The sequence below is a fragment of the Dendronephthya gigantea genome, unplaced genomic scaffold (genome assembly GCF_004324835.1).
Source record: "Dendronephthya gigantea isolate DGI-Jeju-01 unplaced genomic scaffold, DenGig_1.0 000102F, whole genome shotgun sequence".
NCBI classification, from domain to species: Eukaryota; Metazoa; Cnidaria; class Anthozoa; order Malacalcyonacea; family Nephtheidae; genus Dendronephthya; species Dendronephthya gigantea.
In genome coordinates, this window is record NW_021163112.1 from 1 (window position 1) to 59,034 (window position 59,034).

At 37.7% G+C, this 59,034-nt stretch overlaps 8 protein-coding genes across 9 annotated transcripts; 2 read left to right on the plus strand and 6 right to left on the minus strand.

Moving 5' to 3' along the window:
- Positions 1 to 11,829: 11,829 nt before the first annotated feature.
- LOC114534527 lies at positions 11,830 to 16,921 on the minus strand. The gene is made up of 14 exons (XM_028555989.1): positions 16,818 to 16,921; positions 15,995 to 16,139; positions 15,754 to 15,869; positions 15,468 to 15,676; positions 15,172 to 15,358; positions 14,837 to 14,925; positions 14,539 to 14,611; positions 14,219 to 14,443; positions 14,000 to 14,041; positions 13,775 to 13,909; positions 13,452 to 13,554; positions 13,280 to 13,331; positions 12,904 to 13,036; positions 11,830 to 12,643 (listed from the first exon to the last, which is right to left on the minus strand). The coding sequence occupies exons 1-14, from the start codon at positions 16,875 to 16,877 to the stop codon at positions 12,104 to 12,106; spliced, it is 2,109 nt and encodes a 702-aa protein (XP_028411790.1). The 5' UTR covers positions 16,878 to 16,921; the 3' UTR covers positions 11,830 to 12,103.
- A 1,009-nt stretch (positions 16,922 to 17,930) lies between these two features.
- Positions 17,931 to 23,689, minus strand: LOC114534514. Its single transcript, XM_028555969.1, has 14 exons — positions 23,589 to 23,689; positions 21,875 to 22,010; positions 21,680 to 21,795; positions 21,368 to 21,576; positions 21,048 to 21,234; positions 20,866 to 20,954; positions 20,665 to 20,737; positions 20,378 to 20,602; positions 20,220 to 20,261; positions 19,924 to 20,058; positions 19,669 to 19,741; positions 19,462 to 19,513; positions 19,173 to 19,305; positions 17,931 to 18,748 (listed from the first exon to the last, which is right to left on the minus strand). Exons 1-14 carry the CDS (start codon positions 23,640 to 23,642, stop codon positions 18,209 to 18,211), a joined length of 2,064 nt encoding a protein of 687 aa, XP_028411770.1. The 5' UTR covers positions 23,643 to 23,689; the 3' UTR covers positions 17,931 to 18,208.
- Positions 23,690 to 26,308: 2,619 nt separating this feature from the next.
- Positions 26,309 to 31,490, minus strand: LOC114534516. Its single transcript, XM_028555971.1, has 14 exons — positions 31,426 to 31,490; positions 30,463 to 30,607; positions 30,222 to 30,337; positions 29,937 to 30,145; positions 29,644 to 29,830; positions 29,433 to 29,521; positions 29,253 to 29,325; positions 28,953 to 29,177; positions 28,778 to 28,819; positions 28,489 to 28,623; positions 28,189 to 28,261; positions 27,980 to 28,031; positions 27,458 to 27,590; positions 26,309 to 27,050 (listed from the first exon to the last, which is right to left on the minus strand). The coding sequence occupies exons 1-14, from the start codon at positions 31,483 to 31,485 to the stop codon at positions 26,757 to 26,759; spliced, it is 1,833 nt and encodes a 610-aa protein (XP_028411772.1). The 5' UTR covers positions 31,486 to 31,490; the 3' UTR covers positions 26,309 to 26,756.
- A 348-nt stretch (positions 31,491 to 31,838) lies between these two features.
- LOC114534515 lies at positions 31,839 to 36,698 on the minus strand. The gene is made up of 14 exons (XM_028555970.1): positions 36,608 to 36,698; positions 36,098 to 36,233; positions 35,651 to 35,766; positions 35,317 to 35,525; positions 35,037 to 35,223; positions 34,830 to 34,918; positions 34,681 to 34,753; positions 34,378 to 34,602; positions 34,069 to 34,110; positions 33,838 to 33,972; positions 33,031 to 33,103; positions 32,902 to 32,950; positions 32,650 to 32,731; positions 31,839 to 32,553 (listed from the first exon to the last, which is right to left on the minus strand). The coding sequence occupies exons 1-14, from the start codon at positions 36,659 to 36,661 to the stop codon at positions 32,014 to 32,016; spliced, it is 2,010 nt and encodes a 669-aa protein (XP_028411771.1). The 5' UTR covers positions 36,662 to 36,698; the 3' UTR covers positions 31,839 to 32,013.
- A 35-nt stretch (positions 36,699 to 36,733) lies between these two features.
- On the minus strand, positions 36,734 to 39,919 carry LOC114534517 (phosphopantothenoylcysteine decarboxylase-like). 2 transcript variants are annotated; one of them, XM_028555973.1, is made up of 7 exons: positions 39,744 to 39,919; positions 39,178 to 39,308; positions 38,903 to 38,998; positions 38,763 to 38,801; positions 38,114 to 38,203; positions 37,817 to 37,985; positions 36,734 to 37,255 (listed from the first exon to the last, which is right to left on the minus strand). In XM_028555973.1, the coding sequence occupies exons 2-7, from the start codon at positions 39,250 to 39,252 to the stop codon at positions 37,191 to 37,193; spliced, it is 534 nt and encodes a 177-aa protein (XP_028411774.1). In that variant the 5' UTR covers positions 39,253 to 39,308; positions 39,744 to 39,919; the 3' UTR covers positions 36,734 to 37,190. The 2 variants fall into 2 exon arrangements, with proteins under 2 accessions (XP_028411774.1, XP_028411773.1); XM_028555972.1 differs by lacking the exon at positions 39,178 to 39,308.
- A 238-nt stretch (positions 39,920 to 40,157) lies between these two features.
- LOC114534507 (probable ribosome biogenesis protein RLP24) lies at positions 40,158 to 41,562 on the minus strand. The gene is made up of 6 exons (XM_028555961.1): positions 41,399 to 41,562; positions 40,909 to 41,022; positions 40,738 to 40,810; positions 40,557 to 40,620; positions 40,402 to 40,484; positions 40,158 to 40,301 (listed from the first exon to the last, which is right to left on the minus strand). The coding sequence occupies exons 1-6, from the start codon at positions 41,477 to 41,479 to the stop codon at positions 40,228 to 40,230; spliced, it is 489 nt and encodes a 162-aa protein (XP_028411762.1). The 5' UTR covers positions 41,480 to 41,562; the 3' UTR covers positions 40,158 to 40,227.
- Positions 41,563 to 43,092: 1,530 nt separating this feature from the next.
- On the plus strand, positions 43,093 to 46,787 carry LOC114534555 (eukaryotic translation initiation factor 3 subunit J-like). The gene is made up of 10 exons (XM_028556018.1): positions 43,093 to 43,244; positions 43,464 to 43,549; positions 43,994 to 44,048; positions 44,220 to 44,362; positions 44,496 to 44,539; positions 44,659 to 44,702; positions 45,051 to 45,166; positions 45,239 to 45,296; positions 45,365 to 45,438; positions 45,577 to 46,787. Exons 1-10 carry the CDS (start codon positions 43,232 to 43,234, stop codon positions 45,694 to 45,696), a joined length of 753 nt encoding a protein of 250 aa, XP_028411819.1. The 5' UTR covers positions 43,093 to 43,231; the 3' UTR covers positions 45,697 to 46,787.
- Positions 46,788 to 48,306: 1,519 nt separating this feature from the next.
- On the plus strand, positions 48,307 to 53,611 carry LOC114534554. Its single transcript, XM_028556017.1, has 7 exons — positions 48,307 to 48,379; positions 48,946 to 49,068; positions 49,190 to 49,367; positions 49,617 to 49,864; positions 50,451 to 50,747; positions 51,858 to 52,001; positions 52,786 to 53,611. Exons 1-7 carry the CDS (start codon positions 48,313 to 48,315, stop codon positions 53,265 to 53,267), a joined length of 1,539 nt encoding a protein of 512 aa, XP_028411818.1. The 5' UTR covers positions 48,307 to 48,312; the 3' UTR covers positions 53,268 to 53,611.
- Positions 53,612 to 59,034: the final 5,423 nt, after the last annotated feature.

A 59,034-nucleotide genomic window follows, 5' to 3' on the forward strand; every position in this document is an offset into this window, starting at 1 on the left:
AAAGTTTATTTTCGATACATCCTGTGCAACATCAGAAGTGTCATCGTATGGTAATACTTACCAACCGTCCATTAATTTTCATCACCATCGTCCATCCTCCACCAGAGCAACCTGAGACTGACGTCATCTGACAGTAGACGTTCATCCATTTGTTTTTCCCAGCTTTTACTGCATAAACACCATTTCCTCTGTTTCTGCGAAGACAGGAGTCTGAGATAAGATGGAACAAGTAATAAACACCATTAACTAATAAATTTAACCCAAATTTACTGTCTCCAAGGGTAATCAGGTTTTCTGCTGTCAAAATTTCAAAATCATTATTATATTTCTAAATTTTGACTGTAAAAACTTTGTTTTTGTGTGGCTTGCAACAAGTCCTGCGAAAAAGTGAGAAAATAAACAAATGACTTTAAACTCAGCAGAGGAAATCTGGTTAGCCTCGTTTTCGCGTAACTCAAAACAGGCTTCTTGCTTTTTTTCGATCTATAATCCTTGCTCCGTTTCCCATCATTCCTGTTCACCAACTTCAATTATATGCTCTTGCAGTCTGACTCATAGTCATACCTTGGGCTCTTCACTATATGTTGGCATGATCGAAAAACATCTTGAAAAATAAAAACATGTAAAATTATTGATTTTCGCTTAATTCGTAACTCAACTTAACTAATACCTTTACCAATTTTGTCTGCGCCGTAATAATTTATATTGTTATACACCACTTGTCAAAGTTTTGTTTTCGTAGCGTTTCATTGGTCGAGAGCGAATCACGCGAGAGTGACGAAATTTTAATGTCGCCAGCACGACCCCCTGCAGAGTGAGATAACGTGTTATCTCATGGAAAATAACAACTTTTATCCATTTAAAATTATGTCTTTTATGAATAGATATCTCGTTGTTTACCTTGTAGTTTGGTTTTTCTTTGACAAGTGATATATAATAAAAAATTATTTACCGAAAACTCAGAAAACATTATGTTTTGTGGACCCTCGACCATCGATATTTCACTCAGCTTCACCTCGTGAATTAGCCATTTTCCGGCGAACTCGACCATGGTCGAATTAGCCATTTTCCGGCGAACTCGACCATGGTTGAATTAGCCATTTTCCGGCGAACTCGGCCATGGTCGTATTTGCCATTTTCCGGCGAACTCGACCATGGTCGAAATAGCCATTTCCGGCGAACTCGACCATGGTCGTATTTGCCATTTTCCGGCGAACTCGACCATGGTCGAATTAGCCATTTTCCGGCGAATACGACCATGGTCGAATTCGCCATTTTCCAGCGAACTCGACCATGGTCGAATTAGTCGTTCTCCGGCGAACTCGACTATGGTCGAATTAGCCACTTTCCGGCGGACTCGACCATGGTCGAATTAGCCGTTTTCCGGCGAACTCGACTATGGCGGACTCGACCATGGTCGAATTAGCCATTTTCCGGCGGACTCGACCATGGTCGAATTAGCCGTTTTCCGGCGGACTCGACCATGGTTGAATTAGCCATTTTCCGGCGAACTCGACCATGGTCGAATTAGCCGTTTTCCGGCGAACTCGACCATGGTTGAATTAGCCATTTTCCGGCGGACTCGACCATGGTCGAATTAGCCACTTTCCGGCGAACTCGACCATGGTCGAATTAGCCGTTTTCCGGCGAACTCGACCATGGTCGAATTAGTCGTTTTCCGGCGGACTCGACCATGGTCGAATTAGCCATTTTCCGGCGAACTCGACCATGGTCGAATTAGCCATTTTCCGGCGAACTCGACCATGGTCGTATTTGCCATTTTCCGGCGAACTCGACCATGGTCGAAATAGCCATTTCCGGCGAACTCGACCATGGTCGTATTTGCCATTTTCCGGCGAACTCGACCATGGTCGAATTAGCCATTTTCCGGCGAATACGACCATGGTCGAATTCGCCATTTTCCAGCGAACTCGACCATGGTCGAATTAGTCGTTCTCCGGCGAACTCCACTATGGTCGAATTAGCCACTTTCCGGCGGACTCGACCATGGTCGAATTAGCCGTTTTCCGGCGAACTCGACTATGGCGGACTCGACCATGGTCGAATTAGCCATTTTCCGGCGGACTCGACCATGGTCGAATTAGCCGTTTTCCGGCGGACTCGACCATGGTCGAATTAGTCGTTTTCCGGCGGACTCGACCATGGTCGAATTAGTCGTTTTCCGGCGAACTCGACCATGGTCGAATTAGTCGTTTTCCGGCGGACTCGACCATGGTCGAATTAGCCATTTTCCGGCGAACTCGACCATGGTCGAATTAGCCATTTTCCGGCGAACTCGGCCATGGTCGTATTTGCCATTTTCCGGCGAACTCGACCATGGTCGAAATAGCCATTTCCGGCGAACTCGACCATGGTCGTATTTGCCATTTTCCGGCGAACTCGACCATGGTCGAATTAGCCATTTTCCGGCGAATACGACCATGGTCGAATTCGCCATTTTCCAGCGAACTCGACCATGGTCGAATTAGTCGTTCTCCGGCGAACTCGACTATGGTCGAATTAGCCACTTTCCGGCGGACTCGACCATGGTCGAATTAGCCGTTTTCCGGCGAACTCGACTATGGCGGACTCGACCATGGTCGAATTAGCCGTTTTCCGGCGAACTCGACCATGGTTGAATTAGCCATTTTCCGGCGGACTCGACCATGGTCGAATTAGCCACTTTCCGGCGAACTCGACCATGGTCGAATTAGCCGTTTTCCGGCGAACTCGACCATGGTCGAATTAGTCGTTTTCCGGCGGACTCGACCATGGTCGAATTAGCCATTTTCCGGCGAACTCGACCATGGTCGAATTAGCCATTTTCCGGCGAACTCGACCATGGTCGTATTTGCCATTTTCCGGCGAACTCGACCATGGTCGAAATAGCCATTTCCGGCGAACTCGACCATGGTCGTATTTGCCATTTTCCGGCGAACTCGACCATGGTCGAATTAGCCATTTTCCGGCGAATACGACCATGGTCGAATTCGCCATTTTCCAGCGAACTCGACCATGGTCGAATTAGTCGTTCTCCGGCGAACTCCACTATGGTCGAATTAGCCACTTTCCGGCGGACTCGACCATGGTCGAATTAGCCGTTTTCCGGCGAACTCGACTATGGCGGACTCGACCATGGTCGAATTAGCCATTTTCCGGCGGACTCGACCATGGTCGAATTAGCCGTTTTCCGGCGGACTCGACCATGGTCGAATTAGTCGTTTTCCGGCGGACTCGACCATGGTCGAATTAGTCGTTTTCCGGCGAACTCGACCATGGTCGAATTAGTCGTTTTCCGGCGGACTCGACCATGGTCGAATTAGCCATTTTCCGGCGAACTCGACCATGGTCGAATTAGCCATTTTCCGGCGAACTCGACCATGGTCGAATTAGCCATTTTCCGGCGAACTCGACCATGGTCGAATTAGCCATTTTCCGGCGGACTCGACCATGGTTGAATTAGCCGTTTTCCGGCGAACTCGACCATGGTCGAATTAGCCATTTTCCGGCGGACTCGACCATGGTCGAATTAGCCATTTTCCGGCGAACTCGACCATGGTCGAATTAGCCATTTTCCGGCGAACTCGACCATGGTTGAATTAGCCATTTTCCGGCGAACTCGACCATGGTTGAATTAGCCATTTTCCGGCGGACTCGACCATGGTCGAATTAGCCATTTTCCGGCGAACTCGACCATGGTCGAATTAGCCATTTTCCGGCGAACTCGACCATGGTTGAATTAGCCATTTTCCGGCGAACTCGACCATGGTTGAATTAGCCATTTTCCGGCGGACTCGACCATGGTCGAATTAGCCATTTTCCGGCGAACTCGACCATGGTTGAATTAGCCATTTTCCGGCGAACTCGACCATGGTTGAATTAGCCATTTTCCGGCGAACTCGACCATGGTCGAATTAGCCATTTTCCGGCGAACTCGACCATGGTTGAATTAGCCATTTTCCGGCGAACTCGACCATGGTTGAATTAGCCATTTTCCGGCGAACTCGACCATGGTTGAATTAGCCATTTTCCGGCGAACTCGACCATGGTCGAATTAGCCATTTTCCGGCGAACTCGACCATGGTCGAATTAGCCATTTTCCGGCGAACTCGACCATGGTTGAATTAGCCATTTTCCGGCGAACTCGACCATGGTTGAATTAGCCATTTTCCGGCGGACTCGACCATGGTCGAATTAGCCATTTTCCGGCGAACTCGACCATGGTTGAATTAGCCATTTTCCGGCGAACTCGACCATGGTCGAATTAGCCATTTTCCGGCGGACTCGACCATGGTCGAATTAGCCATTTTCCGGCGAACTCGACCATGGTTGAATTAGCCATTTTCCGGCGAACTCGACCATGGTCGAATTAGCCATTTTCCGGCGGACTCGACCATGGTCGAATTAGCCATTTTCCGGCGGACTCGACCATGGTCGAATTAGCCATTTTCCGGCGAACTCGACCATGGTCGAATTAGCCATTTTCCGGCGGACTCGACCATGGTCGAATTAGTCATTTTCCGGCGAACTCGACCATGGTCGAATTAGTCATTTTCCGGCGAACTCGACCATGGTCGAATTAGCCATTTTCCGGCGAACTCGACCATGGTCGAATTAGCCATTTTCCGGCGGACTCGACCATGGTCGAATTAGTCATTTTCCGGCGAACTCGACCATGGTCGAATTAGCCATTTTCCGGCGAACTCGACCATGGTCGAATTAGCCATTTTCCGGCGGACTCGACCATGGTCGAATTAGCCATTTTCCGGCGAACTCGACCATGGTTGAATTAGCCATTTTCCGGCGAACTCGACCATGGTCGAATTAGCCATTTTCCGGCGGACTCGACCATGGTCGAATTAGCCATTTTCCGGCGGACTCGACCATGGTCGAATTAGCCATTTTCCGGCGAACTCGACCATGGTCGAATTAGCCATTTTCCGGCGGACTCGACCATGGTCGAATTAGCCATTTTCCGGCGGACTCGACCATGGTCGAATTAGCCGTTTTCCGGCGGACTCGACCATGGTCGAATTAGCCGTTTTCCGGCGGACTCGACCATGGTCGAATTAGCCATTTTCCGGCGGACTCGACCATGGTCGAATTAGCCATTTTCCGGCGAACTCGACCATGGTCGAATTAGTCGTTTTCCGGCGAACTCGACCATGGTCGAATTAGCCATTTTCCGGCGAACTCGACCATGGTCGAATTAGCCGTTTTCCGGCGAACTCGATTTGGTCGAATTAGTCGTTTTCCGGCGGACTCGACCATGGTTGAATTAGCCGTTTTCCGGCGAACTCGATTATGGTCGAATTAACCGTTTTCCGGTGAACTCGACCATGGTCGAATTAGCCATTTTCCGGCGGACTCGACCATGGTCGAATTAGCCATTTTCCGGCGAACTCGACCATGGTCGAATTAGTCGTTTTCCGGCGAACTCGACCATGGTCGAATTAGCCATTTTCCGGCGAACTCGACCATGGTCGAATTAGCCGTTTTCCGGCGAACTCGATTATGGTCGAATTAGTCGTTTTCCGGCGGACTCGACCATGGTTGAATTAGCCGTTTTCCGGCGAACTCGATTATGGTCGAATTAACCGTTTTCCGGTGAACTCGACCATGGTCGAATTAGCCATTTTCATACGAACTCGGCCATGATCGAATTAACCGTTTTCCGGCAGACTCGACCATGGTCGAATTAGCCACTTTTTGGCGAACTCGACCATGGTCGAATTAGCCGTTTTCCGGCGGACTCGATCATGGTCGAAATCGGCATTTTCCGGCAGACTTGACAATAAGTGTATAGTGTATATACTGCAAATAATCATGATTGTAGCATGTAACGATACATTGGACAGACAATTGTTTTTTGTTTTCAGAAAATATGTTAATGATAATTAAGGTTGAATAGGCTTGGTGTCAAAGCAAGGCTATAAACATACCTTTGACAACAATTCTTACATGACATTGGATGCCAAATGTTTGATTTTTGCCGCTGTACGTATAGTTGTAGGAACGCGTGTGATTACCGACAGAGAACCATCCACTAGTTGAGTTCGGATTAGATAAACTTGGTGTCGTTGGGCACTGACTGGGTTTGGGTTCTGACCAACTTACCAAGGTTTCTGTCGGACCCGGAAATACAATTTGTGAGTAAATTGTTTGCAGGCAGGGACACTGACAACCTAAATAGCAAAGTCAAAACGATTGTGATTAAACCATGGACGAACTTTTCTCTGCCCATGCAATACTACATGAATAAAAATGGGAGACATTATTATTGGACATGGGACACATTATAAAAATGATGAAATCAGTGAGAATTCATGTTGCATACCAAACATGAATAAAACATTTATTTTAATTAACGTGAGATGGCTCAATCACTTACGGACGATATTCAAAATAACGAAACATTTGAATTCAACAATCGTGCCGTTGCGTTGGTACGAGTAAGGATAGGTAATCACGTGCTTGCCCAGCGAGAATTTCGCTGGAGAGCTGACACCAGGTGGATCAACCTGTCCTTTTTCATAATCAGAGCACGTAACGTCTGGGACTGTCCAATAAACCAATTTTTCAAATCTATTTGGTTTGGCATATGTGGTAAATTCACTAGTTTGGCCAACTTTACATTCACATTTTCCTGAAGGAGAAAAACTTTAAAGATTGATGATGCAAAATCAGTTTTGTGAATATTTTCTCTCAAAACAAACTAAATGACATTGCAGAAATTATAATTAAGAAATAAATTTGCCAAAACAAAGCTTCTATTAACACCCAAACCAATCTCCTCCGCAGAGAATTTTGTGTTTAAGTACAGAGTATTAAAATAAGTATCAGGAAGACGACGAGAGTCAGTCATTTCTCGAATCAATCGCGACTGCCTCAGAACGAACTTTACATAATCTTACCAGGCGACGCGCACGAAGCATCAACTATTTTATTCACAACTTTGTCCAGCTCATCCAACTTTGATTCAAATATGAGCTCTGGTAATGACCAACGCTCAACATATCGTCTCATACTTTTGATTTCGTCTTCATTGCCAGTAATGAAGAAAACAATGGTGATGTTTTTATTTATGAGTATTCTGATATATTCATCCATGAACTTTGTTTCATATTCTGACGCATTATACTTGTTTTCTCCATCGATTAACCACAAAATAACGTCGTCTACATCAGGACGGAAGTTTTTGGGACTAGTCTTGTTGATCACCTTTAAAAAAGTTGATTTTTCCAATTGCATTAAAAACATAGCCGACATTCGCCTTATCAAGAGCAAATAAATTTTAAACGACTTTGAAATGGGATTGAATATAGATGAACTATATCTTCAATTGTTAAACTCTCAAGAAATGTGGTAAAGTGTGAGAAACTGCTCTTTGCGACTTAATTCTACTATTTTCTTTGCCTTTTGTCAAAAACAGAAATCATTTGTGCAATAATATTAAAATATAAGATTCACTTTGTGAAGCGGTGTCTTCGTTTGGATGGTTTCCCCTTTACGAAATTACTTTTACCCTAAAATAGCGAAACTGTCGGCCTTCGTCATCGCCTTTTTGATTATCAAATGTCTTGCATGCAGAGCGTATTGTGGTAACTTACATTGTCTGCAAGATGAAGTGTTTTATTCATAAAGGTCCCATTTTCGTTCGAATCATTTTTATAGTCCTATGCCACTGTATTAACTCTGTTTTGTTCTTCATTTCCCCGACTTTCAAAATTTTCCAGTTCGGTTGTCGTTTGAAAAGGTGATGAAACCAAGATGAGTGCCATTTTCTTCCACGCGAAGCTTTTCATTTCTGACAAACTTCTTGAGGAATTTTTTAGCAGCGGTAAAATTATCAGAGCTACCAGAACTGGAGCTACCCCAGAGAACAAGGATTTTTTTGCAATCGGAAACTACATACGAAAGACGATCAGACATTAAGGGGCCGCTGCATGCGCAATGCAAATTGGTACACAGAAATCGTCCACTACATGCTGTTTTATACGGATTATAAAATTACTAAATGGTTTCCGTGTTTGCATGGCCTGATCCAAACGCGCGGGAATGTTGCGATAGTTAAGAAAAGCGCGCGAAACACGAGCTGAATATAAAATAACAACGACAAGGCCTGAATTTAAATTTAAATTCTTTAAAACTTTAAATTTCCGTGTTTGGATGGGCTGATCCAAACACGGGCTTCGACCAATCAGAACACGGTTTACCTTTGGTCTTATTAACACTCTCTTCTAGATTAACACTCTCTTGTAGATTAACACTCCTTTCTAGATCTGGTTCTAAATATTTAGTATAGGACTATTATTAGTATTAGTTTAATCAGGTCAAGTATGATTTTAGAGTAAGCAAAAAATGTAATCAACACGTAATTAATGATTGTGAATTTAGTAGAAACTGAAAATTATGTATATACTAACCGCTGCTAGTGCAAGAGTGCACATAGACCATAATAGTGCATGAAACCTTCATTCCTCCATACAGTTGAAAGTTATGCTTGATTTTATTCAAACCAACAGGAAAACGATGCGGTGATTTCACGTTCGGTTCTACTTCATAGAGATCAGTCTGGAACCGATGCGAGCAGTTAATTGTTGGACTCGTCCAAAACACTGGTTCTGATATTTTACCGTACGCAACGCTGTCTATATTTTGCTCTTTAAAACGACAATTGCATTTGCCTTTAAATGAAATAAAATAAAATAAAATAAATCGAGTTTCAACCGCCACAGCTATATAGGGCCTGGACATCACGGTATTTTCGGGATTATTTTTTTAAAGAAATGAGAAAATATTCAGTGATACATATTTGACACTTTTCTGTTATGCTTATGCCTGATCCTATTACAGATATCAACCAATCAGAATCCGGATCTTCTACGAAACTGAATTTTCATTTCATTCCATTTCAAATGACTTCGGCACTTGAAATTTTTTAGAGTTATTCCATTATTTATGATGCAGAAACGCGTTGGCCATTCAGTTAATTGTAAATTAGAATTTTAGTAGGGCCGGATAAACAGTGACAAATTACTTGACGCGCATGATAACTCAGTTTTGCCGGCACGCCCGATGACGTGTGATGCTTGACATGCGTGAATCAAGCCATATATTTCTGGTGTAAACGGACTTTATATCCACGACTATACTTAGTAAAAATTAAGCATCAAATGTGTTATAACAACTGCCTAAAATAGACAAAACACTTCTCGACGTTTCGACCTGAGGGCCTTCGTCAGGAGAGTTAGCTTAGAAACTCTCCTGACGAAGGCCCTCAGGTCGAAACGTCGAGAAGTGTTTTGTTTATTTTAGGCAGTTGTTATAACAAATTTGATGCTAAGTTGTTTGAAGACGCTGCCACGCTGCTCCCTGGTTATATTAGTAAAAAACTTAACTGCACTATATTAAGCCTCACAAATTACATCAACATCAAAATAAATATTACCTGCAACGCCAATGGGACAAAACTTAATGTAATCTTCATATCTGTTTTCAAGGTAGTCAGCTGTCTCGTTACAACAAGGTGACATTGTGACATTTTCGTTCGAACATTCTTTTTTCCACTGCTTTCTGTCTTCAACAAATTCGGACCATCTTTTTTCACAGAATTCAGACTCTTCGTTTTCAAATTCTCCAAAAACGAGGTTTGCAGTGAAGTAAATTATTAAAATCGTCCGCAAAACTTCTTTACAGTTGCCAAATATGATTGGTTTTCGCTTGTTTCGTTGAGACCTCATTCTATATATATGAAGAGAACTGTATCGATCAGTCTTAATGCCCCCTACAGAATATATATAACTTGTAATCAAATTAGATATTGTTTGGTGAGGAACGTCAGTCTGTCAAATACTAACTATATGTGACAGCTATCCTATACGTAATTAATTATATCAGTTTTTACGCGCATTTCAATTAATACCTGTGAACCTGTGATGTAAGCACCAGCCTTCACCGTTGAACAATTTAACTAACAAATTGACTTTAATGGAGTTCTTCTGATCTGGAGTTAAACGGCAAACATATATTTCGATCTTCAGTTTTTAGATCAAGCTACCGTCCTTCAGCGGGTTTGCTTCAATTGTGTTGTATTGTTTTGTGTTGAATATATGTGTACTTATATATAGACGAATTCAAAAATATAGTCTAATAATGAATTTTTTTTCACCTGCATGCGTAAGTGAGTTAGTGTTATTGATGTATATGCACGCCAACCACTTCAAATTTCTGCTTAAATTTAAAAGAATTTAATTTTCATATTTTTTAAGCGACATTATTTTCATATCTTTTTTCACTGAATTCAAACTCTTCGTTTTCAAATTCTCCAAAAACGAGGTTTGCAGTGAAGTAAATTATTAAAATGGTCCGCAAAACTTCTTTACAGTTGCCAAATATGATTGGTTTTCGGTTGTTTCGTTCAGCCCTCATTATCTATATGAAGAGAGCTGTATCAGTCTTAATGCCCCCTACAGAATATATATAACTTGTAATCAAATTAGATATTGTTTGGTGAGGAACGTCAGTCTGTCAAATACTAACTATATGTGACAGTTATCCTATACGTAATTAATTATATCAGTTTTTACGCGCATTTCAATTAATATACCTGTGATGTAAGCACCAGCTTTCACCGTCCAACAATTTAACTAACAAATTGACTTTTATGGCGTTCGTGTGATCTGGAGTTAAACGGCAAATATATATTTCGATCTTCAGTCTTTAGATCAAGCAACTCCTGCAGCGGGTTTGGTTCAATTGTGTTGCTTTGTTTTGTGTTGAATATATGTGTACTTATATATAGACGAATTCAAAAATATAGTCTAATAATGAATTTTTTTTCACCTACATGCGTAAGTAAGTTAGTGTTATTGATGTATATGCACGCCAACCACTTGAAATTTGTGCTTAAATTTAAAAGAATTTAATTTTCATATTTTTTAAGCGACAAACACTGGCGCCGCTTAAAAAACGTTATTCCAACATATATATTTTGCCGCCTAAATAAAGAAAATAAATTTAAAAATGCATGCCCACTCTTCGGAGCTATTCCAATTATGAAAGCTATTTCGTGTATTTATGAAAGATATTTCGTGCATGTAAACGGGCATTCTATTCATGATTATAATTTATTGTTTTCATTTCGGCGGGATGAGAGTTCAGCTAACAATAACAACAGCTAGGAACAGCAAATTAAATGAGCAAAATAAAGATAAACAGCAAAATGTTCCAATAAATAGTAACTAACTGGGGCCGGTTGTATCAAGCCCGTTTAGCTTATAAACGGCGAATAAGTCAAAATGAAATAACACTCTTACATCTCTCTTGAGTGAGTCAACTTGAATATTATGCACTAAATATGTAGTTGTAAACAGTATCATTGTATTAAGATAAAAAACATTTAGTTCGCTTGTTGAATAAAACGATAGACTTGCTTTCGATTTTGAACTTATCCACCGTTTAAGCTAAACGGGCTTGATACAACCGGCCCCAGCACTATATAAAGCTTTACCAGAATTTATTTGGCCAAGTGTTGCCTCTGTAGTAATGAGGAATCCTGGTTATACAATGATTAAGCCAAAGAACAAAATTTAAATATTGAAATTAAAAACCAAATAGAAAATAAGTTAAGCGAATTTCTATGAAATTCCACCGAAATTCGGGAAAAATTTTGCTGAGATCAGTGATAAGCCGGGCAATTTTTTCTCGTGAGTCGAGTAATTTAACTCAAATTATTCGCGTGCCCCCCCCTGACAATTTCGCACAGTTAATTTCGCATGGTAAATATTACGAAAAAGTCAGAAAATGTCACAAATGTCCATTGTTTGCAAAAAGTTGTTTATTTCTAGATCAACGAGCCAGATAACATGGCAATAATATTTCAGTTTTATCCACAATTTACAAAATGAGATTATACGTGCAGGTGAAAACGATGTCACTGGCTATATGAACTAAAGATTTAGAAAAAAGAAGGAATCAAAATGCTAAATTCAGTGCAAAAATAACTTTTTTACTTCTCTACTAGTTATGCATGATAAAAAAATCAGTTAATTGCCATTGACCAATTTAAAGGTATTAATCAAATCCGGCGAGCGTTGTACATTTAACGGACCAGTATGTATCCCATTGCTTTCAAGTTCTTGTCTCCGTTGTCTGGGGAACACGAAGCAACATTGCCAGCGATGTTATAGGAAGATAGAATTTTGCTACAAACCCACGGCCTTTCGTTACCACCCAGGCCTATGAAAGAGTCAGGGGTTCTGCAGTCATTCTGCTGGTTTGCAATGATTCCCAACCGAACCTTAACAGTGGCTCCGCTATAGAACACGTTGAGTCCCTCTCTGTTGCAATTACGCTGTAAAGATGATCCTTGGATAAGCTGTTTCCATTGAGAGCGACCAACGTGAGTTTGACGATAATCACCGTCAGCGATCAGATCATACAAGGACGATGCTGGATACGAGAAAGAGAGGGCTCTGAGTTGACCACCATATTTCATCGCGACACAGATTTCATTGAATGAAGTTTTCCAATATGTTGATCCTTTGAATTCTCGGTTGTCAAAACCTCCGATTCTTCCATAAAAATTGTCACTGAAAGTGATCTTGTTGGTCCAATGACTAGAACTGTATTCAAAAGTACTCTAAAATAGATACGTTAAGATTATCCTTCACAACTTCCCTAAACTTATACGAATAACCAGAAGTGCAACTAAAAATACCCTAAAAAGATGCGTTAATCTTAAAGTACCCTATTATATAAGATTATCTTTAACCTCTTCCCAAACGTAACCAGAACTGTATCTAATGGTTTTCTAAAACTTAGAGGTCCAAACTATCCTATACCCCTAATTCAAAATCTATACATATGACACCAAATGGTCTCTTCCACGATAATTCTCACCTGGCTCCCATCAATTTTCATCACCATCGTCCATCCTCCACCAGAACAACCTGAGATTGATGACATTCGACAATAGACGTTCATCAATTGATTTCGTCCAACAATAATTTGATAAACACCACTACCACGGTTGCTAGTAGATATAACAAAATATACTTTAACACTGAGATATGCGCTTTTTAGAATCTATATTGTAAAAAAATATTCATTAACGAAGTCAAGCAAGAACCTGATGCGCATGAACTTGGAACTAAAAGAAAGCCCGATATTCACCTATACTTTGCACTCTCCTGCAAAGGCTTTGGAACTAAGTATTATACTAATTTTAATACTTCTTACACAAACGCCCATGCGGAGGAAAGTGCAGTTATTGTACCTTTGACTCATCCATATTTGTTTGCACGATGAATGAGTCAGCACATTCACATCTTAAAAGAACAAAAAAATGTGCGTTGTTGTAAAACATATAGAAAAAATTGGGTCATGTTCAATTAACGCCTTTTAACTGAACCGTGATTATCCCGAATTCATAACAATAAAAAGATTACCTTTCGTTACGCTTGCAAACTTATTATTGGTCACGCGTTTGAAACTTTCTACTGCCCGTTTAAAACTTTCAAGTCTAGTTAGTCTACCGATGACACCTTCAATCTATTTGCGAAGAAAAAATTAATATTTAGTTGACACTCATTTGCCACGGCATTCACAAAGAACAGCCTGGGATTCTTGCATCCATCTTGTTGTATTTTATGCAGAACGATAAACCTCATATCATATTAATCAAGTATCATATTAATTAAATCTGAGTTGATATCATTTCTTGTGTGCATATTTTAAAAACTTTCCATTTTTATTCATCGACAAATCTTACATCCTGCTGAGTGGCCAAAGCTTTCCACCGAGATCTTTCTTTAAAATACATTTCCCTGTCATCAGATCGATAGGAGAGAAGACCTTCAATCTTTGGGAGTTTGTTCATTGATTGAGCATCAGGAACCACTGCAACCTGCATAAAATTTTGGAAAACTGCGTGAATTGCACTTAACAAACACTACGCAAGACTCAAGTCATATTCATGCTGTAACTATCAATTTACCCCATCATTGATTGTGACATCTTCACCATACGAACAAGGACCCTGTATAAATAGTAAAGTGATATTATAAACAATATGAACAAGAGAAAAAAATCTAGATTCACGTTCGGGATCGTACAAACTTGTGATCAGTAAAACTGAATTTCTATAGACCCAAATCAGTATTCAAACCACATTCACTACAAACTAAGAGGAAAAACTTAACCAAACACCTTATACCTTTCTTCGTAATCCGTCTTCCACACGCCATGTTTCCAATTTCCCTGCATTGTTTCTTTCTTTAAACTCCATGCATTTTTTCCAAACACGTTTTGGTAAAGATGAACGGATCCAAAACCAAACTGTGATATTGTCCTCTTTCTTTAAAATAGTCCCGCCATTGATTGCTTGACATCTTGGAGCACAGTAATCCTTCTTACTGTCAGGACCAAAACAAGCACAACACTAAAATAAATAAATATTATTAGAATAAATAAATATTCTAATTTTGCAACATTGTAAATCTTCCACTTGTTAGAGACTCTTTTATCGTATCATACCTCTCCGTGATCACAGCCAATAAATGACGTTTGTTTGTCCTGAATACCGGAACGTTCAGACAAAACACTGTAGCTATATCATGGAAGAAAGAATGAAGAAGCTCTTTATATTAGCATTGTTCTGTAGTTCCTGACTCCAGGAGCGCCAAAAGGTAACTCGCGCAGTTTTGCAATCCCGGGCACGGGTACCCATTTTAGCCGTGCGGTACCAATAAATTGAGTGTGGTGTAAACGGGGCTTACAATGCCTATATGACAAAGCAAATAATGCAAGACGACGTAATAATATTTATAATCACCTGTACGAGCCTGATGTATCAATATGATGATTCAAAATATAGGCAAAACCATCCGTGCAATCTTGTTTGAAACATCGGTTCATTTTACTCTGTTGAAATTAAATAAGGTTAGTTTCGTTTCCTGGAACTCCACGAGTTCCACTTTTGGGCGACGTTAATTGGTGAGTGAATGAATATTCATATATTCAGTTCTGCCCGACGGATTTCTATTGTAAGCCATTGCACTTACAACGGAAATCAGTAAGGCAGAACGGGATATATGAATATTCACCACCCCCCCGTAATCATCGCTCTAGTTTAGTTAAGCTCGACTAGAATTTCAACAATCTTAATACCCATCCTAGTCCTGGTGCAATTGCACTTCCGAATCGCGAACATTTAAAATTTCTTGTCGCAATTTCTCCAGTCATGAGATCTTTAACGAAGGCGACATCACCAATGCCTGGGTACCGATGACTGCATCCTCCTTTGTTGGACATGAGCAACTCCGATAGAATACGAGGGGATTTGAAACGATAATACCTTGGAAATACAAGGAACACAGTAGCGTGAGCCATGTGAAAAAAAAAACTATAACTGCTGAGGAAAACGAGACAAAGAACAGCATTTTTAACAACACCAATTTACGTACCATTGTGCTCGTGTATCGCGAAAATCTTTAGAGGTGGAAATTTGAACTCGAAAATCCAAGATTTCTTGCTCACCAAATGCACTTGACCACATTGGCTCACCGTGGGGGTGGATGAAAGAAGCGTTGGAAGGAATGGCCCAGGTTTCTGGTGTGTCTTTGACGCCAATCAACGAGAACCCACCTCTGTCTGTTTCAACATCGCACCATGACTAAATCAATTAAATATATAATTTTGGAATTTGCAAACCTTTTCCTTTGAATGCATGTTGTTAAAAGGAAAAAATACCTTTTGTGGACCATTTCGTGTTTGAATCCAGTAAGGTCCGCTTTTCGCTTTTGGAACATTGTCCACAACAGCAGAACAATCTTTCGCTGGATCAAAATAGTTGCCATACGAATGACCTGAACAATAACAGCATGGTGATACAGCGTAATTAACATCAATGGTAGTATGAAATCAGCTTTAAATACAATACAGTTCTGGTACGAAGACTTCAAGTTTCCCATCATAATATCAAAATAAATACCATTGATCATGTCCCATTGATATTTTCCATCGTGTTGAACACAGGCCACAATATTATCATCATCATTGTAATCTTTCACAACCACAAATTTTCCTCGCTTATCTGCAGTGCAAATGCCAGGATCGTATGGGTTGACCTGTTGTTGCTACAATAAGATGAAAGTACATTGATAAAGCACATGTGATTCGCAGTTGATGAACACTGACTGAACTATGTTGTTACAATTATTATAAGTTGTAACATTTTCGAAAGGCATGTTCGTCGTTTCCTATTGCTAAACTTAAAACGAGAAAGGCGAAAAGGTCACAATTGTCGGTTTGTGGTGTTGAAAGACTTTTTCAGTGTTGAGTACGAATCTTTTTGTAATTGTAATTAATTACACTGCCATGCAACTATGCTAGCACTTCAGTCGTCTGTTCTTCTAAAGAGCCCTTTAGGAGGTTTAAACCACTGCCTGCTCATCACAGATGATGAAAACAGGCAAATGAAAGCAATTATCAAGATGTTAAATCATTTGCGCGCATGTTACTGGATCGATTATTGATATATTTCGATCTATTCTGCTTTATCATGATTGCGAATAGATCCTAGCTAAGTTATGGCAACTAAAGTTTAGCGCTCTCTATCGTATCGACTCAAATTTTAGATATTTTCTGTTTCGATTCTTAGCCTAGTTTTATGAAGCGTCGCGTGATCATCCCCCTCCCTAGGTTGACCTATAAACATGACAGACAATAAAAAATAGAAATACGTTACTAGTCTTACTTCCGATATCGTCTTCGAATGATTATGAAATATCTTGTTTATACTTTAGTATACTTACATTCACAGCATCAAGCGTTGTAAAGAGGGTTAACACTAAAACTGTCGCCAACATTTTCATTTTAAGCTGCTTCGGATCGGAATGTGGCTTCTTACCCTTGCTAAATATTTCCTCAAATGACGGGATTGTAAAATCAGGATATCGAATTTCTATTGTCGAGGTGTAAGTTGATATGGGCGCTGGATTTAATCTGTGCAAAAATTTCATTGGCGTGCGTGAGCCCTGTTGAAATTGTATCCACTCAATTTATCATTTTGCATTCTCGAACAGAAAAGAATAATTGAATCAACCGCAATGTAATGAATTGGAATTGCCCTTAACTTAAAAAAAATATTATATGTACGACATTTGCTCGTCAACAGGATATATCTTTCATAAATGTTGTGTTGGAGTGATAGACTTCATTGATTGCTCTTGATCGAGACAATAAACGAGTTCAATTGTCTTCTTCGACGAATTCAAAACGTTAACTCTTATCGTATAATCCATCTACAGCAAACTTTGTATCTTCTTTTACTGCCAGTTAGTTGCTAGTTTTATTTTACGTCTATGATATCTGGTCGTTCATCAACAGACAAATATTTGGTAAATCATAGCAGCTTCAATTCTGGGAATTTGATCTTGCTCGTATGGTCTTATGAACCGTGATTTTTTTAATTTTGCGTAATTATTATCTCTTTTCATGGAAATTTGAGTGTCATTGGGATCTAAGCAGAACAATATCACGTATCAGTTGGGTGTTTCAGCACCATCAGGTCGACCCTGTCAGTGCCTGAAATCGCACTCTGGCGCATGTCCTAATTTCTAAAATCCTGGTTACCGTAAAACCTTCCTGGCAAACGCCCTGGCACAATGCAAAAGCCGAAAAACAAAATTAAAATATTTAAATGAAAAACCAAATAAAAAATAAGTTGGAAAATTGTTATCAAATTCCACCGAAATTCTGAACATTTTTTGTTGAAATCATTGATAAGCCGGGCAGTTTGTTCTCATGAGTCGAATAATTTGGCTTAAATTATTCGCGTGCCCCCCCTGACAATTTCGCACAGTGAATTTCGGATGGTAAATATTAAGTAAAAGTCAGAAAACGTCACAAATGTCCATTGTTTGCAAAAGGTTGTTTATTTCCAAGTCAATATTTTTGGGGCAAGATAAACATGGTATTAATATTTCAGTTTTATCCTCAAGTTACAAGATGAGATTATGCGTGCAGGTGAAAACGATGTCCCAGGCTATATGAACTAAAGATTTAGAAAAAAAAAGGAATCAAAATGCTAAATTCAGTGCGAGAATAACAAGCTTTTACTGCTATACTATAGTTATGATAAAAAATCAGTTATATTTGCCATTGACCAAAGTTATTAATCAAATCCGAGCTTAAGTTTGTTTAGTTAACGGACCAGTATGTATCCCATTCCTTTAATATTCTTGTTTCCGTTGTCTGATGAACACGTAGCAACATTGCCAGCGGCGTTACGAAAAGGTTCACGGAAGCCACAAAACCTAACCCGTTCATTGGCACCCAGGCCTAGGAAAGAGTCAGGGGTGTCGCAGTCATTTTCCTGGTTCGCAATGATTCCTAACCGAATCTTTACACCATAGTTGCCATGTATCACGTTGAATCCTTCTTTATTGCAATTACGCTGTAAAGATGATCCATGGATGAGCTGTTTCCATTGAGAGCGACCGATGTGAATATGTCGATAATTACCGTCAGCGAACAGATCATACAAGGACGATGCTGGATACGAGAAAGAGAGGGCTCTGAGTTGACCACCATATTTCATCGCGACACAAATTTCTTTGAATGAAGTTTTCCAATATGTTGATCCTTTATACTCTCGGCCGTCAAAACCTCCGTTTCTTCCATTGTAATTGTCATTGTAAGTGTTCTTGTTCGACCAATAACTGGAACTGTATCCGAAAGTACTCTAAAATATATATATGTAAAATTATCCTCCATCCCCCCCCCCCGCATTAAACCTAGACCAAAAATCTGAACAATCGTAAGACTTTCAGATACGGTCCAAGTCGAAGGAATTTTTATTACTACTAAGTGGTTAACTAGGTTTCAAGGGTTTACTACTTTACAAAATCATAGAATAACAAGATTGATGTCATATGTATATATTGAGATGGAATATGAAAGGTGAACCCATTGTTTCAGACACCGCTTGCAGGGCAATAGTTCGTAATTAAGACCTACTTTACAAATGACGTACACCCACCCGAGTTGTGAGGAAAACTAAGCTGCTTCGCATATAACGTCTGCGAAATTGACCTCTGTTACAAACAAGATCGATCTCAGATCGATCAATCTTATAGTGAGCTAAGTTTGAACAGGCCCATTCTTACCTTGCTCCCATCGATTTTCATAACCATCGTCCATCCTCCACCAGAGCAACCTGAGACTGACGACATCTGACAATAGACGTTCATCACTTGATTTCGTCCAACGCTGATTTGGTAAACACCATTACTAGGGTTCCTAAAATGTGAAAATGCAAAATGCTGAAATGATCGTAAGTTATATAAAGTACAGTAAATGCCCACACTAAGACGTGATCGAAATCTTCAGAAATGTTAAGGCAAAGATGACACACGATTGAACCCAAGCAAGAACTGCGACATTCAGTTACTCTACCCTTGTCCCATCAATATTTTTTTGCACGATCCATGAGTCAGCACCTTCACATCTTCAAAAGGAAAAAAAAGAGTGCTTCGTTTTTGAATAAATGATAAAAATATGGAAAAGATGAACGGCTTATTGCACTCTTGTACTAAAGCTGGACGAACAACCGGCACCAGACATTAGTTATCCAATAATTCTTCGAAGTAAAATAAATTCAACCTTTTTTCACGTTTGTTAATTCGTTTTTGAACTCTTGCTTGAAATTTGTAAGTCTACCAGCAACATCTAGGATCTTTCAACGAGAAAGAGAATGATGTAAAAATATATGTTATGCCAGCATTTTTATTGGTACCGTTAGCCCATTGATCAGCCGTCGTAGCCAATATAGTGTAAGATTAAATATGAATCAAACCGATATCCGCGTAATTGCGTGTTTAAATATAAATTGCTTTGTTATTTTTCAACAAATCTTACCTTTTGCTGAGTTGCCAAAGCTTTCCACCGAGATCTTTCTTTGAGGTAAATCTTTTGGTCATCAGAGCTATAGGAGAGAAGACCTTCTATCTTTGGAAGTTCTTTCATTGCTCGATCATCAGGAACCACAGCAACCTGCAAAAAAATCCAGAACATGACATGCATAAACTCACTTGTCTAAAAACTCCGGTCAGGGTGGAATGATGCATGATTTCAGACTCCCAAGTACAGGGTTTTGGATTCCTTAGTTGACAAGGGAAAATTAAATTACATTTATACTGTAAAAAATAATTTACCCCATCGTTGATTGTGACATCATCGTCATGCGAACACGGGCCCTACAAGTAAGCAATGAAACACCACGTTAACTGGATGGAGAGCTATTGTGAATAACGTCATATATGGAAAAGCTGTTATTGTGTTTCGTTTGAATTCCTCAAGTCACAGATCATACCTCTCTCTTTACTCCGTCTTCCACACGCCATGTTTCCAATTTCCCTGCATTGTTTCTTTCTTTAAACTCCATGCATTTTTTCCAAACACGTTTTGGTAAAGAGGAACGAATCCAAAACCAAACTGTGATATTGTCCTCTTTCTTCAAAACCGTCCCGCCATTGATTGCTTGACATCTTGGAGCGCAGTAATCCTTCTTACTGTCAGGACCAAAACAAGCACAACACTAAAATGGAAAATATTTCCGTTTTGCAACACTGTATATTGTTAGAGCCCTATCGTATATACCTCTCCGTGATCGCAGCCAATGAATGATGTTTGATTGTCCCGAATTCCGGAACGTTCAGACACAACACTGTAGCTATATCATGTAAGAAAAGTGAAGAAGTTCTATAGACTTATAGCATTGCGTCATGGAGCCTAACTTTGGGAAGGCTCAAAAAACCGCTGAATAAATCAAACAAGACGAACATAATTATATATAATCACCTGTACGAGCCTGATGTATCGACATGATAATTAGAAATATAGGCAAAACCCTTTTGACAAGGTTGCTTAAAACATCGGTTCATCTTATTCTGTTGGACAAAATGAGGTTAGTTTCTTTTCTTGTCGAAAGACCTACATTGGTTGCATTTTTGGCATTGTTGAATATCAGTAATTTTACATACCCATCCTAGTCCAGGCGCAATTGAAGCTCCAAATCGCGAACATTTGAAGTTTTTGGTTTGTATCTTTCCAGTCACGAGGTCTTTAACGAAGGCAACTTTACCAATTCCTGGGTATCGATGACTGCATCCTCCTTTGTTGGACATTAGCAATTTCGAGAGCTTGCGAGGGGATTTGAAACGATAATACCTTGAAAATATAGGGAGAAAGCTTGGTCACTTTGAAACATGAACCGTTGTAGGGTATTTAGAACAGCATCAGGGTGGCTCAACGAAAAACGAGACGACAACCACAGCATTTGAAATAACAACGATTTGCATACCAGTGTGCTCGTGTATCGCGAAAATCTTCTGACATGGAAATTTGAACTCGGAAATCCAAGATTTCTTGCTCACCAAATGCACTTGACCACCTTGGCTTACCGTGGGGGTGGATGAAAGAAGCGTTGGAAGGAATAGCCCAGGTTTCTGGTGTGTCTTTGACGCCAATCAACAAGAATCCTCCACCGTCTGTTTCAACATCGCACCATGACTAAAATGAATCGTTTGTTTACCAGTTTTCTAACTTTTTCGTGCCAGATATCAATGTGGATGTCTAAAAAACAAAAATAAAGTAGCCACTTTATTAACCCTACCTTTTGCGGACCATTTCGTGTCTGGATCCAGTAAACTCCACTTTTCGCTTTTGGAACATTGTCAACAACACCAGAACAATCTTTTGCCGGATCAAAATAGTTTCCATACGAGTGACCTGAACAATAATAGCGTAGTGATCCAGTTAACACTGTTGTTTTCCATCTAAGCATATGTTATATAAAATATATAAATACCATTGATCATTTCCCATTGATATTTTCCATCGTGTTGAACACAACCCAGGATTTTATCATCATCATTGTAATCTTTCACAACCACAAACTTTCCTCGTTTTTCTTCGGTGCAAATGCCAGGATCGTATGGGTTGACCTGTTGTGTTGATAGTTATTACTTAATATTCTTGTAATTTTGCATGGTGACATCAAATAAGCAAATTAGCTTGTAGGTACACCACAAATTAATTCATTTTGCACTGATGAAGGCCCAGATTAACGGACCGAAAGCTTTGCAGTGGATTAAATACTTACGTGGTGTACCTACAAGCTAATTTACTTACTTAGTTAATACTTTAACACAATTCCTGTTTTACTTAAGTCGAGAGTTACAAAATAACCTTTACCATAATGAGCATGTCAAGGTGGCTGATGTGATAGAATATTTCTATGTATTTTACTGTCAACAATGACCGATTTCAATACAGAAATAAAGACAAATTTACATTCGGACTATTTCTCATCAGTGAAATGACTTGTTCACGATCATATCAACTAAATGGAAACCAGACTTATGTCTAACTAGGCTTTAGGGTTTCCGTGCCCCCGCATTCTTTGTATATTCGTTCCTGTTCCGCAGTGTATAAGCCTGCATGCTATGTTCTATGCTGCAGAAATTCCTAAGATTTGCAAATATTTAAATTAGCTTGAAAATTGAAATTAAGCTTGTTATGATATTCTGGCGAACAAAGACGAATTACAAAAATAGAAAGATTATAAGAAAGACTGTTCTTCAAATCCGTTTTCGCAATTTGGACGTGTCTACTGTCCATAGAGGACCTATATACCTGCATTTTGGAAAGTCGCTAATCGTTAGTACATTGCCTTAAATTTTTAATGCAAGATGTCTGCGTGTCTGTAGCGATTACACTAATATATCCCAGTGACTTCAAAAGGAAAGGTAAATCAATTTAGAACTTTATTTTCGAACTGGAATACACGTATTTAATTATCACTAATAAAGTACCATGCAAAAAGGCGAGCTAGTTTGCCCTTTTTATTTCTATCAGTTTATATTGTTCTAGATTGTGTTCATTGATGCATCCGCAATCATATAGGAAAGTCTCGCAGGCTCAATGCTCAAAAATTTTACAATGAAGCGATGACCCTATGAAAAATCATCTCTTGTTGATACCGTGTCGTATATTTTGACTCTAGCGAAAAATAACTTTTTCATACTTCCAGGTCACTCTATCAGCTCTAAAATGATTAATTAATTAGATGTATCAGCTGAACTAAATAATAAGTTGTTTCAGGCATAGTCGATGCACTTCTACAGTTCTACTTGTATATAAATGACCCGAAGTTACGCGGTATCACTATGACTTGCAGGTTTGACGCATGCAAGCCTGAAACACAAAGGTGCGACGCTTTGCTTCGCTAAAATAATAATCCCACATGCAAGCAATCTAGCATATAGTTATATAAGCGTCTAAACCCTTCAATTGCAGGAATGAGAAGCACCAAGGAAACTTTACATAAGATTACGGGCACATAAAATCGACTAAGCACAAGCCATAAAAGTATTTGTCCATGCATGTTTGAACGTTTCAGCCATGAAAATCTGTTTGACTAATGATCAGGGAATAAATATAATAAATTGATTCGATACAATGATTAACGTATTTTATACGCGTGTAGAAATTAGTGAAGTAATAAACTTATATGTACTTACAGCACAAAGGCTTGTCACAAAAGTTGTGGCAAGCACAGCTGACAGCAATCTCATTTTTATTTCAACTTCTTTAATTGAAAAAAGTTAGTCTTCACTCTTGCTAAAACTCACCGCAAATGAGAAAAATTACTCAGAGATCAATTATATCCATGCATCACAATAGATGTTTGACGAATTTGTTTTGCTGAAGCAAGATTATTCGTGTTAAGTAAACAATAGTGCACTTATCACATCAAAACGCATTTGCCAGATATGGTATATTTTGTTACTTTTTTGATAGTGCAATGTGCATTTGCATCGTTTTTATTCAATGAGCGTTTTTGTAAATAAAATACAAGAAATTAAAGTGAATTAAAGTGAAGGTGACTTTTTAGCTTCAGCCTTCAGCAGACAACACAATATGATACGTCTTTCAAGTTGGCAGAGCATCCGTTTCCTGGTGGGAATTTAATGTAGCAAGGAAGATATAATAAGCATGTTGCAACCCACCAAATTGAATTAATAGATTTTTAATTACAATAGGAACGCAAAAAAGAGATTATGTACTGTGTCTTCAGAAAGAATGTTCACATGATTTTACTGCCTCAAAACTTTATTCTTATACACTAAAGTGTGAATAAAATCCCAACTCATGGGATGGAGTTTTTCATGCTCTTCACGGGTTATATGTGACATACATCAGCGGTTTATCAAAGAAAGCTGGATTTATCGCTTAGTAAATATTTAAAATATTTAAATGACCACCTCCAGAGTGCATAAATTGTCTAATCTAAAGTTAAAAAAAGCCCAGGAAATGACTTGCTTGCAAGATATTCAAAAAATTATTGCTTAATTTTCGCCGCATCGTATACAGTCATGCTTCACCTTGTCTTCTTCCTTGCCGGAGCCCATGAGCGTCTCCCCAATGACGCTGTAAAGATGATCGATAGAGATGAACTGTTTCCATCGTCAGTGATCAAAGCAGTTCTGGCAATCTGCACAATTAACAATGATCACTGACAAGTACGCATGGTTAGGAATCATATATAACACGAAGAAGCATCTGTAAAAATTACAAACATATACAAGCTACCAGACGAATTTTTTTTCAAATCAATAATCATGATGTTTAATTATACCAGGAGAGACACCATTGCTGTATACTCTCTGCTTGATCATGATTGCGAATAGATCCTCGCTAAGTTATGGCAACTAAAATTTAGTGCTCTCTATCGCATCGACTCAAATTTTAGATATTTTCTGCTTCGATTCTTAGCCCAGCTTTATGAAGCGTCGCGTGGTCATCCCCCCACCAGGTTGACCTATAAACATGATAGACGATAAAAAATAAAAAATACGTTTTGCGAAATATAAAACAGTATATACTCCAATAACGCTGAGCATAATCAGCACAGCCCAGTGGAACCTACGAGCTTTGTTATTTCAAACACAGAATGATTGTTTTATTTTTTTATTTTTAGCAGTCTCTCTTCCGATATCGTCTTCGAATGATTATGAAATATCTTGTTTATACTTTAGTATACTTACACTCACAGCATCAAGCGTTGTAAAGAGGGTTAACACTAAAACTGTCGCCAACATTTTCATTTTAAGATGTTTCGGATCGGAATGTGGCTTCTTACCCTTGCTAAATATTTCTTTAAATGACGGGATTGTTGAACCAGGATATAGAATTTGTATTGTCGAGGTGTAAGTTGATATGGGCGCTGGGTTTAATCTGTGCCGAAATTTCATTGGCGTACGTGAGCCCTGTTGAAATTGTATGCATTCAATTTATCATTTTGCATTCTCAAACGGAAAAGAATGATTGATTGAACCGCAATGTAATGAATTGGAATTGCCCTTAACTTAAAAAAAATTATTATATGTACTTCATTTGCACGTAAACAGGATATATCTTTCATAAAATGTTGTGTGGAAGAGATAGAGTTCATTGATAGCTCTTGATTGAGACAATAAACGAGTTCAATTGTCTTCTTCGACGAATTCAAAACGTTAACTCTTATCGTATAATCCATTTACAGCAAACTTTGTGTCTTCCTTCACTGCCAGTTAGTTGCTAGTTTTATTTTACGTCTATGATATCTGGTCGTTCATCAACAGACAAATATTTGGTAAATCATAGAAGCTTCAATTCTGGGAATTTGATCTTGCTCGTATGGTCTAATGAACCGTGATTTTTTTAATTTTGCGTAATTATTATCTCTTTTCATGGAAATTTGGGTGTCATTGGGATCTAAGCAGAACAATCTCACGTATCAGTTGGGTGTTTCAGCACCATCAGGTCGACCCTGTCAGTGCCTAAAACCGCACTCTGGCGCATGTCCTAAAATCCTGGCTACCGTAAAACTTTCCTGGCAAACGCCCTGGCACGTACAACGCAAAAGCCGAAAAACAAAATTAAGATATTTAAATGAAAAACCAAATAGAAAATAAGTTGGAAAATTGTTATCAAATTCCACCGAAATTCTGAACATTTTTTGTTGAAATCATTGATAAGCCGGGCAATTTGTTCTCATGAGTCGAATAATTTGGCTTAAATTATTCGCGTGCGTCCCCCCCTAACAATTTCGCACGGTGAACTTCGCATGGTAAATATTAAGTAAAAGTCAGAAAAGGTCGCAAATGTCCATTGTTTGCAAAAGGTTGTTTATTTCTAGGTCAATATTTTTGGGGCAAGATAAACATGGTATTAATATATATTTCAGTTTTATCCTCAAGTTACAAAATGAGATTATGCGTGCAGATGAAAACAATGTCCCAGGCTAAATGAACTAAAGATTTAGAAAAACGAAGGAATCAAAATGCTAAATTCAGTGCGAAAATAACAAGCTTTTACTGCTCTACTAGTTATGATAAAAAATCAGTTATATTTGCCATTGACCAAAGGTAGTGATCAAATCCAAGATGTGTTTGTTTAGTTAACGGACCAGTATGTATCCCATTGCTTTCAAGTTCTTGTCTCCGTTGTCTGGGGAACACGTAGCAACATTGCCAGCGGTGTTACGAAAAGGTCCACTGAAGCCACAAAACCTAACCCGTTCATTGGCACCCAGGCCTAGGAAAGAGTCAGGGGAGTTGCAGTCATTTTCCTGGTTCGCAATGATGCCCAACCGAATCTTTACACCATAGTTGCCAACTATCACGTTGAGTCCCTCTCTGTTGCAATTAGGCTGCAAAGATGATCCATGGATGAGCTGTTTCCATTTGTGAGCGGCCGATGTTAGTTTTTATATACCTGCCGTCTGCGATCAGATCATACAAGGACGATGCTGGATGTGAGAAAGAAAAGGCTCTGAGTTGACCACTATGTTTCATCGCGACACAAATTTCATTGAATGAAATTTTCCAATATGCTGCTCCTTTATATTCTCGGCCGTCAAAACCTCCGTTTCTTCCATAGTCATTGTCATTGTAAGTGTTCTTGTTCGACCAATAACTGGAACTGTATCCGAAAGTACTCTAAAATATATACGTAAAATTATCCTCCATTCTCCCCCCCCCCCCCATTAAACCTTAGATCAAAAGTCAGAACTGTATCAGCAACTTTGCTGAATAATCGTAAAACTTTCAGATCGGTCCAAGTCGAAGGAATTTTCATTACTACTAAGTGGTTAACTAGGTTTCAAGGTTTTATACTAGTTTACAATATCATAGAATAACAAGATTGATGTCACATGTATATATTGAGATGGAATATGAAAGGTCAATTAAGACCTACCTTACAAATGACGTACACCCACCCGACTTGTGAGGAAAACTAAGCTGCTTCGCATAACGTCTGCGAAATAACCTCTGTTACAAACAAGATCGATCTCAGATCGATCAATCTTATAGCGAGCCGTAAGTTTGAACAGGCCCTTTCTTACCTGGCTCCCATCAATTTTCATCACCATCGTCCATCCTCCACCAGAACAACCTGAGACTGACGACATCTGACAATAAACGTTCGTCACTTGATTTCGTCCAACACTGATTTTGTAAACACCACTACTAGGGTTCCTAAAAGGTGAAAATACAAAATGCTGAAATGATCGTAAGTTATATACAGTACAGTAAATGTCCACACTAAGGCCTGTATTCAAAAAGCTCACTCACACTCATACTCATTGAGTGTGACATAGAAATTTTGTTAATGCTGATGAATGAGAAAGTTTTCTCTAAATAGATGGAAAGATATAAGGTAAATCACTGAGAATCAAGCCCCTATTCGGCTGGAAATACCGCCATGGAAACGTTCTAAGAAGATTAAGATCTCCCACTCAATGAGTTTGAGAGTGAGTGAGCTTTTAGAATACAGGCGTAAGACGTGATCGAAATCTTCAAAATGTTAAGTCAAAGATGACACACGATTGAACCCAAGCAAGAACTGCGACATTCAGTTACTCTACCCTTGTCCCATCAATATTTTTTTGCATGATCCATGAGTCAGCACCTTCACATCTTTAAAGGGAAAAAAAAGAGTGTTTTGTTTTTGAATAAATGATAAAAATATGGAAAAGATGAACGGCTTATGGCACTCTTCTATACTAAAGCTGGACGAACAACCGGCACCTGACATTAGTTATCCAATAATTCTTCGATGTAAAATAAATTCAACCTTTTTTCACGTTTGTTAATTCGTTTTTGAACTCTTGCTTGAAATTTGTAAGTCTACCAGCAACATCTAGGATCTTTCAACGAGAAAGAGAATGATGTAAAATTATATGTTATGCCAGAATTTTTAGGGGTACCGTTATCCCATTGATACAGTATAAGATTAAATATGAATCATATCCAATATAATCCCCCCTCCTCAGGCAGGAGTGAAAGGATATCTGTCTACTCAAGCTAGATATAATTATCCGTATATTTGTGTGTTCAAATATAAATTGCATTGTAATGTTTCAACAAATCTTACATCCTGCCAAGTTGCCAAAGCTTTCCACTGAGATCTTTCTTTGAGGTAAATTTTTCTGTCGTCAGAGCTATAGGAGAGAAGACCTTCTATCTTTGGGAGTTTGTTCATTGATTGAGCATCAGGAACCACTGCAACCTGCATAAAATGATGCAAAACCCAAAACTGCATGAACTACTGAACCAGCCTATGTGTACAACAATAACTTTTCACTAAATATATTAATATTTGAAATTCCTAAAATAACAGAAGAGTCAAATAATATTCATACTGTAACCATGCATCAATTTACCCCATCATTGATTGTGACATCTTCCCCATACGAACAAGGACCCTGCAGAGAGAAAAATCTTGATTCACGTTCGGTAAAGTACAAACTTGTGATCTGTAAAACTGAATTTCTAAATTATTCAAACCCAAATTATTCAAACCACATTCACTACAAACTAGGAGGAAAAACCTTATACCTTTCTTCGTAATCCGTCTTCCACACGCCATGTTTCCAATTTCCCTGCATTGTTTCTTTCTTTAAACTCCATGCATCTTTTCCAAACACGTTTTGGTAAAGATGACCGGATCCAAAACCAAACTGTGATATTGTCCTCTTTCTTCAAAACCGTTCCACCATTGATTGCTTGACATCTTGGAGCACAGTAATCCTTCTTACTGTCAGCGCCAAAACAAGCACAACACTAAAATGGAAAATATTTCAATTTTGAAATACTGTTAATCTTCCACTTGTTAGAGACTCTTTTATCGTATCATACCTCTCCGTGATCACAGCCAATAAACGATGTTTGCTTGTCCTGAATACCGGAACGTTCAGACACAACACTGTAGCTATATCATGGAATAAAGAATGAAGAAACTCTTTATATTAGCATTATATTGTGTAATGGTTCCTGACTCCAGGAGCGCCAGAAGCATAGGGCAACTTCATTTCATACCTGTACGAGCCTGATGTATCAATACGAGTATTAAAAATATAGGCAAAACCATCCGTACAAACTTGTTTAAAACATTGGTTCATTTTACTCTGTTGAAATAAAAAAAAATAAAAGGTTAATTTTCATTTTGGGCAACGTTTTGAGTTTGGTCCTAATATCTTTACTAAAAAGGACTACCAAACTCGACTAGGATATATATAGAATTTAATACCCATCCTAGTCCTGGCGCAATTGCACCTCCGAATCGCGAACATTTAAAATTTCTTGTCGCAATCTCTCCAGTCATAAGATCTTTAACGAAGGCGACATCACCAATGCCTGGGTATTGATGACTGCATCCTCCTTTGTTGGACATAAGCAGCTCCGATAGAATACGAGGGGATTTGAAACGATAATACCTTGGAAATACAAGGAACAAAGTAGCGTGAGCCATGTGAAAAAAACTATATCCGCTGGAGAAAACGAGACAAAGAACAGCATTTTTAACAACACCAATTTACGTACCAGTGTGCTCGTGTATCGCGAAAATCTTTAGACGTGGAAATCTGAACTCGGAAATCTAAGATTTCTTGCTCACCAAATGCACTTGACCACATTGGCTCACCGTGGGGGTGGATGAAAGAAGCGTTGGAAGGAATAGCCCAGGTTTTTGGTGTGTCTTTGACGCCAATCAACGAGAACCCACCTCTGTCCGTTTCAACATCGCACCATGACTAAACCAATTAAATAATTTTGGAATTTTCTCACCTTCTCCTTTGAATGCATGTCGTTAAAAGAAAAAAACCTTACCTTTTGTGGACCATTTTGTGTCTGGATCCAGTAAGGTCCGCTTTTCGCTTTTGGAACATTGTCCACAACACCAGAACAATCTTTCGCTGGATCAAAATAGTTGCCATACGAATGACCTGAACAATAACAGCATGGTGATACAGCGTAATTCACATCAATGGTAGTATGAAATCAGCTTTAAATACAATACAGTTCTGGTACGAAGACTTGAAGTTTCCCATCATAATATCAAAATAAATACCATTGATCATGTCCCACTGATATTTTCCATCGTGTTGAACACAGGCCACAATTTTATCATCATCATTGTAATCTTTCACAACCACAAACTTTCCTCGCTTATCCGCGGTGCAAATGCCAGGATCGTATGGGTTGACCTGTTGTTGCTGCAATAAGATGGAAGTACATTGATAAAGCACACGTGATTCACAGTTGATGAACAGTGACTGAACTATGTTGTTACAATTATTATAAGTTGTAACATTTTCGAAAGGCATGTTCGTGGACTACCTTGGGGTATTAAGATCTTTTATTGTCGTTGTTTCCTATAACTAAACTTTAAGACTAGAAAAGGGAAAAGGTCACAATTGTCGGTTGGTAGTGTTGAAAGACATTTTCAGTGTTGAAAGAATATTTTTGTAATTGTAATTATTACACTGCCATGCAACTATATTAGTACTGCAGTCGTCTGTTGTTCTAAAGAGCCCTTTCCAACAACTACCGGGCACCTGCCAATCACAGATGATGAAAACAGGCGAATGAAAGCAATTATCAAGATGTTAAATCATTTGCGCGCAACTCTGCTTGATCATGATTGCGAATAGATCCTAGCTAGGTTAAGACAACTAAAATGAAGTTTTCTCTATCGTATCGACTCAAATTTTAGATCTTTTCTGTTTGGATTCTTAGCCTATAGTTTTATGAAGAGTCGCGTGATCATCCCCCCTCTCTAGGTTGACCTATAAACGTTATTGACAATAAAAAAATAGAAAATACGTTTTTTCAAAATATAAAACAGTATATACTCCAATAACGCTGAACATAATCAGCACAACCAAGTGGAACCTACGAGCTGCGATATTTCAAACACAGAATGATTGTTTTTAGGTCTTTCAGTTTCAACAAATGACGCAATATCGACGTCTCACATCCGATATCGTCTTAGAATGATTATAAAATACTTTGTTTATACTTTAGTACTTACAGTCACAGCATGAAGCGTTGTAAAGAAGGTTAACACTAAAACTGTCGCCAACAATCTCATTTTAAGCTGCTTTAAAATGTGGCTTTTTACCCTTGCGAAATATTTCCTCAAATGTCGGGATTGTAAAACCAGGATATCGAATTTCTATTGTCGAGGTGTAAGTTGATATGAGCGCTGGATTTAATCTGTGCAAAGATTTCATTGGCGTGCGTGAGCCCTGTTGAAATTGTATGCACTCTCAATTTACCTTGTCTTCTTCCTTGCCAGCGCCCCTGAGCGTTGTAAATCTCTCCCCAATGATGCTGTAAAGATGATCGATAGAGATTAACTTTTTCCATCGTCAGTGATCAAAACAATTCTGGCGTCACTGACAAGTAGGCATGGTTAAGAATCATTTAAGACGAAGAGGCATCTGTAAAAGTTTATTTTTACATGCATACATGCTACTACATAATGTTTTTTTTTCAAACCAATAATCAAGTCCAACTGTACCAGGAAAAACAACATTGCTGTATACTAATCATAATATGAATACTCGTTCCTTATACTATAAGCTTCTAAGTAAAAATCAAATGGAAAAAGTTTTGATCAACGGACGAGAATGTATCCCATTGCTCTAGCGTTCTTATCTCCGTTGTCTGCTCCACATTTACCAACGTTACCAGCAGTGTTAAGAGGAGCTTGGTTGAAACCACAATATGGAAAAACACCATCACCTCCAAGGCCGATGAAAGAGTCGGGGGAATTACACTCATTTTGGTTATTTGCGGCTAAGCCCAACCGAACTCTTACATAACTTGGGTCAAAATACACATTAAATCCTTGCTTATTGCAATGGTGCTGTAAAGATGACGCAACAATGAGCTGCTTCCATTGTGAGCGACTAATGTGAGTTTGACGATAATTACCATCTGCGATCAGATGATACAAGGACCTTGCCGGGTACCAGAAAGAGAAGGCTCTGAGTTGACCACCATATTTCATCGCGACACAAATTTCATTGAATGAAGTTTTCCAATATGTTGATCCTTTATATTGTCTGTTGTCAAAACCTCCGTTTCTTCCATAGTCATTGTCATTGAAAGTGTTCTTGTTCGACCAATAACCGGAGCTGTATCTGAAAGTGCTCTAAAATAGATACGAATTAAAATTATCCTTCAGCCTTCCCTTAAGCCTGTGATAGTATAAGCTGTATAACACCGCATAATCTAGGGTTATTCTTACCTGGCTCCCATCAATTTTCATCACCATCGTCCATCCTCCACCAGAACAGCCTGAGACTGACGACATTTGACAGTAGACGATGCTAAAACAATTATTGAATTTGGTTTTCGCATGATGAGTTTGTCGTACATTGCAGTAAATGACAACTGAACTTTGGCTAGATAATTTTTCATACCATGCTTAACTTCATTTAAAATTTTGTCGATTCATTAAAATGGACACAAAGCAAGCACCTATATTTAGTTAATATACCTTTGACTCAATATTTGTTTGCATGATCCATGAGTCAGCACTTTTACATCTTCGAAGGCAATAGAATACACATTAGAATATATACAATAGGTAATAAGTATTAACAAAAAGATTCCGTAAATATCTTACCTTTCGTCACGTTTGTAACTTTGTTGTTAATCACCTGTTTGAAACTTTCAAGTCTACCAATAACATCTTTAATCTTTCAACAAGAAAGAGTATAAGTAATTTAGCTTGTAGGTACACCACGTACTTACAAGCTAATTGTAATTCAGGTAATGTAATTGTATTCAGGTAATTGCACTGATGAAGGCCCGGGTTAACGGACCGAAAGCTTTGCAGTGTTAAATACTTACGTGGTGTACCTACAAGCTAAATTACTTATCGATTGTCACCATGCAAACATACAATAATACTAAGAAAGAGTATGGTGCAATATTCAGTTTTAATGTACAATCTTCGTGCATTGGCCTAAATCTACTCACGCGATTGGTCAAAATCGATCACGTGGTTTCTTGTTGCCTGGCGACAGATCATGGGAATCATAATTTATTCGCAAAAACCCATGAAAATCGTGGTTTATTTGCAATAACCCTTGAAAATCATGGTTTATTCATGATCCAGATTCAAAATCATGATCCAACGAAGCTTGGATCTTCAATGCAGAAATCAATGAACTCAGATTGTATATTTAAAGCGTTAGAGACTTTATTTTCGTATTTTGTTAACAAATAAACACAATGTTTGGCTGCTGCGATTAGCTTTATTATCTACAGACCTCACGCTGCTAGGCAGTCGCTGTATAATACGCAGTTAGGCATAACAAAATCCGAGTTAGGAATACCTAACGTCAGTAACGTGTAACAATATATAAATGAATTAAATCTCGTTTAGAGCTAGCATATAAGCATCATTATATTTTTCAACTAAACTTACATCTTTCCGAGTCGCCAAAGCGCCCCATTTAGTTTTTTCCTTGAGATACAACTTGCTGTCATCAGATCGGTATGAGAGGAGGCCTTCAATCTTTGGCAGTTTATTCATTGATCGAGAATCTTTGACCACTGCAACCTGTATAATTTTTTGAAAACCACATGTGAACGAACAAAAAGTCACATGCAAGAACGACCGAAAAAATCAAGTTCTAGCTATTAGCTATTCATTTACCCCATCATTAATAGTAACATCTTCAAGATGAGAACACAGACCCTATATAAGCAATAGAAATAACCGTGTATACAAATACTTTTATTTTAATAAACCGGCAAATAGTGGCAATGAAAAAAGAATGTTCATCGCGATCATTGGTTGTAAAAATTTGACCAACGTAACGAATGATAATTTGTGATAATTTTAAAGAATCTGTAAAATTCGCATTGATATGCTCCTAGATAAGACACATTTTAACACAAACTGAGAAGAGGAGGGTGAAACAACTAATCCACAACTTTGCATTCTTAAATTCACTGATCTCACCTTTTTTCTTACTCCATCTTCCACATGCCATATTTCCAGTTTTCCAGCATCATTCGTTTCTTTAAACTCCATGCATTTTTTCCAAACACGTTTTGGTAAAGATGAACGAATCCAAAACCAAACTGTGATATTGTCCTCTTCCTTCAAAACCGTTCCACCATTGATTGCTTGACATCTTGGAGCACAGTAATCCTTTTTACTGTCAGGACCAAAACAAGCACAACACTGAAATGGAAAATATTTCAATTTTGAAATGTTGTAAATATTCTTCGACTTGTTGGAAAATTCTTTTATCGTATGTACCTTTCCGTGATCACAACCAATAAATGATGTTTGATTGTCTTGAATCCCGGAACGTTCCGACACAACACTGTAACTGCATAAGAAAGCATGGCAACAAAAGAGTTGATAATCAAGTTTGGTTTGGCCGTAGTAATGGTTTGAATAATCACCTGTATGAACCTGATCTGTCGATATGAAAGTTAAAAAGATAGGCAAATCCTTTTGGGCAGGCTTTTTTAAAACATTTGTTCATTTTATCCTAAAAAAAAGTTTTCTCTTCATCATTTTAGTCTGAAAAAGCACGTTTGGGTGGCTAGAGTTAACCAGTGTGATTAAAATAATAAAACTAAACAAAATATAAAATGATGGTTGCACACCCATCCAAGTCCTGTTGAAATATCAGCCCCAAATCGCGAACATTTGAATTTTCTTGTCGCTATCTTTCCAGTCATGAGCTCTTTAACGTAGGCAATATCACCAATGCCTGGATATCGATGACTGCATCCTCCTTTGTTGGACATGAGAAGTTTTGAAAGAAGACGAGGGGATTTGAAACGATAATACCTATGCAAATAATAAATGAGGGCAAAACTGTAAATGGTTACTTTGAGAGGTGGACTGTCAAATATCAAGGAAAACAGCAATCAACAAACATACCAATGTGCACGTGTATCACGAAAATTTTTACTTGTGGAAATCTGAACTCGAAAATCCAAGATTTCTTGATCTCCAAATGCACTTGACCACATTGGCTTACCGTGGGGGTGGATGAAAGACGCTTTTGAAGGAATGGCCCAGGTTTCTGGCGTGTCTTTGACGCCAATCAACAGGAACCCCCCACCGTCTGTTTCAACATCGCACCATGACTTAATAAAATGGATTTTGGTTAAAGACATGAAACTCTATCCATAAAAGTCTACGTTTGAAGTTTATTTGCGCGTTTATATTGGTTAGAAATCAGTGCAGCCTAAAATCGGATTATTTCATCAACCTTTTGTGGACCATTTCGTGTCTGAATCCAATAAACTCCACTTTCCGCTTTTGGAACATTGTCGATAACATCAGAACAATCCTTCGCTGGATCAAAATAATTGCCATACGAATGACCTAAAATTTGCGTGTTAAATAGTCATGTCGGAGCATAGGTAGCCCAACAATCAGGTTTTTGATGAAACAAGACACTCTAGCCAGTCTCAATATATTTTGACCACACGCTATATATACATATTATATTATGTAATTATAACTATATACGTGACCCGAGTGACGTACGTAATGCAGCGCGCGGTCAAAATATATTGAGACTGGCAAGAGTGTCTTGTTTCATCAAAAACCTGATTATTGGGCGACCTATGGTCGGAATCTGTATTTGCATAGTCATAATATTTGTTTATATAGCAAGCAGTGATTGGCAAATAGTGGAATTAACAGTGATTACCATTGATCATTTCCCACTGAAATTTTCCATCGTGTTGAACACAAGCCAGGATTTTATCATCATCATTGTAATCTTTCACAACCACAAACTTTCCTCGTTTCTTTTTTGTGCAAATACCAGGATCGTATGGGTTCACCTGTTTTGTCGGATGTATGTAATTTGCGCATGCCACAAGTTGGGGAGATCAAAAGAGCTATTGTGCATTTGCTTTGACCAGTTTTACAGCAAGTCCTCAGCTAATCTTCCCAACAATACCCTATTCTATATGTATTCAGACGATGCTATATTTTCGCTTGTAGCAGTTTCGCAAAGTGCAAAGCTAGTAATTTTTTTAATTCCTACAATATAATAAGAGACCGATGCCACAGTCTAACGGACTTGTTAAGTCGTAACAAAATAATTTCACGTACATGAATATAATTCGCTTTACTATGTAATACAATAGTATTTTAATATAAACAATTTAACATAACCTTTCCTTGCTTGTACATATAAAATGTGCATACTTACGGCACAGAGGGTTGTAACCAATGCTAAAGCTAGCAATGCTGAGAACAACCTCATTTTTCTTTCGCTTCTTTAAAAAAATGTGTTCACTCTTTGGAAATCCAACCTCAAATGAAGACAATTAACTATGGTGGCGCATTTACATTGGAAGAGTTTGTTTCACTTTATTGCTGAAGGAAGACCATCATTTTGACATGATTTTGCATATAAATCAACACGATATACATAAAGACATGTATTTTTTACTTTTTGTCGACTACAAGATCTTTTTTCTAAGTGAATAGTTAAAATATGAATATATCAGCATACTCGTGGAAAAATGAAGTGTTTTTGGAAAAGGAATATAGGAAAATCGTCTGTTGAAGTCACTTCGCTTTGCCTCTTGGCATCTATTATTTACATTTGCATGTGAATGCGAGTTTGTTGAGGGCATTACTTGACGATGTAACACGATCCGATATTTAATTTCCTTCATCACAAATCATAAACGACAAGGAACAAAAATCAACACACTGTATTTATCATACATCTCGATTTCAGACCAATTCCTTATAGATGTGAAAACCTGGAATCGAGTTCTCCTTTTTTATCGTCCCAGCGCTTTACGGATTGTATCTACAATCGTTGACACCTCAGCCATAGCACCGATGCCTAAATATGAACATTACAGCATAGTTAGATATGCTGCAAGCCAGCTCTTAGCCTCTAGTTCCGCCTGCCCAGAACATTAAGCCTCAAGGGTACTTAGCCTTGGTTAGCATATTTGAGTTGGGTGACTATGAAATTTGGTTTGTTATCGCAATTTTAGATACAGAATGATGTTTCGTCAATATTATATACTTAGGGAAATGCACCATGCTTTTTAATTTATTAAATTTTAAATGTCTCGAAGAGAGGGCAAGATGGAGAATTTCAAGTTGCAGCGAAAATTTCGGTCATTTGTAAGACAGTAGGAGTTCATGTTAAATGTTTACATTGCATATTTCTGGGTGAAACATTGATAGCATTTTAGTTATTGTAGGCGGAACAATGTGCGTTTAAATCAGTTTTTGGTCCTAGGACTAAAAACCCATGCTGGGCTACCAATGACTGTTGAGAAACCTTTGTCAGTTCACCGAAAAAATATAATGAATCGTAATAGTCAAGAAATCTAGAAATTTCTAAGGAAATTTCCTTAGAAATGGAAACCCTGAATGTCAGTAGACACCTCACCACAATCTCCACACGCTAGAGTTTTCGAGACTGGAGGTATTTGAATATATTTCAAACTCTTGAGCTTTTCCCGATGTTCTCGTGTCAGCGGATGCTGCCACATGTGGGTATTCATAGCTGGACAGTAGAACACCGGTTTGACTGGGTCCCAAGCCCTCGCTACACTCGTCTGAAAACAACAAGTAGCCAGACACGAGATTAATAAATGAGAAACTCTATGATCTCGACTCGATTACAAAACATAAAATTTATGTAAGTTCCTTTAAAATTGGGAACTGATTCTCTTGGGGAACTTACTAGTAAGTTATCACATAACCCATGAGAAAGTTTTGCCATCGTATTAGCATCAAGTGGTGCGATAAGAAATAACTCTGCCCATCTTCTTAACTAAAAGTATATTGCAACTAATTATATGTGACGCGATCTGATTGGCTGAGCTAGTTACAGTATATCAGCTCATATACGGTGAGCAGTGAATTCAGTAAGAATTTGTGGTGAGAATTTTATAAGTTTGCCTATATTATTATAAAGTTTTCGGTATATTATAAAACAATTATGCTATTTGCTCTTTCTTGTCAAAATCTCCCAGCTTTCTCTCTTTGGCTCTCAGCTCATATACGACTTAAACTCATGATATAATTGTTAAATTGTGGATATTAATAACGCTTATCATAACATTTTATAGTCTGTGTTATGGATGTGGTGAACGATAAACAGAAAACAGTTTTTCCTACAAAAGTGACCCAAGATATGACAGAGAATATTTTGCCCTATTGGCATGACAAGGTGTGTATATAGATAGTTTGCTCTATGGGAATAATGCAAGATATGACAGTGCAAGGTATAGTTCCTCTTTGAAGGATGGATTAAGGTTCATTCATATGGGTACATGTCTTGGATATGTGAATGGCCAGATGTTAGTTAAGTTAGAATATTATCCTCACACCTCAATATGAAGAACAGAATCACCAATCTTTTTCCATGTCTGTACAATTTTGAAAGAACCCCATATAAATCAAAATGAAAGATGATCTCAATACAAACTGGACTGATTAGCTGTGGCCTGTATATTAGGTATACACAAACCTCCCACTCGTCCTTATCTTCATAGATTTGAACAGGAATGGAATTTCGGTCAAAGAAGTGAAATGAATTCTGAGTCGCCACAATCTTTACATGAACCTTTTGCACAATATATTTTCATATTATATGTACATATTATATTATACAATTTATAGAAGTGTTAAGCAAGGCACTTACTATAGGGAAGACGGAGGGGGGGGGGGTGTTAGTAGTGTTTTGTTCCAAGAATTTACAAAGGACTGCATTATATAGGGACTCATTCTAGGATTAATACCCACTACTGCTAAATTCTGGCTCTTTCGAGATATATGAGCAAATCGAAGTATCAACAATAGACTCCAATTGCAGATCATGTCAGAGTTCCCTAAATATTGAGAAAGCACCTGACATCCATGATGAATGTTTGACACTACCAAATAAAAAAATACAGTTGTCAGACACTAGCATTCTTTATGGCCTATCAGAATAACTCTGGACACAGCCAGAGTTAGCTCATTTTAAAAAAAAATCAACAGAAATACTTTTTAAATTAATTACTTGAAAATATCTATTGTAAGTACTGAAAAACAAAATTTTCAACACAAATTTTCATATTTTGCCAACTGGGACCAAAAAATCAACCAATGAGCTTCAAAGTTTTTGGCCAACAAGAAGTCAGGATTTTGCATATGATCAGCAGAAATCGACCAATCAGAAAAGTCCGTATTCACCGCTCGCGTAACCCACGCACAATCCACGAATTACAATCGTAATAATTATTATAAACTCATAAACAAAAGCTCGTACTTTCGAAGTAAATATTCGGTTGTACAAATTAAACGTAAATAAAAGGAAAGCGTATAACCTTTGGTATTTTTTGCAGTTTTTCGACAAGAATTGGAAGCTTTATGACCGCTACACTACCAGTAACCCCAACAAGAATATTTATAACTTCATCGCTGGTATTTTCGGTCGCCATATTATGGTGGATCCCAGTCTTCCTGTTGCCTGCGCTGTCACGGCAACTCTGGGGAATCATTTTGACATGTAAGTTTTTCAGTATTTTTTTAGTTTTCATTATTATATATGCATATTTTTATCTAGGATTAGGGACTACTAGAAAATAATAGACTTTTATTAAGATGCCTAGTTACACTACAGTTATACTGTGTAAATGTTACATGTAATGAGGGGAGGTGAGGTGGGTGTGGGATGGGCTGACCCCTTTCATCATCTAACAGGGTAATGGATAAAGACAAGATTCGATACACATCAATGCTTGTGTTTTGAAAAACATTTATTACTTTGCATCTAGACTGTATTTACAAAATCCATCATAATAATGAACATTAATCCTCTGTCTCCATTTGCTCGACATCTTTCATGACTTGTGAGATCTTTTGGCTGGCAGATTTCTTCAGAGCTGTGAGAAATTTGACATTTTAGTTTTGGTAAAACAAAACTATATTGACAACTGCTGGCCACAGATACTGCATGAAATTTAAAAATAAAGAAATATTCACCTGGCTTTGGTTTTATTAGATTGATATTTGTCTCAACTTCCTTCAGATCAGCTTCATCAGAAAGCTTCTTGCTTGCCTTTAATCTGATAAGACATAACAATTTTAATTTTCAAATTTAACTAAATCAAACTCTGAACTCAGATTGGCTTCTTTACCTGTTTCGGATGAACTGTTTCTGACGCTTCTCTTGTATTTCTGAGATTCTCTTCATAGCAGTGACTATTTGAATACAGGTTAAAAAAATTAGAGCTCCATAATTAAAATCACTCCAGTAATACGCCCAACTCTATTATCTGACATAAAATGAACACAACTTATATTTGTTGAAAACCCAACCTGTCTGCCTAACATTTTCATTTGTATATCGAACTGGAACATCCCTCTTCTTTTCAAAGTCAAATGTTGAATCCTACAAAATCAACATTCACACATGTTTGCTAATAAATACAGCACCACAGGCACTTTATACAGACTTTTACAGTCTTAACAAAAATTCACTCTACTCACAACAGCCAGTTCTTTGCCTGCAGCTTTTCTGAATGCTTTCGTCCATCTGACCTTTCTTGGATTTCGTTTTCTCTTAAAGGCTTTGTGGCATTTTGCTCGGCAGAACCGGAACACCTGTCAAAAACCCATTCAGTTCAACCTCAATTATGGTCTTTCAAATACTTTCCTCAATTATGGAAGCCATCCTTTCTTTCTCTATGTATGCCCAAAGTTACTTTCATTGTAAGGGTCTGAATAATATGACCCATTGCACCACATCCATCACAAATGAAGCAACATTAAAGTTTCTTCAATCAATTTTGTAAAGTTATGAAAAGGTTTGCAAACAAAATGGTTATGTATTTCAAGGATCACCATGACATACACAGTCACACAGATATTCTAAATAACTCTTAGTTCGTAGTCTTTAAACCTTACTTTATATGAATATTTCTTGAATTCTCATAGTATAAAACTCCTAAAGGATTTTAAAACAAATTCTCAAACATACCTTGCAATCATTTCGCACGAACGCTATGCCGTGACCAGGCCAAACAGTCGATGAACAAAAGTAACATTTTTCTAAACGCATTTTGTGATTATTTTGAAGAAAATTTCACCAAAATATTTATATTCAACCATGTGAAATTTTCTAAAATGGAAAAGGAATGACGCCTGCGCACAGTAGAATATATCGGTCAGCGGTATGGTTAAAAAATACTTGGCTAAATTTTATTTCATTTGACCATAAAAATGCTGCAAATTTTGTCAAAATTCTTCGGATAATGAAAGTTTGTTATTGTAGTACAAATGAGCACTACAGATAGTTGTTATGTTCGTGATTTTAAATTCTAAAAAACGTCTGAAATTCTTGCATTTTTCATATGCAATTTTACAAATGGCGGAAGTCATTTGAGCCAACGCACATAGTCAAGCGGTTGCCTCGATAAACTCGACCCAGTGCCCTCAATGCAACGTCATCTCACGCCGATCACGATACAACGTGTTTTGGTATCAAAGTGGCTAGATTTTAAGCAAATCTACGGGAATATCTACGTTTTTTCGGCTGAAAATATCGATTTCGTTCCTACGTGCTAGCATTCAAAATGGCGGACGCTGCTGACGAATACGAGGAATATAATTGCGACGAAAGCGTGCACGCTGGTTCACATTCGAGAAAGGGAAAGTCGAAGAAAGAAGCCGATCAAAATAAACATCAACATGGCTATCCTGGACATGAAAGGAAAATTGCAGACAAGATTGGAAACGCCGAGGATAAACGAAAAGAGGAACGAAAGAGCAACACGGACAAATGAGACTTGGAAAGTTAGAGCTTTAGGAATGGACAAAACAAGGCAACGCTGTTTAAAAGGTCATTTGGTCAAAGGCTAAATAGGACCTTATAATTTGTGACTGGATATTTGCCTTATTGAAGAACTTTGCAACTGCTCAATTTTATTTTAAAAATGCAATCATCAATTATCTATTAGGAATCTATAAATAATTATTATTATATGATATGTTGTTTTCTTGTTTCAATAATAAACAAATTGATTGTATTTAAATGATCGCTCATGTGAAGACTGCGGTTTAATGACGTTGGCTAATGATCAGTTTAGTTTGTGACATGAAAATGCAGTCGATACATAATATATACGCGTCCCGTATTATCAAAATATCAAACTGTTAACCCCTAATTATAAATGTTGATAGTGGTCTAGGAAAAAAAAGTAAAAACACAATGTTTGCTCGTTAATTTCACATTAATTTGAATGATTTCAATCTAACATGGACACAAACACAATGGATTAATACGCTGCACTTAAGGGGAAATAGCTTCTAGATCAACAGTTAGTCAACCGTGAGAAAAGTAATTGTTTTTCAAGTTCAAGAAAATTTGCATATTCTAATGATTTAAAAACAGACGAAATATAATTCTTAGATATGTAAATTTCAATTCTTCCTGCCGCAGCTGCATGTTATAATCCCACAGCATTATATCATGCCACTTGCACGGGCTGTGGCAGCTCTGAACCGTCTTGTATGATTCAATGAAAATATTGAAAAAGAAATTAAAAAAAATAGCAAAATCTGGGAAAAAATCACTGCTATAATTTGCAGGAAAAAAACACAGGAACATATCAAGCAAGGCTTTTCACATATATGTCATCTGTTGTGTATGTTTTAATGTACAACAAATGGTATAAAATAAGTCAAATTACTCAAATTATTTGGTCAATATTTTTGTCGCATTATGCGGCAAAAGAAATCCTGCCAAAGTTAGTCAATCGTCATCACTCGTCCCAGTTCATTGTTTGTCGCGCGCCTTCAACACATGTGAGTCATGGCGGATTGGGGTAAGCAAAAGTTTATTATTTTATAAAAAAAATCTGTTGTTTTCCCTAAAATTTGAATGAAAATCTGTGTTCCGTAAACGTTGATGGCCTGTGCTGTCCGTTTTTGGGAGACAAGGCTTTTGGGAACTTGAATGTTTTGTTGAAATTCGCTTCATTTTTATATAAAGAGGATGATAACATGGGAAGTACAAAATGGTGTACAATTTTGTTTATTTACAGACGACGAAGGCTTTGAGCCTGGTGAAATCGAGGAAAAGAAGGGCGATGCATGGGCAGGCGAAGATGAAGACGATGATGAATTGAAAGTACGAGAAATCTTATAATAGACGTTGCTATTTTAAGTGATATGATATGTTCAGATTATGTTCCAATATTTATATTTCACTATGATGCCACACTTGAGTTAATTACACGTTGCAAAATGTCATGCTAAGAAAATACCCTGAAATATAAGTTAAATGACTAATGTATGTTATTGTCTGCCACAGTAACCGGCACTCAGCCCAAATGATCTACTTGAAAAAGGTTACTGTGGCTTACAGCTGTATTTTGATGTGTGCTATTTTAATCCATAAAGTGGCAATGGATTAATACAATTTTTTTTCATGTGTGGTCTGTGAAAAGAAGAGTGTTTTCTGTATACTTCTAGCATTAAGAATTCCACATCTTTTCTTGATTATTTTTTGGTTGATCAACTGGCCTGGCTGTGACGCTCAGATTTTATAACCCAGATTTTTTTTAATTTTCAGGAAAATTGGGATGATGAGGAAGAGGAGAATGATAAACCGGCTGAAGGTCAAACAGGTTTGAAATATCTTTTGATGTATTTTATATAGACTTTTCCTATAAAAATAGCAATGTTTATTTACTTTATTATATCCTTTATGGGAGTGCATCTGACACCTTTCATTTTCGGGACCTAGCGATTTGCAAAACTATAATATACATTGTTTTGCTTCATCTGCATTGGTATAGAACCGAAAGCTGTAGTTGTGGTTAAAAAGAAAAAGTCGACAGTGAAACAAAAAATATTGGAGAAAGAGGAAAAAAGGAGAGAAGAAATGTTGAGAAAGGCTGAAATGAGAGAACAGGAAGGAGAAGATGAAGAAGATGACGAGGTGACTACAGTTAGAATATCAATGTGTATTACCTGCCAACTGCCTGTCACAGGCAAATTTTCACAAATACAATATTGGTGACAGAACAACAGCAACATTTATTTATGTACTATTTGCTCTCATTTTGATTCAGGAATCGATTTTTTCTTCGCTGGAAGATAAATTAGCAAAACAAAAGTATGCAAATTTCCATCTTTTTAACATTATAATCTCTTATATATTAATACAAATATACAATAATATATAGTTGACATGTAAGGATAATCAAGTTGTAATGATGTGTTCATTTTTTGCAGATTAGTAGAGGAGTCGGATTTACAGGTTGCAAAGGATTTATTTGGTAAGTACCAAGGATAGTTCGTCAATAGACCTTATGCATAATGATATAACAAGCTGTAACACCTACAGTGGGAAATTTTAAAGTTTGAATTTTTCGCTGTGACTACAAAAAACCAGAATTCCCTGCAGGCATCACAACTTGATGTGTCATTATGCATAAGGTCTATTGTCACAATAGAGCATATTCAAACATAATGACCAATTCATTAGTTATTAGTAAATATTTATCCCTTGCTCTGCAAAGTCTCATGATACATTCTGGGAAACTCATTGAAACTCTCATTTCATCTGTCTTTAAATTATTTCTGCAATTTGAATTTGCTCTGAATTCTGATGTGGTTTTTCTTAGGAGGTGATGCTCTTACTGAAGGAGGCAAAAAAACAATAGATACATTTAAACCTACAAGTAAAGAAGAATTTAGTGAATTAGCAAAAATGTTGACAGAAAAATTATCAGAATTTGAGGTAGGTCGGGGACTGTACTGTGAACGTGTTTCACAATCTAGTATATCTGTTTACAATGTGATTTTTTTACAGTCTTCTGTCGAATACCCAGGATTTTTAGAAGTTTTATTAAGAGACCTTGCAAGTGGAAGTAAGTATGGGAGTTGACTTGTTTGTAAATTTGACTGACATTTCTAAGAACAATACAATATTGTTTAGTGGAAGTGGAAGATGTTAAAAAGCTAGCAAATGCTTTAAATGCCTTAGCGACAGAAAAACAAAAAGCCCAAAAGGTATTTTTAATGGCATCAGTTATAAATTCTAGTGTATAATACATTGAAACCACTTCAGTTATTTCTTGGAATTTCTAAATCATTTCTTGGAATAATCAGTGACTTCTTGGAATTTCTAAATTTAATTGTTTTTGTCAGCCTGTTAAAGGCAAGAAAAAGGGCCGAAAAGCTGTGTTGGGTGGAAGTGTCAAAGGAACCAAGGGTGTTGATGTAGAAGATTATTCAACATATAGAGATGAATTTGATGATTTCATGTAGCGAATATACAGATATATAGTGATATATTTTTCATGGAAACAAGAATATGACATTGGAGAGGGTTCCCGGCCAATATTTATTACGAATGGTCATGCATTCCTAGAAATGTACCGTAAATCCTCCAATACGGGTAACTCTAATACAACTACCCCTGCCACGCCCTTTTTCTCCAGGGGCCAGTTGTATCAAAGCTGGATAGCGCTATCCACCGTATAGTAAAATCGCCCGTTGTTGGGTATAACTTTGTATTGAATTTAAATCTTAGTATTCCTAAATTGAGGAACCTCTTATATTATTGCTATTCAAGCATTTTGTGAAGGTTTACGGTGGATAGCCCTATTCGGCTTTCACACAACCGGCTCCAGATCATTCCTCCCTATATATAATAGAAAAATATTTCTCAAAGTTAGACTAGTTGAAAATTCATGATATTAGTTAGATACGTCTCAATTAACTCAAATAAGTCCCAAAAACTGGCAGGTGAGGGGTAGTTGATTATTGAGGATTTTGGTATTAAATGTCAAAGGTGATGTCCAGTCGTGTTTTGGGCGTCGGTTCTGCTCGCCGTAACCAATGCATGTCCGGCGAATGTAAAAGTTGCCTCAATTCTTGCCCTAATTCACAAATGATTTTTTGGACACGAACTCTACCTCGTATTTAGTTAAACCCATAGCGAACCAGTTATGTGTGAGGTACGCATGCATTTGATATGTAAACAAACGTGTAAACTAAGTGTTTGTTTACATTACGACTGGACATTACCTTTATAAGTTGAAGAGTCAGCATACATGGTTTGTGAATAATTATTAGGGAATTTGACAATTGACTGATGTGGTCAATAGAAAACAATTATAGAAAAAGTTGAACAATAATTGAATGTATTCGTTTATGAGCAAGGAGTACTACTAATCCAGATAATTTGTATTTATGCTTGGATTAGGATCAGATATTATTTTAGGTAATAATTTCATGTCCGGAATCCACGAATATAATCCTTGATTCTAATCCTTGGGCAGGTTGTATCAAGCCCGTTTAGCTTAAACGGTGGTTAAGTTCAAAATAGCATGCAAGCATGTCTATCGTTTTATTCAACAAGCAAACAAAATGTTTTTAAGCTTAATACAAAGATAGCCTAGTGTTTACAACTACATGCATATGTAATATGAATTCAAGTTGACTCATTCAAGAGAGATGTAAGAGTGTTGTTTAATTTTGATATAACCGGCCCTTTTAGTATGGTAGTTGGGTAAGGGTTAGGGCCTGGTTCAGGATTAAAAGTTAAGATTATATTCGTGGACTCTGGAGTCTTGACATGAAATTAGGACCTTATTTAAGATCAAGGGCAAGGACGTTAAAGGCGATGTGAGAATGGCGAAAAAAAATGCCCTCTTTTATGGCCACGCACAGCTTAATCATATATATATTTCCACATGAATATATTACTAGGGGTCTATACAATATTCACGTTTTTGCAATTCAGTAATACTTTTAAAATTGATAGTATGGAAGTTGCAGGAAGCAGTTCGCCTTCCGGCCAAAATTCTTTACACGCACACCGCTTGACTTGTGTTTACAATTGATCTGCAAAAATCAGTCCTATTTTTTTCAGATCATTGCTGTTTACATCAGACTTGTTTCACGATGGAAGATGTTTTCAATATTTTTTGTTTTTTCGAGTTTTCTCTTTCATCGCTATAAGCATGGGTTGAATTTGATAGAAAACCCGGAAGTCTCGAAAAAAACAACCCAACTCGATCGTAAAACGTGAAATATATAATCTTCGAGTTCCTCACCTGTGGGGTGCTCTATGATTATCACTTTCAATATTTGTATAAACGATAGTAATCGTAAGCGTAGCGACTATTGCTGTTCGCAGCGCCACTGACGTTATTATATAGTAAGATAAATTGAAGAGATAATAGTTGTATATTCACTATATTGTCCTTAAATATTATCTATTCCTAATCGAATACCGTTTTTTGACGGTCATATATTATGACAGATTGAGCGCTTGCAGGTTATGTGGTGTCGAAATTAAAAATCGTCATAGGAAAATATGTCTGTTATATTGTACTTGTTTGCTCTTGATAAACAAACTTCACAAGCACTTATACAAATAAATGAGAGAATTGTCATTATGAAGATATTTTAAAATTCAAACATTCATTTTGAATGCAAAAATCACAGATATAAACCAAGTTACCAAAGTGGGTAATTATAACATACTCAGATTGAGTTTTTGAGGCTCTGCACAGCCTAAATCAACAAATTTTGACGCTCATCGATATAGAAATCCGAAAAAGTAGACCTTATCAACAAACCAATATTAGCAGCGCAATTTCGGAAGTCGTTCAAAAAGCCGATTTCCCCATAGTGGTATAAGAACGGCGTTTAAATTTTTAATTATGAAAATGTCGGCAAAAACGTTTTAAATGCTGTATCTTAATTTACCAGTTGACATTGTGGCAACTCTTGGCAAACTTAAAACTCCGAAAACGAAAACCGCTTAACCTCGTTTTTATCAAGTATACTATTATTTTTTTTCCACAGTTGGCTGTTTCCTTCTTGTTATTGTGAGGCATTCAAAGTTCAGTCGCGAGACGTGTTCAAGTTCAAATGGATTTCTCAAAAGAAAACGTTGATTTTCTTGCTGTTTTGGTGTTTTTCTTGTTCATGGAAAAAGGTAAATAGCATTGTATATAGTTTGTATTCCAATGAGTTTCGACGTGTTTATGTCTGATGTTCTGGAAATAGGTGTTCTAGCCTATATACGCGGTAATACAGCTATTGTAATGTAGAATACTACCTACACTAGACCACCACGTTTGAGATATCTTTCTCAGGTAGTTCAGACACAAACCACGACAGCTTATTGTAGAATACTACCTACACTACACCACCACGTTAAAGATATCTTTCTCAGGTAGTTCAGACACAAACCACGACAGTTTATTGGAAAATACTACCTACACTAGACCACCACGTTTGAGATATCTTTCTCAGGTGGTTCAGACACAAACCACGACAGTTCATTCAGTAGAATACTACCTACACTAGACCACCACGTTTAAGATATCTTTCTCAGGTAGTTCAGACACAAACCACGACAGTTTATTGTAGAATACTACCTACACTAGACCACCACGTTTGAGATATCTTTCTCAGCCTCGGGTAGTTTAGACACAAACCTCGACAGTCTATTGTAGAACTTCCTACCTTTACTGGACTTGATCTTACTTTCATTTGTAGCCATTGTGCTTTCATGTGAATTACCATCGGGAAAAATTTCACCATGTGGCGATAAATTCAGTTGTCCGAAAACTTGCTGTCAAAATGGGAAAACTCGACCCAATTGCTACTTCCAAAATAACGGTAGGAATTAAATTTTGTTTAAAATACTGTCATTTTTATTTACGGAAGAAACATCTTTTCATATGTGCCGTGTATACAGAAATTCAACTAAAAGGCCTAACATTCATTTGCACTTCAATAGCCTACGGTGTTATTCAGCACAACAACGGGTTATGTATGAAATTGAAAGATGATTCCTACCAGAATAACAACCATCTCATTTGGTCTCGCGACTGCACCTCAAAAAATGCATTCTTTCTGGTTTCAAACGATCATCCGATCTTCCATATTGCTTCTGGAATGTGTATCTTGCCAAACGGGTACGTTTTGGGCAGAGATGCATGATTTTTAGTAAAGAAATGACAGGCCACTTTGCAAAGCCAATCAGAGTGCCTAAATATTTAATACTTCATGTAAAATTGTAAATAATGTACTTTTCACCTGAAGCAGTCAAAATTTATGCATTCTGATTTGGTTACTGAAAACGTAATTTGGTCTGAAACGAAATTCCCCGCCCCCTTGTTCACTAGCTCAGCTTTAGCCAATAAATACCTTTACTCATTTTGTAGACGCTTGAGTAACCCAAAAGATAAAGCTCTCGTTCTTAAAAGCGCTCATTCAAATAAGGATTCCTGCAACGCAGGCACTGTGAGTTATCGTCCGACGAAAAATGGCAACCTGGAATATTTCTACCTCGGTCGGTCGCTAAGAGTGTGCATAGGAAGTAAATCCGAAGGAGGTCCGAAAGAAAACGATCGTGTTTACATCTTGGAAAAAGCTTGTGATGGTTTGAATTGCTCAGAAGCAGTCAGCTATGGTTAGTTTCGGGAAAGTTTTTTTGCTTTTTAAAGAACTACATCGTAGGATATTGATTAAGACAAATCAGTGAGTCATTAGGTGCCAGTCATCCGCCCCCCCCCCCCTCTCCCCGCAAGGTACGCCCCCCTAACTTCTACAGATGTCCTTCATTCTCTTTGATATCATTTATTATACCCATATGTACTATCAAGCAGGTTGCTCAATTACTCAATAGTTCATAGTCATAATAGTATTTATACCAGGTGATCTGAAATGGCAGAGGGACCGGGACTAGCTGTCAACTAAAACTGATCAATTTCTCGCTTGAAACAACTTCATATCTCTTGGCTTTATTTTGGTTTCTAATTTATAAAGTTTTTACTGATAACTAAACATAATCGCAAAAGTTTCAACTAATTTCATAAAACACAACAAAAGATATAATCGATTAAATCCTGCAGAATGGTTTCTATTTCAACAACCATTCCGAGCGCTGATTGGCTGAAATACGAGCGCGAGATCACGTGGTACTTATTCATTCGAAATCAGGCAACCCTAGTGTCAAGTCCCAGTCTTCACGCAATTTTACCTCACTCATCTTTTAGTGAACCAACGCATGTTTTCCGAGGGAAAGAATGCCGACTTAAGATGTGAACCGTGCTCAACAATAAAGATAATTTGGGCAAATTTCGGTGTCATGCATACAAATAGTTATCCATACGTGATTTCCTCAAGTATCAAGAACTGTGTAACAACAACTGCAACCAGTGTGGTACAAGGAAAATGCGACGGAAAAACGCAATGCTTTTTCGCTGTCAAAGATGCTGATTTTTTGCAAACGAACTGTCGACGTAGAACGTTTCTACTCGTCCGCTACACTTGTCGTAAAGGAAAAATGCAAGGTATGATTTGCCCCGTCGTTTTCGACTATAAAGCGCCCGAGGCGCATGCTCATTTGGTGTGATTTGTCTTTGAAACTTCGGTTGTAAGCATAGTCGCTATTTAGAGCCAAGTTTTTTGATTCAAGTTAACTTTTGATTTTCAAGAGAACAAACAGAGTTGATTTACTTTTTTATTGCAAATCAGTAGATCTTAGAAAAAAGCGTTGGTTGCAAAATGTTATATTTCTAGAAAGACTTGCAGCTTACGAAGTTTGCAAATCTTGCATTTAATAATAATAATAATAATAATAATAAAAGTATTTCTATAGCGCACAACCAAATTGTGTTCTGTTCTAGGCGCTTTACAGTAAAATCTAATATTAAAACTATTAAAATATCTAAATCATTAACAAACCTAATAATATAAATGTTAAGACCAACGTCATACATTATTCAAAAATAAGTTAAAAAGATATGTTTTAAGATTTTTTTTAAAAACAGTAATTGATTTGCACATCCGAAGATTAATGGGTAATTCGTTCCACAATCGTGGTCCCGCGACACAAAATGATCTATCCCCAAATGTCTTCAGTCTAGAACAGGGAATCTGGAGCAATTCACAGTTATTTGATCGAAGTGAACGCTGCGAAGTATAATAATGCAAGAGTTCCTTCAAATACGGTGGAGCAAGGTCGTTCATAGCCTTATACACATGAAGGATAATTTTGAATTGGACACGATATTGGACTGGTAGCCAATGCAATTCAATAAGTACTGGTGTAATATGTTCCGATTTCCTAGTACCAGTTAATAGACGTGCTGCAGTATTTTGGACTCTCTGTAGCCTCTGGAGTAAATATTTTGATACACCATATAGCAGTGAGTTACAGTAATCCAATCTTGAAGTTATAAAAGCATGAATGATTATTTCAAGACAGTCCCGAGACAAATACTTCTTTATTTACTTTGGTTCAGCGAGTTAAAAAGTTAGCCATCCATCAAAGCAAGCTGCGCCAATTGTAATTCAATTACAGTCCTTAAGGTGATAATCAGTCCCTACTCATACCCCACTGAATTTTTGATGATTCAAAAATTTGGGTTTTTCTTAATGGGGGAACGTTGTTCACACAGGGATCCGACCACCGAGTGGAAAGCTGCCAAAATCATCCTTAGATGACAAGCTAGCCATTAACACCTTAAAAAATGTTTCAAAGATTAAAAATGAAGCGGATGATTCACAGAAAGTTGGCAACAACAGCGAAGACGCCACCACAGGTACGGAAACACACCAGATAAATTGTTCAGGGGGGAAGGCGGATGGCCAACAGGAGCCTAACCACAAAGTGGTAATTTAAAGATGAAAAGAGTCTTAGGTTCCCCCCCAAGAAAATTTCTTGGTATACATTTTGACTTGATTGCTCTCCATTTTAGAGAACACTTTTTGATGTTCTCCACCCAGCGTCGCAAGGCTTATTTAAAGTATATCATTGGTTTCTTCTGAACATGGTTATTTTGCTAATATTTACACTCAAAAGAGGGTACAATTATAGAATACCAGGGGCCGGTTGTATAAAAAGGTAGTTAACTTTTAACTATAGTTAGTGGCAGAATTGGCCAATCAGAATGATGTATTTTCTAGTTAACTACGAGTTTTATACAACCGGCCCCAGGCCAATAGTGCATTGTGTTAAAGATTTGTTAGAGGATGAGTTTTGGAATATAGAACTGCCGCGTTCATTAAAAAGAGAGTTTTTACTGTTTATTCTTGTTCTGTTAGAGTCCATCAAGTAACATAAGACAAGGTGTTTCTATATAGCATTCACTTTTATGAGTTGGGTTGACCGGGTATTCTATAGTTGCCCCCAAAAGAGCCTCGACTGGGGGCAAAAAGTAATTCGTGGGGGTATTGAGTATGGGGGGGGCATCTTGTGAAGAGTCCTCAAAGGCTCAAGCAGCCTGTCAACTTCCACATGGCAGCCAAGAAGCCTGTATGTTGTGGTAATATTTATAGTTCGTTCAGATTTGTCTCAGTTTTAAATTGTTATCTTGTATTTTTTAGATTCTACAAAATCTGATGATCAGGTTTCGCTGTATTTCTTTATCGCGATTGTATCGTCGGGTGTCGTCGTCGGAATCAATTTTCTGATCATTTTATTGGTCGGTTGCCGTCGATTGATAAACGGCAAGCCATCCAAAACTCGACAGGCAAACCCAGAACCAGAAGCTGGAGTACCAGGGACCACCGGGGCCACTTCAGCCCTCGGGGGATCCCACACACCCACCTCCCCGCGTTTCTCTGTCGAAACCGCCGTTTACGATGAACCGTCGAACGATAAGGTTGGAGAAATTGGGAGAAATTCATCGTATGAAAGCGTGGATGCAATCACGTTGACTCGAAGTGGCGCTGGCTACGAATTGCCACACAGAAGCTACATTAGGCAAAGTGAAGTAAGGTATGAAAACTGCTTGTTTAATGGCTACGCCGAACTTAATCAAATGAGAGATCAAGGAAATTACTACGCAGGCCTTAAACCAAATTGAAGACTAATTCTATACCCGGGGCCAGTTGTATAAAACCCTTCAACTACACTTTGCATAGTTAAATCCTAGTTAACTCAGAAATACACAACTCTGATTGGCAAATTCTGTCCTTACTACATTTAAAAGTTAACTAGTTTTTTATACAACTGCCCTCGGTCTATATTTCTCGAAATTTCACCAAAAATATACCTTTCCTTAATTAACTTAGGAAAACGCTTGAAGTTGCAGATATTCTATAAATATAAAACCCCGTTATCATTTGTAATGTTTGATGAGGTTTCCGTAGCGGACATCGTCTTTTGATGGAAGTAAACGAGCGAATAATCACAAAGCTCTGATGTATGTGGCAATACGTACCCTTATATGGACATCCTTAAAATTTTCACTGGTGGGAAAAATCTCACACAATGAAAAAGCATAAAAATCGAAAGTATAAAGCGGGACCTTAAGTTTAATCTGTAGAACCATAGTATAATGAAAGTCTGACGGCAAATAAACCCCGTTGTAAAATATCCGACTCCTTCGCACCGGCTTTTGTAAGATAATTATGGGTTACCAAATATCCCTTATATGGGCACTTACGTATCTGCAAATACTAATTCATTCAAATATTGCCTTGTTGATATTCTGATCTACGGAAACAGTTTAAAACAACGGAATGTACTGTGTGTATTTTAAAAGATCCGGTTTGTTTAGTTAAATCAGAGAGTTTGCCTTTGTTTACGATAGTCTTAGAAGCTGTTTATAGTCTGTTTATGTGTAATCTTGCTTACCCAAGACAAAGCGTGATTTGACGTATTGAAATGAGTGAGTAGGACATTGAAATGAGTAAATAGCAGAATCCTATAGCAGTATCGTAGCCGTCCGTATCAAGCGCAGGTTTTGCCTATAAATGCTAATTTTAATACACTTACCAAACAAGTGATACAGTGTCTTAATGCACAACTTCAACCATACCACCCATGATAATATATATCCCTGCATGTCCCTAGCTACCACCTGTCGTCCTCTCCTTCATGGCAGTGTGACGTATGTCCTCGTTAACCTCCAACCCTCCGTTTTTTTTTTGAAACCATAAAAAGTTACATAACATTTGATAAAATGAGATACCTCGACACATCCATGACGATTTGATACAATAGATCTTTGTTATTCCACAATTCGCGTAAATAAATCCAAAAAAGGCAGCATCGTAGTCAAGGAGGACAAGAGTTGTGCTACTTCTGAGTGAAATGCGAAATATTTCTGCCTTTTCCTTTGTGAAACGTGGGCACTCAAGAGGGAATAATATACTTCAAGTAGTCGCAATCCAAAGGAAACACGGGCGAAATATTTCGCATTTTATTAGTGAAATGGGCCCGTGAGATCAGGCTTGAAAGTTGTCGACGCCCCCATGTGCTTTTGTTATCCAAACGTTCTCACTAAAACCAAATCTCAGCGTGTAAGTGTTTGCACTTTGCAATACGCAAGATGGCGTATCAGTATTTGGAATATTGTTTATCTTTTTGAACTCGCCGCACCTGTCAGGTTACTTAGTAATTTAGTCATTATCTCGTATTGGTTACAACATGCCTAATATCTCTCTATGTGCGCCTTTTAAATAAAGTTTTGTAAACAGAAACAGATGCGTGCAGTTCATCATCATTTCATAATGAAACAACGACACGATATTGACAGATATCTGAGCTTGTATTAGTCAAGAGTTTGGGTTCTTTCTAGAAGCTTTTTTCCAAAATAAGTTGGCTTTTGTATCGCTACTATTCTTAATATGTTTAACAAATTCATTAACGATTTATATACAGCTTAACTATACTTGATAACTCGAACATTTCTAAATTGGTTTTCCAACGTGGAGCTCTGGTTGGATTCATCTCTTATATTGATTTAGTGCAACTATACAGGTGGAATTGTAAACTAAACTATTTTTTTTTATTTCGGAATAGTATTATTAGTTCTAAACTTCTTCCTAGAGGTCCAGTAAGGATCATCTTTTATTGATCCAGTGTTACTACAGGATGAAACCTAAATTAAACTAACTTTATTTATACTGGATAGCTCTATCAGTTCTATAAACTGTTCTTCCTAGAGGTCCAGTAAGGATAATCTCTTATTGACCCAGTGTTACTACAGGAGGAAATAGTAACACAAGATCAATAAGAGATGACCCTGAGGAAAAACAGTTAGGAACTGATAGAGCTATCAAGCATTATTAAATGAAGTTAATTTACTTCAGGCTCCCTCCTGTAGTAGCACTGAATTAATAGGAGACGATCCTTTTTGGGCCTTTACAATAGAACTCTATTCTGTAAAAACAACAGTCTACTCCTATACTGGACCTTCAAGAGGAATAGTTTTATCGGGCTATATTTACTTACGGTTATAAAAATGTCATTTTGGTAAATTTATGCTGTTTTGCCTTAAGAGCAATAAATAGGTCATTTCCCTCTGTTCTGAACATTGTGGAACAAGCAGTTAAGAGATTATTGATCATAGAGTTAATTTGGGCAAATGCCAAACGGTTTTATCAACTGGACAATTAAAATTATAGCTAAACTTTAATAGCGTTTTATATCATGCATGCACCCGTGGGAGATTATAAATATTTTGCTTTACTTGTTTTTTAGTTAGGAAAAACATACATTTTAAAGTTGAAAATAAGCCATATTGCTTCGCTGTTGTGATATACTGTATCTTCTGCAATTGTGTAATCTTAAATGATATGCATGATATAAAGTCCGCTATTAAAAATTGACAATTAAGTTCACGCCGACATAATGCCATGGAAACGATTTACGGGTAAAATATTACCAACTACTACAAATTATTTGTGTCAAAGATAGCCTGGTCTGGATGAAAGCCGTGCAAATTTAGTTCTGTTTTAGAAAGAACTTATTTTCAATTTCCGCGGCCGATTATAGCGACGATATAACTGAAAAAAGAACAGTATATAATTCAAGTACCCGCGCGCTCTGAAAATTACAGAAGAAATAGCTTACTATTAAAGGTAGGTTGAAGATGTATTTTCGATTAAATGTTTATTCAGTTAAAAATTAAACCATGCTTTCGAGGTTAAAAAGATGGCCGCCGTATGAACTTGTTCGTAAAGCTTCAAATTCATCATTCAAGCCCCGTTTACACTATACTCGATTTATTGGCACGGCACGGCTAAAATGGGTTACCGGGCTTATTTCATCTGTACTCGGCCTTTGTTTTGGTAGCCTGAATACTAATAAAACTGGGTACGGGTACCCATTTTAGCCGTACCGTGCCGATAAATTGAGTGTAGTGTAAACGGGGCTTCAATGCAAATTGAACAGAGACCATAGTATAATATTTTAGATCAAAACATATTTGCTAATGTTATGACTTTTAACAATCGGTTTTATAGCATTTCTAGCAATTCGGCTTTAAATTTTATGAGCATGATGAAATAAAGCATGTCTTACATTTTTATCGCAGTCTTTGTTCCCAAATTAGCCGTTTGAAATAATTTCCCATTTACAGAAATATACGACTTCCAAGCCGGGGTGTATAAATTTTTGCGGATGCAATCAAAGGGGGTTGTGACTTACAAATAGTTGAGTTTTTCTTTATTCACGATCAAGCGGAATGCTATTATAATGATGTTATCATGCAATCAATTTGACCGGACATAACTCATAAAAGTCTTTCTTGCATGCATGAATCTTTGAAAACAGAACTCGCTGGTTTAATTCTCAGAGTTAGAAGAATTCAGCCGTTCTGAAATTGTGCAAGAAAGATCCTCGGCTACGTCTTTAGCCATCAAAATCGCTTTTTGCCTGCCAAACGCAAGGAATATAGCTTTCAAAATTTTAAGGTCACTTTTTGCGAAAAAGACCAAGACAAAGTGACAGACGACAAACCCCGGTGGGGTTTTGTTGGTTCTTTAAAGAAATTTTTCATGTGGCAAGGAACGGTGTAGGCTAGCAAGTGTAGTTGTTTCTGGGGAGAATTTTATGTGGGCTGCTGGCCAGTTTGAAACCTCTTTTGTACCGAACAGGAAACTTTAGGTTGGAGAAGTCAGGAATGTTCTTTTGAGATCAAACCGCGCTAGTGGGTGTAGGTTTCACTTTTTAAACAAGCACTCGGTGTTTCAACAGTCCAAATTCCTCTGCGATGCTGGAGAGATATACGCGGTCTTTCGCTTCTGATAAGTGGTGTCCTTTGTGCCTCTCCCCCGCCCGGGAAATTTCTGTCACACGTTAATCGGACTTGTATAAATAACATGCTCCAGTTTAACTTATTAATTACTTACCTTTCGAGGTCAGTCGTCGTGGGATCTCTGTGGGAGGAGGAATGATATGATATAGCCATATAGGTTTCGATTACATTTCGACTAAATTCCGTGGTTTTTATCAGTAGTTTGTATACCCCGTCGATTTTTGAGTGTGTGGTTTACATACACTTAAATCGACAGGAAATACCTGGAAAAAGACCTTGTCTTATAATTATAGGGTGTCGAAGAGACGATGATGAGGCTTTCCTAATATGTAACCGAAAAATACTTTACTTGTGTGTATACATTATGAGTTTTTTTGTTCAGAATGACAGATGTTTCCTTTCCCAGCAATTTATCGCATCGTTAAACGCGAGACCTTGTCTTACCTACCCGAAAAGCAGCTATACAACCAACAATTATTTGTATTGTATCTCATTTGTAACACTTCAGAAAGTTAGGTGCATAATGAAGAACAGTTTGGAACAGATGGAGTGCAATAGGGCTGAATAAAAAAAAGTTTTCCCAACGCGCCATATCACATATGATATTAAACAATGAGATTCAAGAGATATCTAGTATTAATAAAGTTAGTTTAGCTTTTCTTGACGCACTTGACCAATCGAAGATATACTATCCTTACTTGGCCTTGATATAATCTTTAATTTACTGCCGTTAGAAAGAATAGAGCAATCAGTATTAGCCTATAGTTCAGCATTATTAATGTTATATAGTTATGTTTACGTTTCCGCCTGTAGTATTACACTTGATAAATAAGAGATGAGCCTTTCTGAACCTCTATGAAGAATAGTTTGGAACTGACAGAGCTATTCGATATAAATGAAGTTATTCTAAAATAAATACTGGATTAGTCATAAATAAGATATGATCTTATAGGCTGAAACTATAGTTTTCGATTGGAAAACAGAACTGTTTATGTTTGTTGTTTTATTCAAGGCATCATAGAGCAATGTAGGTCGTGTTTTCAAACAGTATTTTCCCCTTTCACAAGGAAGGGATGATTCCTTTTCCGTAGAGTGTTATAATGAGAACGGAGAGTAATAACGTTGCTTATCAACGCACTTTTGCCACCTGCAAAATTATTGATCTTCCTAATGAACCCCACATTATGACCTCTTTCAGACAGCCAGCAGGTTCTGCAGACTTCATGTGCAGCTCAATTTACACACGATACCTTTCATTCAATGGGACCACAACAGCAACCTCTAACGGTGTCCCCCGATGGCAATTCAGTCACCTCGCACAGACTGAGCACCAAAACACCAGTCTAGGCTCGCTTTTTGCGTTAGCAAGGGACTTTGAATCTAAAATCGTTGAGAAATTTTGTTTTTGATTTGATGGCTCAAGAGTCAAATAAGAATCTTGATCACATCGTAAAATCTAGCCTTTGTCGTGGCCTCTGAAAATCTCTGTATAAAATTTCCACTGCAATAAGTGACGCTGCAAAATGCCTTCAAAGTGAAAAATCAAGCTGTTCAAAAATTCTTCAGGTAGTTATAATACCTTCTG

What these genes read in the sequence shown, in the direction of transcription:
- LOC114534527 (XM_028555989.1), bottom strand. Translation starts at nt 16,877, where the DNA reads ATGAAAATGTTGGCGACAGTTTTAGTGTTAACCCTCTTTACAACGCTT. An exon ending in GATACATCAGGCTCGTACAG is followed by an intron (nt 14,612 to 14,836) that starts GTGATTATAAAT and finishes TCCATGATATAG; the next exon opens with CTACAGTGTTTTGTCTGAAC. An exon ending in ATGTCACAATCAATGATGGG is followed by an intron (nt 13,910 to 13,999) that starts GTAAATTGATAG and finishes AATTTTATGCAG; the next exon opens with GTTGCAGTGGTTCCTGATGC.
- LOC114534514 (XM_028555969.1), bottom strand. Translation starts at nt 23,642, where the DNA reads ATGAGATTGCTGTCAGCTGTGCTTGCCACAACTTTTGTGACAAGCCTT. An exon ending in TCAATGGGAAATGATCAATG is followed by an intron (nt 21,796 to 21,874) that starts GTATTTATATAT and finishes ATTATTGTTCAG; the next exon opens with GTCACTCGTATGGAAACTAT. An exon ending in AAGACGGAGTAAAGAGAGAG is followed by an intron (nt 20,262 to 20,377) that starts GTATGATCTGTG and finishes GCTTACTTGTAG; the next exon opens with GGCCCGTGTTCGCATGACGA.
- LOC114534516 (XM_028555971.1), bottom strand. Translation starts at nt 31,485, where the DNA reads ATGAGATTGTTGGCGACAGTTTTAGTGTTAACCTTCTTTACAACGCTT. An exon ending in TCAGTGGGACATGATCAATG is followed by an intron (nt 30,338 to 30,462) that starts GTATTTATTTTG and finishes GTTATTGTTCAG; the next exon opens with GTCATTCGTATGGCAACTAT. An exon ending in CTTTGGCAACTTGGCAGGAT is followed by an intron (nt 28,262 to 28,488) that starts GTAAGATTTGTT and finishes TCTCGTTGAAAG; the next exon opens with ATCCTAGATGTTGCTGGTAG.
- LOC114534515 (XM_028555970.1), bottom strand. Translation starts at nt 36,661, where the DNA reads ATGAGGTTGTTCTCAGCATTGCTAGCTTTAGCATTGGTTACAACCCTC. An exon ending in TTGGTTGTGATCACGGAAAG is followed by an intron (nt 34,603 to 34,680) that starts GTACATACGATA and finishes TTTCCATTTCAG; the next exon opens with TGTTGTGCTTGTTTTGGTCC. An exon ending in ATGTTACTATTAATGATGGG is followed by an intron (nt 33,973 to 34,068) that starts GTAAATGAATAG and finishes AAAATTATACAG; the next exon opens with GTTGCAGTGGTCAAAGATTC.
- LOC114534517 (XM_028555972.1), bottom strand. Translation starts at nt 39,917, where the DNA reads ATGATTCCCCAGAGTTGCCGTGACAGCGCAGGCAACAGGAAGACTGGG. An exon ending in ATTCTGTTCTTCATATTGAG is followed by an intron (nt 38,204 to 38,762) that starts GTGTGAGGATAA and finishes ATATACTTTTAG; the next exon opens with TTAAGAAGATGGGCAGAGTT. An exon ending in GGTTATGTGATAACTTACTA is followed by an intron (nt 37,986 to 38,113) that starts GTAAGTTCCCCA and finishes TGTTGTTTTCAG; the next exon opens with ACGAGTGTAGCGAGGGCTTG.
- LOC114534507 (XM_028555961.1), bottom strand. Translation starts at nt 41,479, where the DNA reads ATGCGTTTAGAAAAATGTTACTTTTGTTCATCGACTGTTTGGCCTGGT. An exon ending in CAGGCAAAGAACTGGCTGTT is followed by an intron (nt 40,811 to 40,908) that starts GTGAGTAGAGTG and finishes TTGATTTTGTAG; the next exon opens with GATTCAACATTTGACTTTGA. An exon ending in TCTAATAAAACCAAAGCCAG is followed by an intron (nt 40,302 to 40,401) that starts GTGAATATTTCT and finishes AATTTCTCACAG; the next exon opens with CTCTGAAGAAATCTGCCAGC.
- LOC114534555 (XM_028556018.1), top strand. An exon ending in AAGATGAAGAAGATGACGAG is followed by an intron (nt 44,363 to 44,495) that starts GTGACTACAGTT and finishes ATTTTGATTCAG; the next exon opens with GAATCGATTTTTTCTTCGCT. An exon ending in AAGAGACCTTGCAAGTGGAA is followed by an intron (nt 45,297 to 45,364) that starts GTAAGTATGGGA and finishes AATATTGTTTAG; the next exon opens with TGGAAGTGGAAGATGTTAAA.
- LOC114534554 (XM_028556017.1), top strand. Translation starts at nt 48,313, where the DNA reads ATGGATTTCTCAAAAGAAAACGTTGATTTTCTTGCTGTTTTGGTGTTT. An exon ending in TCGTAAAGGAAAAATGCAAG is followed by an intron (nt 50,748 to 51,857) that starts GTATGATTTGCC and finishes TTGTTCACACAG; the next exon opens with GGATCCGACCACCGAGTGGA. An exon ending in CAGCGAAGACGCCACCACAG is followed by an intron (nt 52,002 to 52,785) that starts GTACGGAAACAC and finishes TGTATTTTTTAG; the next exon opens with ATTCTACAAAATCTGATGAT.